Raw genomic sequence first — 60,948 nt, forward strand, 5'->3', positions numbered from 1 at the left:
GATTAACCTTTACTCCTCTTTCTCAACCTCATATCTAATCTGTCGGGAAATTCTTGGCTCCACTTTCCAAATAGATCTAGAATCTGACTATTTCTTGCCACTTCTACTACTACTACCTTGCTCCCAGCCCCCTTACCTACCATCTTTTCCCAAATGAGCAGGCAAAGTAATCCTTGAGAAGCCACTGAGTTCATGTCACTCTCCTGCTCGAACCCTCCAGCAGCTTGCCGTGGTACTCAGAGTAAGAGCCAATGTTCTCTGTTCCTGCCCTGATGGCTTCCTTGCTGGTCCTGAATGGGCTGGGCCCACCCTGAGCTGCAGCCATTTGCATTGGCTGTTCCCTGTGTCATTTATTCTTTGTCTAGATATAGCCATGGCTCACTCCCTTACCTCCTTTGGGTCTCTGTTGAAATGCTACCCTTCAGCAAAGCTCATTTTGACCCTGTTAATTACTGCAGCCACTCCATATCAGCTGCACAGTCCTGTTTTCTCTTCCTAGACTACAAATTTATCTCCCTATAGCACATGTCACCTCCTGAGGTGCTATGTACTAAACAGTTTACTTAATATGCTTATTGTTTATTCTCCATCTTCACTAGAATGTAAATGGTGCAAGGGTAAGGGTTTTGTTTATTTTCTTCACTGCTCCATGCCAAATGCATAGTACAATACCTGGCACATAGTAAATGTATTTGTTTCCTACTGCTGATGTAACAAATTGTCAAAATGTAGCAGCTTAAAACAACACACATTTATTAACTTACAGTTCAAAATCACAGTGTTGGCAGGGTCATGTTCCCTCTGCAGGTTTTAGGGAATAATATACCTCCTTGCTTTTTTTCACCTCTAAAGGCTGTGCCTATTCCCTGGCTCATGTTCCTATCTCATGACCAGCTCTGCTGGCATCACCTCATTGCCTTCCCTGAATCTGGCTTTCCTGCCCATCTAGTTCCCCTATAAGGGTCCTTGGGATTATATTGGGCCGACTGGAGCATTAGTCAACTTGGGCTGCCCAACAGCCAAACACCATAGAATAGGTGGCTCACACAACAGAACTGAACTTTCTCATAGTTCCAGAGGCTAGAAATCTGAGGTTAGGGTGCCAGCATGATGGGGTTCAGGAGAGAGCTATCTTTGTGGCTTGCAGATAGCTCACCTCTTGCTGTGTTCTCACTGGTAGAAAGAGAGGAAGAAGGGGAGCTAGAGAGAGAGAGAGAGAGAAAGCTCTCTGGTGTCTTTTATGAAGGCACTAATCCCTTCCTGAGATCCCCTCTCTCATGACCTCTTCTAAACCTAATTATCACCCAAAGACCTCATCTCCAAATACTATCACTTTAAGGGTTATGGCTTCCTTGTATCAATTTTGAGGGGACACAATTCAGTTCACAGCAACTAGATAATCCAAGACAATCTCTCTCTCTCTCTCTCTCTCTCTCTCAATCCTTAGTGACATCTGCTGTATGAATCCTTTTCATATTCATAGGTTCCAGGAATTAGAACGTGGGACATCTTTGTGGGCGCCATATAACTGCCTATCACAGTAAGTGATCAGTAAGTATTTGTTAAATGAGTGAATAAAGTCTTTGTAATATTAAATACATTTCTGGTTTAGGTCTGGTTGCTGTACATTTAGTCCTAGTATAGGCCAGACTGTCCTCACCTCTGGTGTTCTAGTGGCTAATTATTCCTTGGGGACCTTGGTGTGACAGTGCCCTCCTCCTCCCTTGGTCTAGTGACACAGCCTCAGGTCAGCTCCCGTAAACTATTCCTTGTCAGATCTCCATCCACGGAGCTTCAGTCAGCTACCTGTAAAATATGAACTGATAATGGCTCTCCTCTCATTCCCTACTTCTGCTTTTTAGGCCTCTCGATGCTCTAAATATCTTGTAGCCTGTACCACAATCTTGTCTCTCAGTGCTCATCGGTCTCCTCTAACACCACCTATGTATGGATCATGCTTCAAGGGCCCCTGGGCAGCCTCTCCCCCTCCTCTACGGGAAGCCGGGCTGAGTTTTGGCACTTCAGTGACCATAATTTGGAGGAGTAGGTTTTTTGAGAGCGAGTGGTCACAAGCTCAATCATTGTAGTCACTGCAGCACCCAAGCAGAGATGTAAACTGCCATCCATTTGTTTATTTGTGTCACCAGAGTTTAGGGCACGTTCCATGGGGCATGAGGGCACTAAGCTCTGCCCTTGAGAAGTTCACTGTGGATCACATGTCACAGGAGCACAGATGAGAATGGGAGGTTGGTGTGTGCTTCCTCCAAACCACAGGGAATGCTGCTCTAAGCTAGAGGCTCTGCCTGGTTCCTGGGGGCAGAACCAAGACCCTCTGGTAGAAGGTACAATGAGGCAGACTCTTAGGAATGAGCAATATTTGGTTTTGTTGTAAGTGTCCAACAATGCTGTGGAGTCTTCACCAAGTGGTGACTTCCCCGTCATAGGAAATGTTCAGGCAGGGGGCATGAGGGAGCCAGAGGAAACTCCACGCATACCTGGTGGGAGATGAGGTCCTATGACCTCAAGCTTCTTTCCAAGTCTAAGATTCTGGTTTTGATGAGGTTGAGGTGCCAGGCTGATAAAGCCACAGGATTGGTTCTCTGTCAGCTGCAAACAACGAAACCCATTTTGGCTTATTTCAGCAGAGAAGGGATTTGTTTATTAAAAGACATTAAGTTATTCACACAATGGGATACTTTTCAAAGCCCAGTGGAGGCCTAGCTTCCAGAAAAGGGAAACCACTCCCATCCACTCCTGTTGCCAAGTGCTGGCGATGGGGTTGGGGGTGCACCTGGGTGGCTCGGTGGTTGAGCATCTATCTGCCTTTGGCTCAAGTCATGATCCTGGGGTCCTGGGATCCAGTTCTGCATCAGAGCCCAGCTGCTTCTCCCTCTACCTATGTCTCTGCTTCTCTCTGTATCGCTCATGAATAAATAAATAAAATCTTAAAAAAAAAGTGTTGGGTGCTGGGTCACCAAGAAGAAGTAGGAAATGATTGCTGAGACCTGGCTCTCCTCTCCCCTCCCTCCCTTCCCTTTCTATGTTGCTTGCATCCATTCCTCAACCCTCTGTTCTTTCTTTCTTTCTCTTTCTTTCTTTCTTTCTTTCTTTCTTTCTTTCTTTCTTTCTTTCTTTCTTCTTTCTTTCTTCTTTGATATTGCTTTCATTGGAACATGAGTTCCACATTTGGAATTTCTCTTTATATTCCCTATCTCTTCTCTGGGACATAAATAGAATTGAAAAGAAGAGGTAGGGAAATTAGTGATTCCATTGATACAGCATCACTCTGCCCACTGGTACTACACAACTGAGATAATCCTTATAGGATTATTTAACCCACCTTTTTTTTTGTTTGCTCTCTTTTTTTTCCCTCCCTCCTCAGAGTTAAGAGATGGGCAAAAAGTATTTATAAAGTAAAAAATAAAAGGAAAAAAAAAACCCTCTCCTCTAATTCCATGCCTCAGAGGTACACATTTGGCATATCTTCAACCAGGAGATTAAAAAAAGAAATCTAAATTTGTAATATAACGTATGTAAATTTCCTGTGTTGAGGGCATTGGGGACTTTTTTTTTTAATTTTTTGTTTTATTGGAGTTCAATTTGCCAACATATAGCATATCATCCAGTGCTCATCCCATCAAGTGCCCCCCTCAGTGCCTGTCACCCAATCACCCCAGCCCCCCACCATTTCCCTTTCCACTACCCCTTGTTCGTTTCGCAGAGTTAGGAGTCTCTCATATTCTGTCTCCCTCTCTGATATTTCCCACTCATTTTCTCTCCTTTCCCCTTTATTCCCTTTAACTATCTTTTTATATTCCCCAAATGAATGAGACCATATAATGTTTGTCCTTCTCCGACTGACTTATTTCACTCAGCACTGAGGACTTTCCTATTGTCTTCTATCACAAGCAGCACCATGTGGCATTTGTTCACATATAACTTTATGTATTTGTTGCTGTTATTGCTCTAGGATAGAATCCTTGAAGTGGCATTTCTGAATTATAAGGTGTGGGAATGTGTAGCTTTTTAAGATAATGACAAATTATCCTCCTCCAAAGTTGTAAGATTTACATGTTTATCAGTAGTATATGAATGTGCATTTTCCTGCACTCTAACACTAAATGTTATTTTATTTTTCTGTTTTCAAGTGGAAAATGGTATGTCTTTTAAAAATGTTCTTTTGCTCTCCATTAGTTTGGTAGTTCTTATTTGCTTCTGTTTATTTGACATTTTAATTTTTTCCTTTGTGACATGCCTATTCATAGTTTTAAAAAGATTTATTTATTTACTTATTTTAGAGAGAGAGGGGTGTAGAGGGGCAGATAAAGAGGGAGGAGAGAAGCAGACTCCCTGCTGAGAAGGAGAGCCTGATGTGGGGCTCTATCGCACAACCCTGAAATCATGACCTGAGCCAAAACCAAGAGTTCAACACTTAACTGACTGAGCCTCCTAGGAGTCCCGCCTAGTCATATTTTTATGATTTTTGCACTAAGCTCATTCTTTATTTATTTATTTATTTATTTATTTACTTATTAAAACTCTATAGCTAACAGCTATTAACTCTGTAAATATTTTCTTCCAGGTCTGCCATTTTTCTTTAATTCTAAGTAGTATCTTTGATTACTCAGTTAACATTGTCAAGTCTTTTCCTTTATGTTATCTGGGTTTTGCTTCATGATGGAAAAGGCTTTCTTCACAAGATTATAAATATATTCTCTTACATTTTCTACTATTTTTATACATTTGCTATCTAAATCTAATTCATTAGGAATATTTTGTTATAATGGTGTGAATTTGGAATCTAATTTTGTTATTATTTTTTCAAGTGAATGGCCATTTTTACCAGCCTTAAAAAAAAATCACTCAGTCCATTTTAGCTTATGTTAAATATTTGTATCTATCCATCTGTCCATCCCTCCAGAGCTGTTTTGTTCTTTCCAGTACATTTTACTATTTTTTTTCACTATTCCTCTTCTAGTAATACATTGCTTTTTTTATATTAGTAAAAATTCTTCCTTATTCTTCCTTTTATAACTTTCTTGACTACTTCTGCACAATTTACATTTCTCCAGGACATTGAATATTTTTCATGTTTATGCTCTATCTGATTTGTTCTGTTAGTTCTTTGTGGGATTTGCTGTTTAAGCATGGTGACTTCGATATAGGAACTTGAAATTTCCCAGTTGAAATGCAGGGCAGGCTCTGTAGGTGTGGAGTGGGACAGCAGGAATCAGATCATGTCAGAGAGATTCTGGTTTGTGAATCATCCTCACAACTGAAACCAAGGAACAGATGAGTTCTCAGGAGAAGGGTGTCCAGAGAGAGATGGATGGAGAGCCAAGGACTGGCAGATGAGGATGGTAAACACAAGGGAGAAGGAGCCAAGCTAGGATCACAAAATACATTCTATAGAAAAAAATTATAAAGATGAAAGTGCCCAGGGTACAGAGAAGTTCTTGCTAAAAAAATAAGACTTTCAGGTTCTCTGTTTAGAGAAAGATGGCCAAAATAGTGTGAGTACAACATCAAGACTGTTGGTTGAGGATGTGTAAACAACTCAGCTGTCACTTGGTCAAGAGTACAGAGCCTACGTCCAAATTTTATTAGTTACACTAAGAGAGTGATCCATTTTGTGCCATTTTTCTATGCTGGTAATAAATTCCAACTAGTTAATTTACTTTCTGCTTTACCAATACCCCTGATGACCCAGGACATCAATTTCAAGCGCTCCTGGCCAGGGGCAGAGTGGAAATCTTTTGAGTGGACCAGAGGGATGCTAATTGGGCCATCCAAGCTCTGAACCATTGCCTTTGGTCCTAGTCAACAACAGAGGAAGGCCTTATGCAAAGAAATAGCAAATTCAGTTTTGTATTGTATGAAAAGAATGAAAGTATGAAAGAATGTTGTCATCTCAGTGAAAAACAGGTCATAGAATCGTGAATTTAAACACAGACATTTAGACAATCTAAAATACTGCATCAAGTATTGGAGATAAATGCAGTTTATATAGATAGTTACTTTAAAAATGCATGCCGTGTAGCTTTAATTCTGCTGTTCAGTTATGTTTTACTCATCTTTTGTTGATTCTTCAGGAAGTTCACTATCATGGCTTTTACTTTTTTTCATACTCATCCAGCTTGTTCGCTCTCAGCACTTAAACTAGCCTTCCGTTCTATTAGAAGATAGAAACCATTAGTTTGAAGTTTCATGTCATTCCCCTGACTGCTCCCCATCAGCCTCTCACCTCAAAATATACGTCTATATCTTTATCTCTGCCTCCAAATCTCTCTGTAGTTTCACCCACCTTTCTTTTCTTCTCTTAAGAAGATATAGTCCTTCCTCACTTTGGACCAAAATTTATTGACATGATACTTCCTTTAATTTGCATACAAATTAAAATGACAGATAATGTTGAAATGTTTTATTGAAAAATGCCAATCCCCCGATTTTGCCCCTTGCAACTCTTTCAGCTGTTTTTTCTCTTGATACTTCAGCTCAATATTTGAAAATAATGTGTATGTACCATCTGTTCTCTTTCTTAAAAATTAAATTTTTTTTTAAGTGGAAGAAGGACAGAAGGAGAGGGAGAGAATCTTAAGCCACTTGCTCTTGAATATTTATACAATTGCCAAACACAGTTATCATCATACTTCTCCATTATATTCATATAAGCTATAAATGAGTAAAATTCATTCACAGCTGAGCCAAAGAGTATACCATAACATTTGCTTTATCATATAACTTTTTTCCCCCTGAGGAAGGGATTACGTCATTTTTTTTCTTTCTTTGAGTCTGGTTCTGATGCTTGCTTTGTCTTTTTAGATTGTGTTTGTTTTTGCCTTTTAGCATGCAGTTTTGTATGAAATTTTTTGCTGAAAGCTGGCGTGGTCAAAGGAACAGAGAGGTTTTATTGTGAGGTTTTACGTTTAGCTGGCTAGGAATTAGTCTGCGTTTACTATTTGTTGTAGCTGTGGTATCAGAAGCTAAAATTTCTTCCAGTGTCCTTGTTTTTTGTTTCTCCTTTGTATCATCTTTGGATTTCTCTATAAACGTCTTAAATAGAGTCTGAGACTCACAGTTCTTTTGGTTATAATTCCCTGTTATCATACGGGAGTCCTTCGATGTAGTGGTAAGGTGTAGGGGAAGGGGAATCATTCTGCAGCCCCATGATTGGGTCTCAGTCTATTACTGGACCTGACTTGGATATATCTCTTCCTCCATGCTGAAGGCTAATAGGAGCTGGAGTTGGGTATTTCCTGCTCCCCAGGATGGTTAGCTCTGGTAAAGCAATTTCCCTTGAGAGCAGGCCTTGTTAAGAACTGGGAGGTATGAGCTATTTCAGAATGGTTACTTTTCCCTCCTTCCTGCCAAGAAGCATAAGAGGCTTTTTCTCCCATCTTAACAGTGAGAATTTGGTAGGGCCCATGGTGGTAAACTTCACAGAAGTGTGGGGGCCCCCTCAGAGTTAATTCTTAAATTTGTTCACACTGAACTGTCAGTTTTCTATTGATTACAGCTGAAAGTTTTCCTGCTGTATCAGCTCTATTTGTGGGTATCTACCTCTGGTAAGCTGTGATTCTATTATCTTACCTAATAGTAATAAGATTTATTATTATTATGTTTGGAGGAGCAACAGTTTGCTCTGTGACCTCATGTCTTTGATGCATCTAAGGAGAATAGTTGATTTTCAGTTTGTTCAAGTTTTTTTCTTGATGCAAGGATGGGCGTGATGACTTCTAAGCCATCTACACGTCAGATCAGAAACCTGAAATCCATTATTTTGAATTTCTGGCTAAGTTTTCTTACTCCTAAAACCCTGTAAAATATCTCTCAATGACGTTTATTAGATATCTATCTGTTCCTTTTGTATGCTGGCTTATTTCCTGGGGACATCCTCTTGAAGCCTTCTGCTTCTGTCTAGAATGCTTATGCTCTAAATGGCTACATCCTGAGGCTTCCTTTTGCACGATGCTACAAATTCTCTTCATGTTTCATCTGCTTTCTACTCTCTGTTTCATGCAATTCATGTTTTCTCCCTTTTCTGTTTACTTCCTTGTATTAGTGGAGTACATATTTTTATAGCTTCAGAAGAAAGATGCATTTGAAAGCACCCTTTAAAAGATCCTTGATATCTGAAAATGCCTACTTGACTCTCACACTTGATTACTGGTTTGGGTGGGACACAAGATTCTAGGTTGAAAATAAGTTTCCCTTAGAAAACTGAAAGCCCATTATCATTTTTCTCTGATTTTTCATGTTACTCTTGAGAAATCCAGGGCTACTTTGGTTCTTGTATTTTTTGTTTTGTTTTTGTTTAAAGCTGAAGCTTTAGGAATTTATCTTTATCTCTGGTATTCTGGTATTCCACAATGATGTGCCTTACTTTGGGTCTTTTATTATGATAGGGCAGCTTAGACCCATTTCCCTGGAACTTCATGAGCTTCAATTCTGAATTTCCTGTTTGTTCTCTCTTTTGAACTCCTTTAAGTTGGATGTTTGATCTCCTAAATTTTCCTGAGTCTTTATTTCCTATTTTCTAATGCTTTATTTTTTGTACTAGTTTTTAAGGTATTTTCTTATTTCCCAATACTTTTACCAAATTTAGAATCTCTTTTTCTTTTTTCTTTTGGTACAATATTCTTAATTTCCACGAGTTCTCTTTTGCATCTCTATTGTTCCGATTTTTATTCTTCTCCTGTTCTTGCACCATAGATGCAATACCTTCTCTTACTTGAAAATATTACTGAGAATTTTGTACTCTTGCACGAGGAGCTTTCCTTCATATATCTGGTCTTTCTTAACTGTTCTTTTATATCCGAGGATGAGTCACTAAATGGCTGTCTGGAAGCATTATGTGCATAGGCAGGGCTTGTGACAGAGGGAGCTTTATTGCCAGGTGCTCTGATGGAGTCCTGGAGCTAGCCTAGGGAAGGTTAGGGGGTCCCACTCTTGCTTTACAGAACTTGATCTACTTTCCTCAAACCTCACCCATGCTCTTCTCCATATGTGCTGTCCCCAAGGCTGTAGCCTCTTTGGGTCCATTTCTTCAGAGAGAATACATTGCCCCATGGAGCTAGGGAATGGGTAGTGCCAGACTGTGCTAAGAGCAGAAAATTGGGATCTCATCATTCCTGTTTTCAGGTCCCAGCTGCCTGTTTCTTCCAGGTATCGCAGCCTTTCTGGAGTGATGCCAGGTAAATCATCTTGCTTTTCATACATATTATCTCTATCAGATACTTCACATATCAGTCCTTTATCTTCGTCTCCTTCCCACGTACTATCCTCCCTCAATTTCATTGGAAACAGATATGTCTCTTATTCTTATTTTGAGGGTAGTTTTGAGAAAGGGAGTAGAGACATCTCAACTGTGGCCATTCAATGCCCTAAGCCCCTGGGACCATGTTCCCTTCTTCTAGACATGAGCTTCATGTCAGGACATGTTTGGTTGGGGTATAAATTAGTTCTGGGCAATGGAGACAGTAGTGCCACTTAGAAGGACATGGGGGAGGGGAAGCAGGTGCAGGATCCAAGCCCTTGGGTTCCCTGCTTTGCTCAGAAGAGATGGAGCTATCCAGGAATGCTCACTTTCCACAGACTACAGAAGCAGCCAGAGCCCAATCTAGTGCCTCTATCACCTACTTTAACTCTGTAGAAAGACTACTGGGTGGCTCAGTCAGTTAAGCATCTAACTTTGTCTCTGGTTATGATCCTAGCATCCTGGGATCAAGTCCTGCATTGGGCTCCCTGCTCAGCAGGGAGTCTGCTTCTCCATCTGCCTGCAGCTCCTGCTGCTTGTGCTCTCTCTCTGTCTGTCTGACAAATAAATAAAATCTTAAACACAACAACAAAAACAAAAACTCTGTAGAGCTCAGCAGAGCTGCAGCTTCCCAGGAACCCACTTACCAGTATCCTGATTCCTTCATGGAACTCCCTTTGTTGCTTCTTAGTAGCTTTTGGTCCACTTCTTTGAGGCACTTGCTCATGCTGCCTTCTCCATCATTTTCAACATTTCAGCTGCACACTCTTGTTTTTGTGGTCTTTTTACTGTCTCCCTATTTAATATGCTGGGACCTTGAACATCTACAGCCATCTATTTAAGATTACAGCTTCTGCTGTACAGTATTCTCCTTCATCAAAAAGGTGAACTCCCAGACTCCCAATTTTCCTTCTCCTTGAGCTTCCCTCCTCTAGCACAAACAAGGGCAGAGTTCCTCACTTTGAAAACTTTTCTCTCTGCCATGCAAATGCCTCAAGTGACCATATTCTCATTCCTTCCACTGGCCAACATCTCAGATGCGTCTGTACTGATAGCCTTAACTCCTCAGCTCCCAGAAACTCTCACGGATGCCTCACACGGCAGACAGGCTTGATTGAGCCCCCTCTACAGCTTCAATAAAATTTGTTTCCAAAGTCAGCATGTGATCTAATTTCTAGATCAGTTGTCTTTTCTCAACAAGTTTGATCACCTATCCCTTTTTAAGATTTTTTTTTTTAAATTTATGAGAGACACCTCTAGAGAGAGAGGCAGAGACATAGGTAGAGGGAGAAGCAGGCTCCCTGTGGGGAGCCAGATGCGGGACTCGACCCCAGAACTCTGGGATCATGACCTTAGCAGAAGACAGATGCTCAACCACTGAGCCACCCAGATGCCCTCATCACCTCTCCTTTTTGAAGTCCTTTCCTGAGCTTGAAAAACACATGCTCCTGGGATTTGCACTTCGCTGTCGGTCCTATTTTCTCTTTTTCTCCTTTCTTACTCCACCCCTGACCCCCATAGATGGAGACCTATACCAACACTCAGCCTTTGGCTTTTAGTTGTCTCTTTTTGAATACCTTCATCTTATCCACCATCCCAGTATCAAAATTTCTGGCCCAAATCTCCAGTCTGTAACTGCCTCTTTAGCCTCAATAGAGATTGCTCTGCGTAAATAGGTGTTTTTATTTTTTTTATTTTTTTTTCTAAACAAAGTTTTTTTTTTAAGATTTTTTTTTAAAATTTATTATTCATCAGAGATACACAGAGAGAGAGAGAGGCAGAGACACAGGTAGAGGGAGAAGCAGGCTCCATGCACCAGGAGCCCGATGTGGGATCCGATCCCGGGTCTCCAGGATCGCGCCCTGGACCAAAGGCAGGCACCAAACCGCTGCGCCACCCAGGGATCCCTAAATAGGTGTTTTTAATACATATATACTGAGAATGCTTTTTTCTTCCATATTTTGCTTCTCTATTATCCTTGCCTGTAGATCTTTTTTTACTCTTTACCAAATTTTACTCTTTCAACCCCAGATATTGTCACATTTCTCTGTGAAACCTTTCCATCCAAGTCAAAAGAAGATAACTTCCCTTCCTTCTGAATTCCTGTAACAACTCTCATGTGTCATTTATGAATGCTCGTGTATTTTTTTATCAGTAGCCTTTACACTGTTTCTCCAATCCAGTGTTGTCTTTGAAGGTAGGGGCTGTCACCTATGATCCGAAGTCTTAGGCTTCTCAGGGTTGCTTTGCCTATGGTTGTTGGTCAGAGAGATTGTTGGTGATGCTCTCAGTACCTCCCCATAGAGGCTGAATGTCACCAGCTGGTGAGCTGGGAGCTTGTGGGGTTGGTGTTGTGTTGGGGCCCATGTTGGTCAGTGGACTTCCTTCTGCTCCTTTGGCCGGGGAGGGCTCTGGTGGTCCCAGGAGCACACAGGAGAAACTCTGCTGAATAGGGACTATAGAAAGAATGTGGATGATGAGCAGCCTGAGGACCACCTTTATTCAGGTTGTTGAAAATCATCACCATGACAGAAGTTAGTAAATAAATTTAAAAATTTTCCTTCCCTTGATGCATCAATAACTTCACCTTCCTAGTCAAAGCACAGCAAGTAATGACTCTCTTATTTACCCAGAGAACAAAATCATTGAATGAAACCCACATTATAGAATCTGAGGGTGGCTGTGAAAGACGAGAACCAAAATAAAGCTGAACAAATGAGGAACAATACCTGCAGTTATTCACACTTCAGGAATCCAGAATTTAATAACCATGAACAGAACCTCAAAAAACAGCAAGTTCCAGAAATAAACTTACTTCAATGATCAAGAATCTTCATCATTGGGTGAAATGGACTATCACCTGGGAATATCTCTGCAAATGCTGAAGCTCTGATGTCCAGCTTAGGAAAGGTGACCTTCAAATGTGAGCATTTAGTCAACTGGGTCTTTCTTTTTAATCACCACTCAAAACGAAAACAAAAACCTCTTTTTTTGACTGTTGGCTAAATAAAAATAGTAATAGATAAAATCTGTCCTGAGCAAACAGACCATACATCAATAAACTAACACTTAAGTCTAAGCTATTTTCCATGAGACCCATGAAGCATTTCTAATTGAAACTTAATAAGCTACAGTGCAGCAAATACTGTAGTCTTCAGCTCTAGAAGGGAAATGTGATCCAGTATGCAGACATAGGAGCTTTTTAATTTAGCTGGAAGCAAGTGTGCCCGTGTAGTTGTGTGGCATAATTTTTTTAATTGCTGAAGTGTCACTGTTTGCTATTTCACATTTATTGAAAAATGTAAATGCCACATGTAAGAGAATAGCAATATGTCTTGTTTCAGTCTGATGGCTTAATCTGACTAATCATGATAATATATGCTAGCTGGAGTTGGGAATATTTAATAAAATACTGAAATACATTTGTTGTGCTTACATTTAAAATAAATCAATAAAAACACCTGTGCCTGCAACATTTAAACCTTTATTGCTTTTACCTAAGAAACAGCACAAGGATGATCCTTTGACAAGAACAGATGTACCTCGGTGAGGATCTTCATCACTCGGCACAAGGGGGCAGGTGTGCCAAGAGTGAGGCACATGGTACCGGAGAGGGAGGGAAGGATACTAGCAAGATCTTACATTTGTCTGTGCTTTCCATGACTGAGTCATCTGTGCGCACATTTTTACATTTGCATTTCATGGGCCTCTGAGATGGCAGGGTGGACATGGCCACCTGCATTTTACAGATGAGATTCCTAAGGCTGGGGAAGATACTGTTCCACTCCAGCCGACAAAGGTGAGGCCCGTGCCGTCCGTTCCACCCCCCCCCCCGCCCCCGATGTACATCAGTTACTCATAGTCTACACACACCCTCAGATACTGTGTCTCTCCGCAACTTCTGTGTAAAGGGTTCTCTGAATCATGAATCCCTTTTGTTGTAGTGAGTGGGAGTGGTTGCTTAGTCTAAATTCTTCTACCCCTTTCCCTTCTTAGCACAGGTGGCAGTGGTGGGACCCGGGGACCTTGAGCTCCGGCACAGCTGCGAACGCAACGTGGCACAGATAAGTTAGTTGCTAAGTCAGAGCTCAAGGCTAAAACGTGATTACTCATACAACAGATGCAAAAGGATAAAAAAAAGGTGAATGACAGTTTTTCAAAGTTGAAACCTTGGTACTTTGGGTTTTTTTTGTGTGTGTGTTTTTAAAAACACATTATTTTTTTTAATAAGAAACTCAAAAACCATCTTGACATGAAACGTCACCTTCCCCTTCCTCTGGGCCATGGGCAAGTAATTCTGCAAGGCCTAACTCGAGAACAAATACTAGTTTGAAGTGGTAAGAAGGGATCCCTGGGTGTCCCAGCGGTGGGATCCCTGGGTGGCGCAGGGGTTTGGCGCCTGCCTTTGGCCCAGGGCGCGATCCTGGAGACCCGGGATCGAGTCCCACGTCAGGCTCCCTGCATGGAGCGACTATCATAAATAAATAAGAATTAAAAAAAAAAAACAAAAAAAAACAAGGTAACAGTATGAGGGATTGTAAAGCAGTGTCAAGGCCCCCCAAGCATCTCCTTGGTCTTCCTTGAAGGCTTTCCAGCCTGGGGCCTGGGGCCTGGGGCCGGACCACCCACCCCTTCTCCAGCGGGCCCCAGCGGCTCCCCTCCCCGGGAGAGCCTCTTACCTAGAGCCCCTGGGGGAAAGGGGGCCACCAGCCGCTCGGTCCTCTCACACCATCCCAAGCCCCCGCTCCCCGGGCTCTCCCCACCTCGCCGTCCTCAAAGGATCTCACGCGGTTCCTAATCGGATCCAGCAATGTCCGTGTGGAACTGTCTGGGCCTCCGAGTGGGGGCCGAGTGGGGGCCGGGGGAAGGCCGGTGCTTCTCCGCCGGCAGGGCCGGGAGCGCAGCCCGAGAACCCGCGCCCCGCGCCCCGCGCCCCTCGGGGCTCCGGCTTCTCCCGCAGGTGCGCGGACGGGAAGGGCAGGTGGCGTCGCCAGGCACCTCGGCGGCCCGCGGGGAGCGGGGAGGCCCGGGCGCGGGGCTCCGACGTCCCCCGCGCTGCCCTCTGCGCCCCCGCCGCCGACGCGGGGGGCGGCGCCGCCTCGCAGGTAATTATTGCCGGCGGGGCCCGGCGGGGAGGCGGGGAGGCGGGGGCGGGCGCGGCGGGGCGCGGGGCGCGGGGCGGCGGGGCGCGGGCATAAAGGGTGCGGCGCGGCCCCAGCGCCCGGCTCCCGCGCAGCATGCCCGCCCGCGCCCCGCCGCCCCGCGCCCCGCCGCGCCGCCCGCGGCCCCTGCCGGTGCCCGAGCCCCTGCCCCTGCCCCTGCCCCTGCCCCCGCCCCCGCCCCCGCCGCCGCTGCTGCTGCTGCTGCTGCTGCTGGCCCTGGGCGGCCGCCGGCTGCACGCCGAGCCCGGCGACGGGGCGCAGACCTGGGCCCGCTTCGCGCAGCCCCCGGCCCCCGAGGCCGCCGGGCTCCTCCACGACACCTTCCCCGACGGCTTCCTCTGGGCGGTGGGCAGCGCCGCCTACCAGACGGAGGGCGGCTGGCGGCAGCACGGCAAGGGCGCGTCCATCTGGGACACCTTCACCCACCGGCCCCCCGCGCCCCCCGGCGCGCCCCCCGCGGCCGGCCTGCCGTCGGGCGCCCGCTCTCCGTCCCCGCCCGCCACCGGGGACGTGGCCAGCGACGGCTACAACAACGTCTTCCGCGACACCGAGGGGCTGCGCGAGCTCGGGGTCACCCACTACCGCTTCTCCATCTCGTGGGCGCGGGTGCTCCCCAACGGCAGCGCGGCCGCCCCCAACCGCGAGGGGCTGCGCTACTACCGGCGGCTGCTGGAGCGGCTGCGCGAGCTGGGCGTGCAGCCCGTGGTCACCCTGTACCACTGGGACCTGCCCCAGCGCCTGCAGGACGCCTACGGCGGCTGGGCCCACCGCGCGCTGGCCGACCACTTCAGGGACTACGCCGAGCTCTGCTTCCGCCACTTCGGCGGCCAGGTCAAGCACTGGATCACCATCGACAACCCCTACGTGGTGGCCTGGCACGGCTACGCCACCGGGCGCCTGGCCCCCGGCGTCCGGGGCAGCCCGCGGCTCGGGTACCTGGTGGCGCACAACCTCCTCCTGGTGAGTTCAGGGGCCAGGCGGGGGCCGCGCGGGGAGGGGGCCCCGGGGACGCCAGGGGCGCGGGGCGCCGGAGCCTCCAGCCTCGACCCCCCGCCGGAGGCCCCGTTTGAACACGTTGGCGAGGCCACCCAGGGGATTGGCCTCCCGGGGGAGGAACCGGGCAGCTGGGGCTGCCCTGGCAAGCCAGGCAGCTGGGAATGAAAGGGGAGCTCCTTTCCCTGGGTGTAGGGGAAGCCCTAGAGGTAAGGAGGGGACGCTTTCCTGAGAGTCGGGAAGGGGAGACTGAGGAGGGCGCCAAGAGAAACTGCAAGGTTAGGGAGCCTTGCAGACAGCATGACCCTCTGCTGCACTTTGTGGAGATGTCATGAGTTCAGTGTTTAATCCAATCAGATCTGTTTAGTGTGTGTGGCCCATGTACAACTGAAGCAAATTCAAAGGTGTCAAAATCACATGTCCTGGAGAGCCGGGCGTAAACTCCTCCAAGGTTCTTCCTGTGGCACGCAGAACTGCACCCATCAACCATACTAATCATCAGGAGTGTGAAGACCCCCTTATGCAATCTTAAACAGAGCTAGCCATAAAAACAGTTGTTTCTACAACGACAGGATGATCTAGATTATGCCCTCCAACAACTGTATTTCCATGATCTTTTCTCCAACTTCAAGGATTCCTTAGAGATGAGATTATTAGCCTGACACAACTGATGTTGACACCCTTGTGTGATGCCTTAATACATTTTGACAGCAGGCATTATTGATGAGCCATGATAAAGTTGTCTCTCAAATAATTCTTCCTCCTATTTCTCCTTCATTTGGTGTTCAAGATGAGGTCCCGTTGATCTGCAGGTTCCTTTATAATGATGTCAGTTGTTGGTACATTTTGTACAGTTTTGTGTCAGGAGAGAAAGAATTTTTTATGTGTATGTGCAAACATTTTAATAAAAATGTTTAAATGTCTAACTTCGGGTACTGTATTTTGGTGACTTGTGAGCCTACTGAAGACCTATTTGAAATTGAGAATTAAGCCACGTATTTTGAACGAATTCAAGATGAAAACCACTTCTACACACTTTTAATTGAAGCCATAGATAATTGAGGTAGGACAGCTCTGGGTTATTGAGGTGACATAGCGCTCTGAGCTGCTGCTAGTGTTGCAGTAATGGCTAAATTTGATTGTATGTCAGCTTCGGTTTGCTACCACAGCTCATAGAAGAATGTCGGATTTGTTGGACCAAAAAACTTGTTATTTCAGATTGATATATATTTTTTCATTAAGATACTTTAAAGCTATGGTAGGAAACTTGTTCAGTCTGTCAAAAAATTTTTTTTGAGGAATCAGAAGACCCTCAACGTCACCTGTTCAGGGTTAGTGATAGAAAAGTTATGGGAAGAACTGGCCCCTCTTCTGAAGAAAACATAGGCAAATTTTAGTTCATACCAGAAACAAATAAGATATTTGTGGACCAGCTGGAGGACCTAATAGACCATCCCTGAAAAATCACTGCTTTTTTTTTAAAAAAAGATTTTATTTATTTATTCACGAGAGAAACAGAGAGATAGGCAGAGACATAGGCAGAGGGAGAAGCAGGCTTCTTGAGGGGAGCCCGATGTGGGACCCCATTATGGGACTCTGGGACCACACCCTGAACCGAAGGCAGATGCTCAACCACAGCCACCCAGGTGTCCTTACAAAATCACTTCTTTAGATTTAAATCATACAAGTTCTGTTTTTAGAGTGCATGTAATAAGCTCTGTATGTATACAAAAGTCATCAATTTTTATTACAGTGACTTTCATGATAATTTCACTTATAAAATCAGGAGTTGGGACTGTAGAAGCTTTCTGGAACTCTGGTATCTGGAATAGTCAACAGGCTTTGGATTCTTATTCCCACTTTTGGCCCTCTGATGAACTTTTCAGTTATATTTTTGTATGTTTACGCAAAAAAACTTGACAAACACTAACCATCCTTCCCAGAAGCAGAGTGGACTTTGTGTTCATAAGAAATTAGTAACAGGTGGACACTTGATTTTGCCGATGCTGCAAACAAAATGCTGTAAAATATTAATTTTGCTTTCAAATTTCTTTGGTTTGGAATTCAGTCAGTCTTGTATACTGTGAAGAGATCATTTGTCATCAAGTATATTAAGTTTTTCATAGGAGATATTTTCCTTCTATTTTCAGTGTTCTTTCTCAGTGGATGTGTTAGAGAGAGGGAAGTAGGGAAGTTTTGACCTTATTGGAAAAGATAAAACATATGCTGCAGATTTTGGTAATAGAACATTTCAGCCAGGACCTAGAAAATTGCTGTCAAGGCCACGAAACCCCTAGCATATTCTTTTGCATTTGGGGATCTGATGATGACGAAGGATGAAGCTGGCCAGCACCTCTTCCCTGCCCCATTCTGTGCCACTAATTTACAGGTGGGCTAAGGAGACCCCTTAGGGAGACTGGGAATTCTAGCCAAACTTCCCCCTTCCCCTGCCTCCATTCAATAATCATTGTCTGATGGCCTGGAGGACAGGAGGCAGGCCAAACAAACTGCAAGGTGAATAATGGGGGGCTCTGCTCAAAATGGCGGCCTCCATGTTCTTTTGGAGTCCTGGTACTGAGCTAAACCTTGAAAAAATAGTCCGTGTGTGTAGGTGTGTCTGTGTGTGGGGGTAAAAGAGCTAAAGAGGGACAGAGACAGAGGGAGAAACAGAGCTAAAAGCAGGGTTTCCCCCACAGAGCTCTAGGAGCCCACGTTGCTTTGCTCATCTGAGCATCACCCAGAAAGAGGACATACCCTTTCTCTTGACTTGAAGAGAGACTGCTGTGCCTTCACAGCCCTTCACAGAAAGGTGATTCTTGACGTCCCCTGAAAAACTTGCACTGAAGGCCTGACTGAGATTGTGATTCCAGCCCCGGAGTTTTTGTTCTGAGTTTTTGTTCTGACCATGGGTTTCTGAGAGGACCAGGACCCAGTTGAAGATACATGTGGACCTCCCACATGAGAGTCTTGCAAACGCTTGTACTGGGAACCTGTGGGAAAAGACACTGCTTTTCACATGAGGAGGTGGGACGGAAACAGAAATCTTTGGACACTCATGGATGGTATAGACACAACTGGTATTGAGCAGGCCATGCATTCAAATCAATGCTCGTGTCTTAGTTCATTTCTCTGCAGCATATATCTAGACACTATTTTCTTTTCTCAACACATTTCCTCAACTTGGCTTTCTTGCTTTCCCTCTCAGCTCACTGGTGACTCCTGTGTTCTCCACACCTTGCCTGTAGATGTTTGAGGGCCCAGGGCTCCATCGAGGGGCCTCTTCACTAGATTTACTCCAAGTGAACTCTTGAAATACTCTAGATCCTGATGATTCCAAGTTTTGAGTCTCTAGCCAGAACTTGTGCTCTGAGCTCCAGACTTGGAGAGACAACTGCTTTCTCCACTTAGATGCTCAATGGGCACACCACACTGAACACATCCAAAAGCAAACTTCTGTTCTTCTCATCTCCATTATGGCAACTCTGCTCTTTCAGTTGGCTTAGCCTGAAACCTTAACTCCTCCCTTTCTCTCACATCTTACTTTCCATCCATCAACAAATCCTATAGCCCTATCCAACCTCTAACCTTCAAAATGTATCCAGAATCCAACCACTTTTTTTTTTTTTTTTTTTTTTAATCTACAGCCATGGATCCAAGCCCCTGTCAGATTCTGCCTGGGTCATTGGAATAGCCTCTTGCCTAATGTCCTTGCCTCTGCTCTTGCTCCCTGCAGTGTGCCATGATGAGCATTCTCAAGGCTATATCATCATGTGTGAGCAAGACAAAGTCCTTTATTTATTAAAAATCCCACCTTTCCTTCAATGACCAACTCACGCATTCCCTTTGGCTCCACACCTGAATGCCATCTCTTCCTTCTCTGAAATCCCACTGTGCTTCATTTCTGATGCCTCCTACCACAGGCCTCCTTCATGTAACCATTTGCCTTCTTTCACTGCTCCACTGGTTGGGTTGGGCAATTCCTTCAGTGAGAAAACCATGTTCACTTCGTCTATCCTAAAGTGCCACCATGTCCTTGGTAGGTGCTCAGAAAGTGGCTTCTGGCCATTTAATAGCTTTTATAAGCAGATGCTCCTAAGATTTGCTCTTACTCTCTTTGTCAATCTTTCTAGCCACTTTCCAATGGGACAGGAAGTACCAAATCCTAACTAGAAAGATCAGGTAGCATAAAGGAGCAGAATCTGACATTTTCAGTAAATATTTAAGGTTCATCGTCAGATTTATGATTCCATTGTAAAAACCACCAATTAAAAATTAGAGTCACTGTGCAATATTATGAAGACGTTTCCAGAATGGGAGGTAGGGGAAGTCTCCTGGCTGGCTTTAGTAGCATGACTTTTGTCATCTGGATGACTTTTCATTTCTCAAGTAGTAATGAAGGCAGTTTATCTGCCAGATATATGCTCAAATTGTATATGCCACATGCTTTTGGGAAGCACTTTGCCAATTTTCCTCTCATTAAAATATATTTGGTACATAGATGTAAAAATCAACTTGGTTGGAAGTTAATGTGTTTTGTAGAATAGTACTGAGTTCCTTAGTGTGTTTAATCAGAAATAATTAAAATATCTTCCAGGGCGCTTGACTCACTCTTCTTTGAATATCTGATTGAACATCGTGTTTTTTAAAGGTTACAGTCAAGTCCAAGAAAAATTTTAAGAATAGGAAAAAAAGACTAATAATTTCAAAATCATAGCAATGTTTGGCAATGTCAATAGAAAAGAGGGAAAATACGAACCACTCAGCAATCGAATAATGTCAATGCGTACTTCTTAAGTACAAAATGAATGAATGCACAACAGTGTACCTGACTATGTAGTTAGTCATAGCTTTGGCTTATAGAACTCTTCTGAGTTATATTAATTTTTCAAACAGTAAGATCGTTCTAAGCCAGAATTTTATTATAATTAACCTGTACAAAATGTGCCTTTCTTTCAATGAATGTCATCTTTTTAAGGCATGAAGGAAAGTTGAGGTGTAGGAGGAGAATGGAATACATGCCTATTGGGAGGATAAGAGTGGGTGAGTAAAAATACATAGTCACTGTCCTCCAGGATCCACATCTTCTCAGGAAACTGCTAAATTATACTTGTAATCCATACTTAAACAGATAAGTATACCTATAGGATAAGTAAGATATGTGTTGATAAGGTAAATAGATACTTCAACAGATAATTTCCTTTTTATATACTCTACCTTGATATATTCTGGATACAAAAGTAGTGTGAAAGATCACTATACACCATTACTTAGCCTTCAGAGGCTTGACACAAATATTCCCATCATGTAATAACAACAGGCAGCATGGATCGTTTACTCTTTTGTGACTCCTTGAGGTCATAGACAATAATATCATATTATTTTTTTAATGTTTAGTGGTTTTCTTAGCCCTTGATAAGGAAGAATATAATTGATATAAATTCTAATGAAGGAATTAATGTAGATGTAAAATAATCTCTATTTCAGTATATCTTTTTTCTTTCTTTATTAAGTAGGCTCCACACCCAGCATGGAGCTCAGTGCGGGACTTGAGTTCACGACCCTGATTCTCAAGCAAGAGTCTGAGGCTTAACCCACTTAGCCACCCAGGTGCCCCCTTTTTTCTTTTGTCTTAGTTGAATACTTATAGTCTGCTTTCTCACACAAATCTGGGGAAGAGTTTAAAGCAGTGAGGAAGAACAGGGGACAATGTCTTGCCCAGACAGTTAATGACCTTTGTGCATTTCCTGGGCGACATTTCATCCGGTGACAGAGAAAGAGGGAAGGGGAGGACTGTGGCCTCATGAGTGCCTGACCTGGAGGGCTGCATGGTCCTTTCCACTCAGGTCCCTTTGGCCGAGCTACTCAGTCACATGGTGTAAGGAACCTGGGAATTATGTCCCGCTGTGCAACTGGAAGTGTAGCAAATCCAATTCTGTTGAAATCAGGTGGGAACAGATCATTCAGAAGAACCAGCAATCTCTGCCGCACTGCCTACCTCCCCGATACATTGTGAGAAGGAAAACAAAATCATGAATGTCAACATGTCTTGAAAAATGTAAAGAACTCTACAAAGGTGAAGTATGGATTTATCGTAATACTAAAAAAAAGTGAAAGCACTTGGGAAACGGTCCTCTTGAGCTATTTAGAAGAAAGGAATTAAACATTTTAGAAATTGTTGCTTCACTTCTTCATTTCCAACTTACAGTACTCAATGGAATGAAATCTTTGCAATTATTTCGATAGCGTTTGACCAAAGATTATTCAAATCATTTTTGAAATACTTTATTTTCATAAAGCACATTACCAACTTACTCTGTTGAACCGAGCTTGGTGTTCAAAAGAAATATACTTAAGTTTACGACTGCAATAATTTGATATATTGACTAAAGATAAATATTTAGTGAAATTTGAATAGATTTTTTATTAATAACATTATGGTTTGAAGTATGGATGACAGAACCTCATCCATGAACCATTATCTTTGTTGTTTGATAAAATACTCAAAATAAACAAAGCAGTGATATTCAGTAAGTTTAAATACAATGGTTAAGCAAATACTATTTCCATGTCTATAGTGCACATTTAAAACAAAAAGTTTTTATGTATTTATTCATGAGAGACACAAAGAGGCAGAGACATAGGCAGAGGGAGAAGCAGGCTCCCTGCAAGGATCGTGATGCAGGACTCGATCCCAGGACTCCAGGATCACGGTCTGACCCAAAGGCAAAGATACTCAACCACTGAGCTACCCAGGTGTCCCTATAGTGCACCTGTATTTGATAATTAGAATGCTGGAGATACAAGGGACCCGGGATAATCCTCAATCAAATTTCTTCTCAGGACAAACCACTTGCAGTTACCCTAATGGGATCTTCCAGCTTCTGCTTGACTATTTGCAGCAAGAGGAACTCTGCTCCTCCCAAGTAACACACTCAGTTCTATCTTTGATATTGAATGGGAAGCCTACCTTTCGTGTCAGGGCTTTAGCACAGGACTCAACCCTGGTTGGGTCTTGACCTTTCCAAACCTCAAAGAATAAAACTAACTGCTTTGTGATGAGACTGCCTTTCAAATGTCTGAAAAGGCCACTTTGTTCTGCCTAAGTATTTTCTCTTCATGCTAACATCTGCCCCAAGAAGAATTATAGAGAGCTGGACATTTAGCCAAGGCCCACTTCCTGAGAGCCTACTATGTGGCAGGCAGGCATGCTGTTGAATTCTGAGAATGCAAATATGACCCTAGAGAGGCCTCTGTATCTTCTGACACTTGACGAAAAGATGGAGCAGGAGATGGAAAAGTTGATCTTCCTATTTCCTGGGGGTAGGGGCTGGGTCATGGTCTCCAAGAAGCAGAGCAGTCTAGGGTTACCTATCGGGCCTTTCTCTGTCCCATCATCCTTAACAGGGGTTTGGAGATGGATGCAGATGACTGAGCATAAGCTGCCCGAGGTCTCCAGGCTCAGGATCCTGAAGTGAATAGGGACTCCTGGCTATATTTTCAGGTTCTTTTTTGTAAGGTCTAGGGGATGCCTGCAAACCCACAGGGGAGGTAGGGGTGGTAGAGAATGTACTTCCAGGCCCCTGCAAGCCTGTTGGGGATGCCCCTCCTCCTTCCTACATGACTCGCCCTTCTGTCTGGATTCCTTAGCACTTAGTCTTTCCCTTTAGCCCCTTCCCCATCAGTGACCCTAGTTCTTTCCTGGTGTTGGCATCTCTTTACTCAATCTCAGGCCTTTCTTCTGGGGCTTGGCAGAGATGGGAACAACAGTGGTAGGGTGTTTGCTCAGGGCTCAGGTACATCCTCCCTGAAATGATCTGAAGTCGAGCAGAAGTCGAGTAGGGATATTTTCAAAGCACACTCTTAGGCCTATGTGAGAGATCCATTTCCTCATATTTACCTAATAGGGACTGTGTTTACTGTGAACCAGCCGCCTGGCCCTTTCCAGTCTTCCTGGCCAGGGTTCCAATGCAAAGCCTCCCTGCACCCACAGAGGACCAAAGACTTCTCTCTCAGAGTCTTCAGGTTTGCCCCAGCTGTAGAAGAGGCTGGGGTTGGGGGTAGTGATTGGTGGTTTAAGGCTGGTGGGTCTCACATCACCACAGAAAGAAAGATAAGGTAAGACCCCTGCCCTCATGTCACTTACAGATGAGTTGGGGAGAGATGGTTGTCAAATAATTATATTAAAATGTCTTAAATGCCTTATTATAATAAGTACCAGGAAGAGTGGGGGTGCCAGGAAAGGGGGGATGAGTAAGAGTTTTGGGGGGCAGTCAAGGAAAACTATACTGATGAGATCAGGGACTGGCAGGCTTTTCAGCAGAGGGCTAGGTTTTAGGCTTTGCAGGTCATGCAGTGTGTGTCCACACCATTAGCAACGAGGGACTGAATGGGCTCAGCAGGGTCCCGGGATAGCTTCATTTACAAAAATAGGTGTGGGCTGGAGTGCAGGCACCCAACACAGAGCGGGGGGGGGGGGGGGGGGGCTGTGGCATTCTAGGAAAGCAGCAAGCAGTCAGGACAGATGAGAGAGGTAACCATTAACCATTCCCCCCACAGGGTCAGGACTTGGAATGCCTGAAGCATCAGGGGAAAGAGAGGGAGAGAAGCTGGAAACAACCTAGAATTTTTCAAGGTGTCTTTTTTTTTTTTTAAGATTTTATTTATTCATGAGTGAGAGAGAGAGAGAGAGAGGCAGAGACACAGGCAGAGGGAGAAGCAGCCTCCATGCAGGGAGCCCGACGTAGGACTCGAATTCGGATCTCCAGGATCAGGCCCTGGGCTGGAGGCAGCGCTAAACCGCTGAGCTACCTGGGCCACCCCTTCTCAGGCTTTTTAACGTTTCCCCATGTGAGTTGCTGTTGAGCCAGATCTCTCTTGAAATCGCCTTTTATTGTTTATCTTTGATTTATTTATTTATTTATTTATTTATTTATTTATTTGAGGGTGAGAGAGAGAGAGAGAGCAAGCAGGGAGAAGGAGAAGCAGGCTCCCCGCTGAGCAGGGAGCCCAACGTGGGGCTGGATCCCAGGAGTCTGGGATCATGACTTGAGCCAAAGGCAGACACTTAACCCACTGAGCCACCCAGGTGCCCTTATTTTTGAACTTTTAATCTCAGTAAATTTCATCTTCAATGTGCAAAGGTACGAAGAGGGTTACCACAGATGGTGGATAATTCTCAAAAATTGGAAATTAAATATATTAAGATGATCAATTAAAGTAATAGCTGTACACGTGTGCAGTGGAATGGTATTTAGCTATTAAAAAGTTGATGTAGGGGGATGCCTGGGTGGCTCAGGGCATGATCCCGGGGTCCTAGGATCAAATCCTGCAATGGGCTCCTCATGAGGAGCCTGGTTCTCCCTCTGCCTGTGTCTCTTCCTCTCTCCCTGTGTCTCTCATGAATAAATAATAAAATCTTAAAAAAAAAGTTGATGTAGGGTGGTTAAAAAGTTGCACATGGTATGTTGTTAAGAGAAAAATCCCAGTTATGTGATGCTTCTTATACATCTCAGCTGATAAATAAGTGTGACTACGTAGTCAGCACTTTACAGTTCCTGGGCAGTGTGGGACTCTCTCTAGCCCCCTCCTGACATGCCCAAACCTAGATTTGATACTCCTTCTTTCTCCTGCCGTAAAATCCTGTACTACTCCTTTAATGATACTTAGCCCATTTTATTGAAATGTTTGTCTTCCCTTGACAGATCTCAGCTTTGAGATGCCAGGAACCATGTTTAGCTCACTTTTTATTTTATGTCCAGAGCTTCACAAGGCTCAGAGAGAGGGAGCATGCAGAATGTTCATTTCAGGCGTAAAAGAGTGTACCCCCCCTCCCCCGCCACACACACACACACAAACTGGTAAAGGAAAAAAGTTTCTAGATGGTGAGTTTACAGATGATTTTTTTTTCTTTCTGGTTGTCTGGATTTTCTAATTTTTCCATAAGCAAAATGTATTACTTTTGCAAGGGAGAAATAATAGTATTTCTGGGAAAAGGAGGTGGATTGAATTTACCCATTAAGGTTTTCTTTTCTCTCTTGAGACCCTGTCAAACTGTGGTAAAGAAACTTAAAGAAAGAAGGTGGAGGAAGAAAAAAGGGTGGGAGAGAAGAAGGAAGGGAGGTGGAGAAAGACCCATAGTGGAGAAAGCAAAGTAGCAGCAAAGCTTTAAGAGCTGAAAAGCAGATGGACAAGTGTTATTGACTGAGCAGACACAAGAAGGCAGACTGTTAAGTTGGTAGTGGGAGAAGCCAAGAACAAATTGCAGGATTTTCAAGAAGCTCTGAGAGTAGCAAGACCAGATATTCTGGAACTGGAGGGAAAGGAAGTGCTCACATAAGAATCGGTTGAAAACTGTTTAAGAAAGAACTACATTTCGAGATCACCCCCTTCTCCTCACTGCTGGGCATCTGCTCTTTCTCCGTTGAGGAGAAAACTAGAGGTTACTTTTTTTGGAGCGTATAGAATGGAAAGTGTCTGGGCTAAGGGACATCAGTCTCATTTGCATGAGCACTCTACTGAAAAGTAAACATATGCAGCTGAAAGCTGAGACACCTCCAGGTCCCCAGCCCCATGCCCACCCTCTTCACCCACCAGGCTCTGAGAATGCTGGCAGTGTGGCTTACACTCCAAGTAGTGATAGAAGAGTCTTCTCTAGGGAATCTGATGAGCTCATGTGGAAGGACCTAAGATGCCGATCCTACCAATTCCACAATAGCTGGTGGAGACAGATCCCTCTACAGTGATGCTCAGAGTCAGCAAACCCCACCCACACGCTCAGACCTTCCAATCAGGTTCTTTATTTCTCCTTCTTAAATATGAGTAGAAGATCAAAGATCAACAGACATCTGAGAAAGGCCTCTAACACGAGAGATTGAGAACCATACAAATAAGGAAATAACAACAAAACCAACTATTTTGGAAGGAAACTTAAAGAAACTGAGGCTATGCAGGAAGAAAAAGCTAAAAACAAACACACAAACAAAAAGCCTCAGTCAAAAGATACAAACATCTAGTTTGTCTAGATAAGTCATGGAATGGAATGTACAGCGTGGCGACTATAGTTCATAACACTTTTGTATATTTGAAAATTGCTAAGAGAGTAGATTTTAAAAGTTCTCATCAGAAGAAAAAGAACTGTGACTCTGTGTGGTGACAGATGTTCACTAGACTCATGGCCTCCATGGATGGTAACAAGCCCAGCTCTGTGATGGCCTCTTCCACTGTCAGCCATGGCCTGCAGAGAAGTGCCCCCACTAAATTTCTGAGTGATACTGGTGCCCCCTCACTAGCATATTCCTGATGGCACTGGTGAATGGTGTATCTCCTTCTAGTGCTCGTATGAGACACAGAACTCTAGTGGATTATTTGGCCCTACATAACATAGTCATTCCAGCATGCCTACTTCTCCCAGCTTCTTGCATTTCTTCCTCTATCAGCTGTCAGGGAAGCTCAAGCATTTCTGTCCACTCACTGTGGGCCATAACTTTTTCTAGGCTTCTCAGAGCCATTCTAGTGGCAGGTTTTCCCTATCTCTGAGCTCCTTGGCCAGAGCATTAACACACATTTTTGGAGAAAGTACCCCCGTTGTTAATGAATTCTGTCCTGCCCTGCCTTCTATTCTAGTCCCTTAGTCAAGGGCCTTCATTCCCAGTGGTACTTCTTGGGCTCCTGCCAGTACATTCTAAATCTTGAAGCTACTTTGGGATATAATGTCTTTCTTCCTCTGTCAGGCCCAGCTGTCTCTAGGTTTTAACCCCAGGATTTCACCCTAGTTAGTGGCCTGTTGGCTCCTGAGGGAGGCACTGCTGCCTTTGAAGAGTGAGGCCTCTTCAGTGTAGGGAAGTGCTGCCTCTAACTAAGGCAGCTCAGGCGACCTCTGTAGTCTCCATGGGTTCCAAAGACTCTGAAAATCCCAGCAACTACTTCCCATGTTTCAGAGTCTTAGGTTTTCCAACCAGGGCTCTGATCCTGGTAGAACAGATCTACCTTAGTTGAGCATTTAAACATCTCTGGAGTTCTGCATCTCTACCAGGTCCTGGATCTGAGGCTAAGTTGTACATATACTTCCACTGCAGGAGATAATGATCTCTTTGTGAGCTACCAGTGACACCCTCTGGCTCTCATATTGAGTCTTTGACTGCTTATTAAAGGCTTATGATTTCTCATGATCTCTCTATGATGTCTCAGCACAATACAGCAGGAACGAATCAGTCCCCTTCTCCTTGTAGGCATTGGGATGCCTGGATCATTGCACCTGCAATGTCATTCACCTCCACCAGGACATTTCCCCAGGTTCTGCTGGTGAAATATTTGGCAGTCAGGACACCATCTTGTGCCAGGAAATTGTCCACCCCGTAAATATCACTCAGAATGGCATTTTCTTTGCCTTCCAGGAAGTGAAACCCAGACTTCTGAGATGCAAATGTCAAGACAGGATTAGATGTGCAAAACATTTATCATTTATCGAAGGAAACAACTGTGAAGGATAAAGAGGAAGGAGACACAGAAGGCAGAGCCTTTAGACCATGACCCATGTCTAACACCTGTGAAAGAAAGTGGGCAAGAAACAGGTTTGGCAGGGAAGAGTCTCAAATGGCAGTACAGGTCTAAGAAAGATCCAGCCAGGCCAATGAGAAGCCCTTGAGCCAACATTGCGTACTGAAGGAGTCAGTGTCCTGCAGAAATGGGTCTGCATTAGTACCCCTGCCATGGTCAGTCATAAGGGAGAGTAGTCTGTGACAAGCATGACCTCAGGGCCAGTGAAGTAGAGGGTCCAGAAGGATAGCAATTGGTGTCACTAATTATGCAGGAGAACTGAGGAGTGCATTTTCATGGCTTCCACAACACCAGTAAGGAATGCCATTCAGAGGAAGGGAATGGAAATTATTTCCAAACAGAATTTTATTTTTTTATTTTTTTTTAATTAAAATTTTTTTTATTGGAGTTCAATTTGCCAACATTTAGCATAACACCCAGTGCTAATCCCACCAAGTGCCCCCCTCAGTGCCCATCACCCAGTCACCCCAACCCCCCCCCACCTCTCTTTCCGCTACCCCTTGTTCATTTCCCAGAGTTAGGTGTCTCTCATCCAAACAGAATTTTTAAAAATATTTATTTCCAACCAGAATTTGATATTTATTTAACTACCAACCATTGAGGAAGGTAAAATAATAAGATTTCAGGATATTCAAAGTCTCAAAAAATAAATCTTCCATGAACCCTTTATGAAGAACATAATGGAGACAAGAAAGAAGAAGGAAGAAGACAAAATATTAGGTCTAACCCCGGAACGCAATGATGAATTGTAAACCTAGAAAGTCAATTGTGCAAAAGAACTAAGAGCAACCATTCCAGAAGAGGAGAAAATTCTGGAAGTGTGTCTTCAAGAAAAATCTTGGAGGCTGATGTGAGCTTGTAGAAATGTATGCTGACAGTCTATTGGAAAGCGTGGGGAGAATAAGCCACAAAGAAAACCAAGGAAATCAAAAAGCAATGCAATTATTAACTTTAAGGAAGACAAAAATAAGAAAGAAAACCTAGTTTTAATTACCATGTTACAAAGTCCAGCTGTGAGTAATAGTCATGTTGGCAGAACAATGTCAGTATGGAAGATTAATTATTCAAACCAAAACCTGCTGTAGAGCTGAATTAGCTGTATAAGAGAGCTAAGTCCTCACCTACCATAACAGGAAGTCAATGGATACTGTCTAAAGTATGGATGTATGGAAATGTATAAGTTTCAAAAGCCGTAATAGTCAACAGTGTATACCTTTGCAAAGGGCGACTGGGGAGATTGGGGAAAGAGTAGGGCAGGGAACTGTGATTGTTGTTATAAGTTGCATAAAAATAAAAAGAAAAAAATATTTTATCATCACTTTAAACTTTGTTAGTTACAGCACATATTTACAGTATTTCAGTCTGTAGAACTCTTTTTGAAGCAAGCTTTGCAGCATTTCCAAATTTTCAGATTAATCCTTTGCGAATTTTCATCCTTTTGATGATAAAAATGTTGAAAAGAAATAAAACTGTGAGTAAACTCTGTGGATGTTGTTAGTCACCTTCTCTCAGCGGGACATCTCCTATTAATCAATGTTGCAAACATCTGTCAGTGTTTGACAGTAAGAACCAGTAAATTTTTGTTTAATCAATGACTACTCTTAAAATATAGCTTGCCAGCATCAAATATGCAAGCAGACAGTATGTGGCATATAGTATATATATATATATCCTACTTTTCTTCTTTTTTGACCCCAAGAATATCACAAGGAGGTCTGGCAATTGTCAAAATGGCTACACAGAGGGATTCCTAGACTCCTATTGTATTCCTAGGTAAGATACACAACACAATAAAAATAATGTGAGGCTAGTTGGGCAGCCTTATGTTATGAACCCATGTTGTTTTCCCCTTAAATTCTCTTCTTCGGCGCTGATGTAATTTTATTAAGCCATTATATACCTTCAGTCCTGAGTCTATTATTTCTGAAATCCACATTTTCTTCCCCTTTAAAATTAAGAAAATGTTCATTCTTCAAGCATCATATTTTCCATGATCTCTCAAAGTAACTGATGGATGTTTCATGATCATAACTGTAAATTCTTTTGCTCAGCCTCTCTTGGAGATGATGAATTTCGAATGGCATGCAGACTCCTGATGTGCTTTCCTCTTGCAGTAATTAGAAACCCAAGTTCAAGAATAGTCTGAGGATAGATACAATACAGGGCAAGAGGTAACAGACTCAAAAATGCTGGTGACGGTAAAATCAAGGAGACCCAACAGGTGTAGTGGATTCAGGAAGTCAGAAACTTGAAATAATCAGAGTCTATGACCTCAGAATACAGTGTTGATTTCCATATCAGCTTTGTCATGTTGGGGTAATAAACTGATTTTAGAAATATATTTCTTTATATAAGTAAATTTAATCAATTAAATTTTATTGAGTGCCCATACCTACAACACAACTAACATATGCAGTTTGTAATCTTGGATTTTATTACATATAGATATAGTTATTTCTTTTTTAAAAAAATTTTCTTTATTTAGTTGAGAGAGAGAGAATGAGCTAGAGGGAGGGGCAGAGGGAAAGGGAGAAGCAGACTTGATGCTGAGCAGGGAGCCTGATATGGGGCTGGATCCCAGGACCCTGGGAACATGACCTGAGCGGAAGGCAGACACTTAACCGACTGAGCCACCCAGGCGCCCCCATATAAATACAGTTCTGATGAGGAAGCTCAGAATCATACATGGTTTGGTATCTTGATAAATTCATGATCTGCCGGGTGGCTGCAAAGTGTAATGTCTAACAGGGGTAAAACGGTTGTTTTAAATGGGTGAAGTGGGCCAGGAGTAGGAAAGCTCATGGCCTTTAGTGAACATTTGCCCCAGCCAAATCCCTGTCAGGAGAGATGAAGCATGGTCCTGCCAGATTCTCTGTGATTTCAAAAGAAGTTAGAAATTCAGAATTTTGCATGAAATTTCCTGATATTTAAGGTTGTCTCAAATTTTTTTTTTTAAGTATGACAAAGACCAAACAAATCTTTTCTATGGATTTTGAGTCCATAACCTCTGACCTACAGCATCTGGGTCATCTGCAAGCCTTGCGAGAGTCATGACCCCAAAGCCTCCAGCGTGTCTGGTCCATCATGACCTGCCTGAAGTTCTCCATCAGGGCTGGAGTCTTCACCAGGTTTCACCTCTCTCTGCAGTGCTGCTCACAGACCATGGGATTTCCCCACATGAAGTGATTACAGAAGTTGGAGATGAAGATTTCTTTTTTTTTTTTTTAAGATTTTATTTATTTATTTGAGAGAGAGAGCAAGCAGGAGAGACAGCGAGCACAAGTGAGGGGGAGCAATAGAGGGAGAGGGAGAAGCAGGCACCCCGCTGAGCAGGGAGCCTGATGCAGGGCTCAATCCCTGGATCCCAGGATCATGGCCTAAGCTGAAGGCAGATGCTTAGCCAACTGAGCCACCCAGATGCCCCCAGAGAAGTGGATTTTTGAGCATAATGCTCCCTAATGTATGGATTTGGTAGTGAGTGCCAGGTGTTACATCCTGCAATATTAAATACATAATTGGGTATCCACTTAAACTGATTTTATTCAATGACATAAATAGGTTTTTGTCAAGTCATTAGATAATCTACTTGATCATACAGAATGTTCACACCCTGCCCCCACTCCCAGGCCTGGGACAGAAGGTTTACTTTTGGGAGAATTTGAAAGAGAGGGAGGTGGAGCTTTGGGGTACTACATCGAGCAAAGAGCAGGGGGTGAGTCATAGAGATGAACAGAGGGGTTCAAGTGGAATTGTATCTACAAACTCCTCATCACCTCTTCACACTGTAAGCAGATAGCATCTTTTTTTCTCCCTTCTTTGAAAGACTTTGAATGGCTCCCAAAGTATAGCTCTCATTCACTGACTTTTCAGATGGTCCCCTAATGAAATGTCTGGCTTCCTGGCCAATCAGCTTTGGGTATGGCTTGCTCTTTATAAGGTGATCCCATACGTTTTCAAGTATTACCAGTTTTTAAGTATTTTTCTCTTAAATATGAATAGACAGCCAAGCATCAAAAAATATTTGAAGAAAGCACTCAACGTGAAACAGAATAAAATAAACAGGAAAAGCAAACCAGGAAAAACAGATTGTGCAGGAAATTAAATATACACACTCTGAAAAAAAACAATATTAAAGAAATTCTTGGACATTAACAATATGATTGTAATTTAGTAAAAAGTTTGAAGGGGAAAGTAAGGGAAATGACTGCAAAGTAATGCAAAATGACAAAGAAATGGAAGTATTAAAGGCAGGGGAAAAAGATTGAAAAAAATCAAGTACAACAGTTCAACATTAGACTTAGAGAAGTTCCAAAAAGAAAAATATGGAAGCAGAGGGCAGGAAATTATTAAAGAAATAATATAAGAATATGCCCCAGGACTAAACGTGAGCCTTCAGCTTTCAAGATCCTACTGAGTTCCTAGAACAATGAATGCACAGTTATGTAGGGATTTAGAAAGCTTACCTTCAATGTAATCTGTCCTAAGACGCTAATGGAAAGTATGCACCAGCAAAATTACAGGGCAAATAATAGGAAGAAATTGGATCCAAAAGAGTATGGTTCCAATTCATGAAAAACAGAGAAAAATATTAGGACAAGAGCAGCTCTAGACAGCATTTTATCCAGATGGAACCAGGAAGATGGAAAGATCTAGCAGAGCAGGTGAAGAAAGTACTCAATAGAACAGGTGGTGTGGTGGTGAATAAGATGGAGAATCATGAAAGCATTAAAACACATGGAGTATTTCACAAGTTTAATGAGGTGGTTATTTATTTGAGGGTAAGTAAAGAGCTTTCTGAAAAAGAGGGTGGAGTGGGGAGAGGATGTTATTAGTGTCGTATTTGGCTTTGCAATGAACAATTTTTATATAAGAACCTTGATGTAAATACAAACAGACATTTGGGAGGATAAGGGAAGAAAATTGGGGAATGTGAAAGAACTATCTTTGCATTAACATGATGCATTATTAAATTTTGAAATAAGCATATTAATTAAGAATATGATGGTAATTACTAGAAAAAAAACCCAGCTAAAAGTTAAATGTGGTCATCTGCAGGGTGCAGGAGAGGGAGTCTGAGAGGGAATGGAGAAAATACTATTTCATGGCAAGCCTTTGGTACAATTTGACTTTAAATTACATGAATGAATTTATGTAATTAAAATAAGTTTAAAAAAAAAACCTGTACCACTGACTAATGCTTATAGATTCTGAAATGCATCTGTGTATTTTGGGGGGCAGGTAAATTAGTAGAGGGGCTCAGAGAGTTAGCTGACTTTCCTATGGCTGCCAGGGGTTGGAACTGGGATCTGCTTTCCTGAACATTCCCAATGTACATTCCATGATTCCACGCTGCCTCCGCCCCGGCACAGTGTCATCCTCGGGTGTGCTACTGAATGCCTACACCAAGGGTAAGTTCCCTCCTTGTCCACATATTAGCCTCTGAAATGGAGAAGAATGTGAGCCCTAAATTCTCATCAATGGCTTCTACCTTCATTAACATCTAGAGACTCACCATGACTCATATTTAAAAAGAAGAACTCTAAACCCTATCTATCTGTTCCACTTCTTATTGCTATGTAATACGGACGGTGGGTAAGGATCAAGGAAGATGTCCTTGTAGTCATTTAAGCTTTGGGAGGGCTGGGCTCTGGCATGATTGGCAGTCGGTGCAGACAAGCACCTCCAAGGGGATCAACTAGAAGGCAGTGGTGTCACGCAGCTTCACTTGTGTCCGATCAGTCACCACCGCCAGAGTCCGGAGGAGGGAACACAGACCCCTCCGGGGGAGGCGTGGCAAGGTCACGGTTGTAGAGGACCCTGGGGGAAGTTCCAGCTTTCAAAACCGAGGGCTGCCGCAGCTTTGCTGGCTTTCCGCTCACACTGCTCGGTCTCTGATGTCTTTTTCCATCACCTCCGGACCTGCACATCTTTCCACAGATGGCCTGGAAATTACCTCCTACGTGAAGACCTCTCCACACGAAGGAGTCTTTCTTTTCCCTGAAGCCCCATTGTATTTTCTTTTAAAAAACTCCTTCTCAAAATAAATAAATAAATAAATAAATAAATAAATGAAAAAATAAAAAACTCCTTCTGGTGGCCCTTTCATTTTCAATCTTGTGTCACGATCGTTCTGCATACCTGGGCTCTGATCCCTGCTGTATGCTCTGCGTCCCTTGCCCGACGTGTAAATACTTGTTCAGTGAAATAACGGTCACACGATAACACAAATAATAGTTATGAAAAAGCGCCTTTCGGTTCAGGGCTCTTATTTTATTTTCCTTTGCAATTCTAATTTCTGAAAAATGGGAGGAAGCAAACAATCTCTCAGGAGGAGTTATAGCAGAAACTGTGTGTTTATTGCTCATCTGTGAGAAACGAGGGAGACGGGGAGTAAAAAATATGGCATTTAGAATTTGATTAAAAAGCTTCTTTTCTCTTCCTTTCATGTGTAATCCCCTCTAAATTTTCCCTTTCGTCATGAGGTGGGGGGAGGTGGTTAGATCAATTGGGTATTACTGCCCTAGTTCCTCCTCCTGGAAACATCCTTGCAGGTGTGTGCCACATTTGGCCTTAACTTCACCCCCTGCCCCTCCCTCACTGTCTTCCAGTGGTGCGGAAGGTTCTGCTGTTGTGCCTTAGGAACTTTTTTCTTCTGCCTCTCCTCCCTGCCTAGAATGTTCTCCCCATCCCACCTGATGCCCCAATCCATAGAACCAGCATCCTCACCTGTTTTAAGCCTGTGCTCAGAAGCCACCTTCTTGAATGAGGCATGGCCTGACCACCCCATCTAAAACTGTTTCTCCTAGAGACCTGGCCTTTGGGGGAGTAGAGACCTACTTCCTGACTCCAGAAGTACTTCCTGAAGGGGGGTCTAGTGGAAGAAGAGCTCCCTAAATTTATAGGTACTGCAAATGAAATGTGTGGAGAAGGATTTTAGGGGTTTGGTTTTTAGCTTCAGAGGAGAAGATCTTATAAGAGCAATTAAAAAACAAAATACAATAAGCAAACAAAATCCCTCTGGCATAATAGTGGCTATTGAAAATACAATCTTTGATTTCCTACACCATCCCCAGACAGAAGCTAGAGATTTAGCAGTTGCTTGACACTGTAGGGCCAAGTGTTCATTAATATCCCTTGAAGAACATTTATAAATGAATCTGACCAATGCCCAAGGAGAGCAGCTTTTATATGGCGGGGTGTGTGTGCAGATAAAGGATAATCTTTGAGGATCACAAAGGGAGTCTGTAAAAAAATTTCCATAGACACAGAAATGGGGCAGAAAGATGAGGTGTCTTCCTGAGCTGAGGCCAGAAGCTAATCTGCTTGGGTTAATCCCATTGTCTGATTCTGATTTTCTGGGGGTGCAGAAGGGAGTATGCCTTTGCTTGATTTGTTATTTACTATGGATTAGGGTATTTTAAATTCTGTGAGGGTAGATGTTAATGGAAATGATTCTTGCTCAGTGAGAACACATGGATTTTGCCCTACAAAGATGTAAAATGAAGATTAACACCACAACATGTTTAACGGCACAATAATGAAAGATTCTTGTGAGCACCACCAAGAAAATGCGTCTCCTGCCCGTGGCACTCGGGCTGTCTTTTTTTGTTCTGTATTTTCTGTATCGGTTATTACCTTTTAACATTCTTTATAGTAAGTAGTGTTTATTATTACTTTCACTGATTATTGTCTCTTCTGCTAAAATAGAAGCTCCATGAGGGCAGAGCTTTTTGTTCGATTTGTTTACTATTGTCTCCCTAGGTACTAAAACTGTGCCAGGTGGGCAGATGCTCCATAAATACTTATGGAATGAAAATATCCCTTAACTTGGACTGGTGACTTTCAAATAGTTGGAACTTGACCCACAGTAAGAAAGTTGACACATTCACAACTGAAATGAAAGTTTCATGAAGCAGTGCTTACCTATCCTTACTATACACAGCACACTCTGATAATTTCTAGGTAGTTCTATCCTACTTGGATTTTCAAAGTTGTTGTGGCTGCTCCTAACCTGATGTCATGACTGGAATCTGCCATGAAAAACTGTGATTTAAGACCGTGTAGAAACTGGCAGCACATAAGGCAAATGGGAAAGAGGGAAGGAAAGTGTGGGCAATTACTTTCTACTGCTAGCTACTCCATAAAACATACATATGTATATATGTCTTCCCTGAGACAGGGCACCAGGACAGGACTGCCTGGCCTTTCCTATTTATCAACTCCCTCCACCACCTCCTCTTGTCTATGTAAAAATATTAACAATATATTGAAATATGGCAATTTTTGAAACAGTCAACTTCCAGCAACCAAATGCAACTGCTGATTTGGTTCCAAGGAAGTCCTGGTGAACAGGCTTTATTGAATCCTGGTCTTCACCTTATGTATTATTTGGAAACACATAGAAGTGGCTGTCATGGTTGCTGTAATGCCTGGTTAACACTCCATGGTGTCGCATGGCAGTTTATTAAGCTGTTCCCCAAATGTTCAACAAAAACAACAAAAAAACAAAAACAAAATATCATATCCACATATGTATGTATAAAAACATAACAAAAAATAAAAATAAAAACATAACATATACATATATATGGTTTAAATATATTTATGTGCATATATACACATATGTATGTGTGTGTGTATATATATGTGTATATATGTGTGCATCCAATTGCATGCACACACACATATACACTTATATATACACACACACATACATATGTATATATATATTATATATATATATGTATATAAATATATATATATTTCCCCACACACACACCCACCCCCCCCGAGAAGGAGAGAGAGAATCTTAAGCAGGCTCTATGCTGGGCCCTGACACGGGGCTCGATCTCATGTCCCTGAGATCATGACCTGAGCCGAAATTAAGAGTCAGACACTTAACCAACTGAGCCACCCAAGTGCCCCTCCACAAAACATATTTTATATTTCTGTAATTTTACTTTGTCTGACAATGCAGAAGCCCTCGCATGCTTACGTGTCACTTTTTCTTTAGGTAGGAAGGGTTCTCTACTGCAAGGGGAATTGAGTTATTTCGAAAGCAAACAGCCGTAAATGAGCCTGTGAACTGATAAATGATCTTAAAGCCTCAGAGAGAGTCAGTCAGTTGGCATGTGCTGTTGATAATTTTGAGCAGGAGAATTAGGTGAGGAGGCAGAGGTAAAACATTTAGAAAGTAAAGCTGACTATTATGAGAAAAATGCTTTGCTCAATTTTGTTGAAACTGGAGAGCAGCTGTTTCAGGAGGGTATTATAGAATTACATTGGTGATTTTAGTAGTAGATGTTTACTGAAAGGGTTCCAGCTGATGGATGAACCACAGGATGCTTTTGCCGACCATATGATAAACATTCCTTATCTGAATTCTTTATCTTCTTGTCTCTTTTTCTTATTTTGCCTGATGTCTCCCGACTTGTTCCCTCACCATTCTCATTTTGTTGCTGTTAGAAAAACAGAGATATAAAATTCAGGGATTGGAACTCCTCTGTGTCTTTGAGAACATGGTGATTAATGAACTAGGTGAAAAAAAAAAAAAAATGAACTAGGTGGATTCTGGTCACAAGCCGGATATTTTGTTAACAACCTAGCATCAGTGACTTGGACAGATTTTTATGGCAGCATGATTTAGTATTAAATAGAATGAATTAACTGAGGCTGATTAGTTCTATACAGATAAATGAAGCAAGAAACTTAATCTCTGATTTATTGATATATTTACTCTGAGTTATGAAATATTTTTTACTTCATTTGAAGGAAGTTTACACTTAAAAACAAATGAATATGGCCTTTTATGGAAACTACTTTGGAAAAATCCAGACAAAATGATTATAGATAACAACATTCCAAAATCACACCATGATTTAAAAACTCAACCTTGGCCTTTGTCTTGCCACCGTAAAAGCATACCTTTACCTGAGTGAGGTCTTACAGAATCTCAAATTTGAGTATATGTGCATCTAGGCATTCCATATTTGCAAATTATCAAACCCAACTAAAACTAGGTTAAGGGAGAAAAAAGATTGTATTAGAAGGACATGGATAATTCAAAGAATTGGAAAACAACTCCAGGGACTTCAGGGATTGGACTTGCAGGTAATTATTACGATTGCAGGGGGCAGGGGGCAACCTCTCTCTCTCTCTCTCCCCCCATCCCCACCCCTCCTTCGTGCGTGCATGCAATTGGATATTCTTGTCTTTTTTACAGAGGGGGTCATCCCATGCCAACAAGTCCAGATTTATTCCAGAGGCAAGATAGACCCTTGTCTCTACTACAGCAGAAAAATTTCAGGGAGGATCTCTCATTGGTCTGCCTTGGGTTATTCATCTTAAAGTTGAAACTGACTCTTGTCCTATGTCTATTTATTCTGTATATATACATAAATTAGGTAGTACTGCACATGCGTTATCTGTAGCTGACTATAATTTATTAAAATTATTGATGATCATTTGTAGCTAACAAGTAACTTTTCCATTTAATCTCTTAGTCATGGATTATTTCAATGAATCCTTATTGTTGTCCCTTTAGATCGTTTCACCTCATCTAGGGACTATGTCTGGCACATAGTAGCTACTCAATAAATATTTGCCTGAAAGAATAAATAAGTAATCTCATTGTGAGATGTTCAGGTTGTTTCTATTCAACTCTTGTTGGTAAAGAGTATACGGTCTTTGTGAAGAGAGACTAATTTATGAAGAACCATGACAAAGTATGGTATCCGACTACATATGTTCAGGGTGTGGTAGGAAAGGAATGTCTACATGCATCTGGGGAGCCAAACAAATCTTCACAGAGGAGATGAGAATGGAGCCAAATTTGGAAGGAGTGGACACTTACAGAGTAACTGGGGAAAATAGCACCAAGAGTAAGCAGGGTTAATTATGGACTCTTTTTGAAGAAACACATCTAGAACAGAAGGCAGGGAAGGCTATAAGATAATGAAGGAAAAGTAGAACGTCATTTCAGGATTGACGGATTGTCATCCAAGGGACAGCCCTGTGTGAGAGCTTTCAAGAAATTGACTCCTCTATGGTAAAAGAGCTGGGTTGGGAAGTGATGAGATATGAAACTCATTTGGGTGTGAAACTGTACTAGTTCTTCCTCTTAACTTTCGAGAGGCATGAGGCTTGGTGCTCAGAGTTGAAATTCTACATATTGACTTTGCTAAGAAGTAAAGGCAAACAAGGTCAGCTGCTGCCTGCTTCCATACATCTGTCTGACTGGGTGTCAGGGGAGGTGGATGTGAGGCTCTGGGTGTAGGTTGGGGCCCAGATGATGGAGACAGGTCCTGGATGACTTTTGGAGAGCTGTGCACAGAGACTACTGGTTACGGTATTCTTGTGCATAAAAAATTATAGATGGCTTTGTTTTGGAAATTATTCTTGTACTCTTTTAGATGGTTGTTTGTAAAGGCTGCTTGAAATTCTATCTGAAAGAACTGCAGTTTATAATCTACAGAGCTGTGCTGATAGAAATAAGATGGTTAACTTGGTCTACAAACAGGAACATTGGGTAGTTGGCATACTTGTGTAACAGCTCAAGGTGGCAGTGACTGAAGAAAGTCCTTGGACATGTAATAGAGATTTGAAATTTGTTTAGTCCTTTGACCTTTCTTAAAAGAATGTATCTTCAATTTAGAACCAGACAACACCTTGAGGTCTCTTTTTTGGTAGGGAGTAGACACAAATTAGCTGTTTGAATAATTTTTTGCTTATGGGCTGCATTTCCGTTCTTTAACTATTGGTCTCAATTTAATTAAGATTATTTGTAGGATTAAATTAATCCTTTAAGAATTATTCCATTTCATTTAAAGAAAAATCTAAGGAATGATAGCCACAAGAAACCCTTTTCAGTGTAACCTCTGAAATGTATTTGAATGATGGTTAATATCATCCACGTCTTCTCCAACTTTCCATTCATCCACTCAGCCATCAATCAGGCATCTTCCCTGAGGTATCAGACCCACAACCCAAACAGAACTTGATCACTCTCGTTCACCAATCCCTTACTGGTTGCTTTCTCTGTTGTCCTTGATTCTTTCCCTGCCTTGAAAGTCATGTATAATTCAGCAGCAAGTTTAGCTGATTCCACCTTCAATGATAGCCTAAATCTGGCCACTTCTCACTATCTCCTTTGGACCAAACCAACATCATCTTTTGCCTGGACCAACACAATAACTGCCTAACTGGTTCCCTTGCTCCTGTCTTGCCCTCCTGGAGTCAGTTTGCCACATAGCAGCCAGTGATCTTTTAAAAATCATAAATTACATTGCTACCACACTTGAATAATAAACTTACCCAGCCAGGCCAGTCACAATTATAAGTGCTTTTTATATACTGACATATTTATTTATTTATTTATTTATTTATTTATTTATTTATTTATTTTATACTGACATATTTAATCCCCGTAAGAATATGAATGTGCTATTCTTGTCCTTATTATATATATATTATATATTAAATATTTTATATATATATTATTGGGATATATATATATATATATATATATATATATATATATATTATATTGGGATTCTGTTGGGATGATGGGGAATCTAGGAATCAGTTTGGGGAGGATATATAACTTCCAGTGTTGAATCTTCCAATCCATAAACATGGTATCTCCCCTATCCAAACTTGTACCAGAGGTCTTAGCTTAAACAATAAAGAAATAATACAACAAAAGGCAGAATTGAAAATTAAAAAACTGTATCTTTCTCCTTTTTCTATTTCTTCTTCAGCCACTTTGGTAATTTGTGTATTTCCAGGAATTTGTTCATTTCATCTAGGTTATCTTATTTGTTGGCATACAACTTTTATGGTATTCTCTGATAATCCTCCTATTATGGAAATAGATATACAGAAAAGATCACTAGTAATATCCCTACTTTTGTTTCTGATTTTAGTAATTTGAGTCTTCTATTTTTCTTAGTCTAGATAACTTGTCAGATAATTGCCTAGATATCTTGTCTACCTTGTTTATATCTACTCTAATCTTTATTATTTCCCTTTTTCTGCCACCTGTAGGTTTATTTCGCTTTTTTTTTTTTTTCTGTTTTCTTAAGGTGGAAGGTTAAGTTCTTGATTTGAGGTATTTCTTTTTTAATGTGGTCACTTACAGGTATAAAATTTCCTCTAAGTGCTACTTTTGTTGCATCCCAAAAGTCTTGGCATGTTGTGGTTTGATTTTCATTTCTCTCTGAGTATTTTCTAATGTTCCCTGTGATTTCTCCTTTGACTCACTCATTTTTAAGAATGTGTTCTTTAATTTCCACATATTTGTGAATGCTACTGATTTTTCATTTCACTGTGGTTAGAGAAGATGCTTCTAAAATTTATTAAGGATCTCTTTAGGAGCTGCCTGCCTCCTTTACTTTCTATATGGTTTGCCACATTCTTGCCAGACCTCAGGCTTTTAAAATTTATTAAGAATTCTTTTGGGGGGGCAGCCCGGGTGGCTTAGCGGTTTAGCGCCTTCAGCCCAGAGCCTGATCCTGGAGACCCAGGATCGAGTCCCATGTCAGGCTCCCTGCATGGAGCATGCTTCTCCCTCTGCCTGTGTCTCTGCGCACCGCCCCCCCTTTGTGTGTGTCTCTTGTGAATAAATAAATAAAATCTTAAAAAAAAAAAAAAAGAATTCTTTTGGGTCCTCACATATGGTCAATTCTGGGTAATGTCTCATGCACTCTTGAGAAAAATGTCTATATTTCTTGTTGGGTGGGCTGTTCTGTATGTCCGTTAGTTCTGATTTATAGTAATGTCCAAGGCTTCTGTTTTCTTGTTGACCTGCTGTCTAGATTTTCTAGCCACTATTGAAAGTGGAGTATTGAAGTCTGCAACAATTATTATTGAATTATGTATTTCTCCCTTCAGTTCTATCAATTTTTGCTTTATTAATTTTATTCTCCTGTTGGTGTGCATATGTTTATAACTGTTATAAATTCTGGATGGACTGACCCTCTTCCCATAGGTCATGTTTTTCTCTGTCTCTTGCAACAATTTTTTTAAAGATTTTATTTATTTATTCATGAGAGACACACAGAGAGAGGCAGAGACATAGGCAAAGGCAGAAGAAGACTCCCTGCAGGAAGCCCGATGTGGGACTCGATCCTGGACACTGGGATCATGACCTGAGCCAAAGCGGACACTCAACCACTGAGCCACCCAGGCATCCTTCTTGCAATAATTTTTGACTTAAAAGTATAGTTTGACTATATTAGTATGGCTACCCCATCTCTCTTTTGGTTCATTAAATATTGTGTGTTTGATTTCCAATTCTTTCAAGGATTTTTGCATATATATTTCAGGGATATTTGGTTTCTAATTTTCTTTTCTTATATTTTTTGGCAGATTTTTGTATCACTGTTATACTAACTTCACAGATTGAATTGAGAATAGTCTGTCGTCTATTTTCTAAATGAGTTTTTGTGGAATTGGTGGGGGTTTTTTCCCCTTAAATGTTTGCTAGAACTCACTAGTGAGATTATCTGGGTTTACAATTTTCTTTATTGAAAGATTTTTGATCATGAATTTGATTTCTTTGCCTGATATAGATAAATTATGAGTTTCTTTATCTTCTTATGTCAGGTTTGAGTAGTTGTATTTTTCATGGAATTTGTGCATTTTATGACTACATTGTCAAATTTTTTTCATAAAGTTGCTCATAATATTTTCTTTTTATCCTGCTAGTGTCTGAATATTTGCAGTGTTAACTCCTGTTTTCTTATACTGTTATTTGTATTTTCTAGATTTTTTTTCTTCCTAAGCCATAGCAGGTTTGTAACAATTTTATTACTATCTCAAAGAAACAACATTGCTTTTGTTAATTTTCTCTACTGATTTTCTATTTCATTTTAGCTTTTATCTTTATTATGTCCTTGCTTCTAATTACTCTGGTTTTAATTTGCTCTTCTGTTTTCTAACTTCTAAAGGTGGAAATTTTGGTCCTTGAGCTTTAGATCACTCTTTTTTTGTAATATTAATATTTAAAGCAATGAATTTCCCCTTAAGTTCTGTTTTAGCTGTACCTTACAAATTTCGATTTGATGGTTTTACTATCTTTCAGTTTGGAATGTTTTCTAATACCCCTTTTGATCTATTCTTTGACCCAAAGGTTATTCAGAGGTTTATGTTTACTTTGCAAATATTTGGTGGATTTTCTAGAAATATTTTTTTTATTTTTAAATTTATTTCCATTCTGATCACAGTACATTCTTTTTAAGATTTTAACATATTGAACTTCTTGAAATTTACTTTATGGTCCAGGATATGGTTTATATTCATAAACATGTCATGTATACTTGAAAACATTGTTTAGTGTAGTGTTGATATAAATGTCAATGAGGGCTTGTTTACAGTATTCTTTTGGCAGTCTGTGTACTTTCTGATGTTTTTTGCTATTCAATCAATTAGTGAGAGAAGAGTTGAAATCTCCAACAGTAATTCTTGATTTATTTATTTTTAAAATTCTCTGAGTTTTTGTTTTGTGTATTTTAAAGCTCTGATATCATTGCACTTAGAATTATATCTTCTTGATGAATATGACCATTTTTTTGTTTTTAAATAATTTTTAATTATTAGAAAAAAATGTTGAGATATAATGGATATATAGCATTATATTAATTTCAGGTGTTCAATATTTGTATGTATTGCAAAATGATCAACACAATAAGTCTAGTTAACATCATCACCATACCAAACTGAATTGTTTTTGATCATGAAAGTGGAGAACAATAAGAATGATAGCCTTTCCTGGGAGCATAGCTGCATTCTACGTCAGCCCAAGCCTGCTCTCCACCTGAGCCCTTAGCCTGAGCAGTAGCTATCCTTTCTTTCTCCAGGCAGCCTGTAAAACTCAGCCAGCTTGTGAGAGTTCAGCTCCGGGGATGGATCCTAACTGGTTTGAATTCATCATGGTGATATCATTCTTCTTGACAATGATTGGTTCAGTACCTGGTCTTGGCCAATCAGAGCAATTTTTACTGGTAAAGGGTTGGCCAAGCAAACCAAATCATTATGAAATGTCCATCCTTGTCTTTGTAACCCTTCATGTTTTGAAGTCTATTTCATTAGTGATAGACCCATGCCAGCTTTTTTATGCTTGCCATTTCCATGATATATCTTTTCCCATCCTTTTTCTTTTAATCTGTCTAACCTATCTGAGGCTTTATGCTTGAAGTGTGTTTCTTCTACACAGAACATAGTTGGAACATACTTTTTAAAAATCTAGTTTAACGGTATCTGTCTTTTAGTAGTCATTTTTTTGTCTATTTTTATTTGAGTAATTATTAGTAGGATTGATATTTATGCTTATCATCTTGCTGTTTGTTTTCTGTTTATCTCATTGGTTTTGTTTCTTTCTTTAGGCATCCTTAAAAAAATATTTGTATTTTTCAGTATTTCACTTTTGTTATTCTATTGGCTTTTAAGGTAAATGTTTAATATATTTTTGTGGTTTCCCTAAAGATTATTCATCGTGATCTAGGTAGATCCTAGTTTACATAGAATTAATATTGTTAATCACACTTGATAAAATTTTCATTTTTGTCTTGCTGCCTTTTGCCTTCTCAGCTCTGCAATGCTACCACGTGTTGCTTGCTTGGGTTTCATTTTCCTCACCCAGATCTGGAAACTGAACCAAGGCAGGATGCTGAAATGGACATGAAGCCCACTTCCTATGTTTTCCTTCCCTCACTATTTTCAAACTGCCCAATTTGTGTGAAGCTTTCCATTGGGCTCTGTGAAGGATACAAATAAGTAAATGACAAGGAGTTATTTAACCTGAAAGAGAATGTTTATATGTGCTATGGAATTCAGAGTATTTCAGCTGACTTCTAAGCTTTAGTGATACTAGCTGATTGGCAGAAAGGAATAGGAGATTGATTTTTTTCCCCTTGTTTTTTCAGAATGTAGATTTCACATTCAATACTGAGGCTGGGAAGGAAGTGAAGAGGATATCACACACCAGTGTCTTATGTCCCAAAATGGATCACTAGTACATTTTGAGACAATACAGTATTATTCTCAGAGGCCAAATTCCTTCTAATTTATTTTCTTAATGGTGTGTGCCTAAAAGCTCTCTGTCTTTCAAGGTCTCAGAAATAAAATACAACCAGGATATCTTATGAAAGAGTTTTCCTATTCTGGACCAGAAAAATGTTTGCTGCTGTCCCAAACTCTGATCTGGCTCTTACTTCCAGCCTTCATTCCTCCATATATATTTATTATACTTATTCTGCACCCAGACATTTTTAGAATCTTAGATAAAAGACCCAGTCAGTGCCTTGAAAATACCTACAATATAGATACTTAAGTGAATGCAAGACAATTTGGTGAAGATCTTTGACAGAGGCCAGCCACAGAGACACATGGAATGGACACCGAAGGGCAGAGAGAGGGAAGAAGTCGGGGAGGACTTCTCAGAAGGGTGATGCTTGAGCTGAGGTTTGAAGTGAGGTGAGGCTGGAGGTGCCAGGGATAGGAAAACTTGGGAGAGCTGCATCTATGAAGGCATGAAAGCCTAGAGGATTTCAGACCTTTGTGGAAGGTTCAATGTGCCTAGGACTCAGGATCTGAAGCAGAGAACAACAGAGAACAGTTAGGCAGAGATTATTTAGATCATGGCTTTCAGATAACCATCATGGACAGTTCAGCAGGGTCATCTGTGCAGCTCCTATGAGCTATTTTCCTTTCTTTAAGGTTTTTTTCTTACCTCTAAAGCAATACATGTATATGGTAGGGAATGAAAAAATATAGGTAAGCAAATTTAAGAAAATTATACCATCCACAATCCTGCTACAAACCTCTTTTAACAACTTATAAATAATTCCAGATTTTTATGTACGTGTTTTTCTTTATTTTTTTTCTCGTGTTTTTCTTTAATTGAAAAAAACACTGTTAAACTCTATGTACTGCTTTGTAACCTGCTTTTCTGTTCAGTCGGTATTTTAGGAATAGTTTTGCCATGTTAATGGATGTTCCTCTGCATTATTTGTAATATCTGAATGGTAGTATATCTTTAGTAATACCATAATGTGTTAAAACTGCATATATGAGTGTGAATATATTTGAATATTGGGCATTTCTATAATTTTTAGTATTTTGCTATCACAAATAGTATGAAGGTGAACATTCTTATGCACACCTGTAATTACTTCCCTGAGTCCTTGTCAATAGCTTTATTAAATCTCAATCTTGAAATGACAGTTTTGAAATGTAAGATTAACACACCTGGAATAATTAGAAAGCAATGCAAAAAAACAAATATAACCATTTTCCCCTTAATCATCCTTTGTTGTTGCTACGCTCTAAGTGGTGACCCTCCTACACCTGACCTTATAGTAGTCGATTACTTAAACCTACCATCTGAAAATGGAATGAAGGTGAATGAAGCAGGGTTCAGTTCAGTTCAACAGACACTGAGGCTTCCACGTGCCAGGGAGGGGATGCGGGAACACACAGGGAGCATAGTCTGGGCAGGGAGGCATCATTACCTACAGTAGGTGATCCAAGAGAGGTATGGTGAGACTCGGAGGGCACCCAGAAGAGGGATGCACAGCCCTAGCCCACATTGATGTGGGTAGGATGTGGCAGGCAGGATGTGGTGGGATTTGGGGAACTTCCTGGAGCAGATGCCCCTCATGGGATAACCACCAAGTTGAGTTGTTATGGTGAACAGTCAAGTAACTGATAAATAGGGGCCTGGGTGTGGGGTGAGTGCTTAAGGCAAGTGATATCCAAGACACTTTCTATATTAGTTTGGGTTCCCCAGAGAAAGTTCACCCTTCCTTCCCCTTTTTGTTCTCATCAGCTCCTCAAAGCATTGGATGATGCCAACCCTCCTTGAGGAGGGTGACCATTACTCAGCCTATCAATTCAAATGCTAATCTCTTCCAGAAAGACCCTCATAGACACACCCAGAAATACTGTTGTTAAGGTTTGCTCCATTAACATTTGTTAAGTGGAGCACAGTGCTGTTTGGTGAGCCTCAGTTCAACAATGGAGAATTTGATATTGAAAAATTTGTGACTCACAGGTCCTGAAGGAGGTATACGGCCCTTAAGGGGCCACTTGGCGGGATCAGGCAGAGCACAGACAAAGATAGAGGCAGGATCTAAATATAGGCCTTTATTAAGGTTCCTAGGTTAGGGCCAGACTGGCCAATTCAAATAAAAAAACAGATTCTGGTAAGTCCCAGGAGGGTCTATGGAAAGAGCCTATAGGAGAGGGGAGGGAGGGGGCTTGTGGATTACAAGCGCTATTCAGGAGGTCATGTCAGGATCTTACATTTGCCTGTGACCCTGCAGGCTGCTGTCTAGGGCATGCACACGTAGGAGGGCCTAGTGTCAGTTTAAGGTCCCTTAAGTCCCTTGGCCCAACAAAATGGATGCTGAGGCAGCATTACTGTGGTGCAGCTTAGCTAAACCCTTGACAAATGTTTGACCAGCTATCTGGGGAGTCCCTCAGCCCAATCAAGTTGATACATAAAATTAATCATCAACTTCCCAATGCTGCAAATTAACACTTCTCTAAAATACTCAACTACTTCATAGACACTTTTACTTGCATCCTATCATTTCATCTTCATCATGTCCCTGCAAGAGAACACCTTCTATTCCTATTTGTACAGAAGTAACTGAGGTTCACACTGCTAATGGATGCAGGAGTTTTGATCCAAACCTAAGTCTCTTCTAATCCAATCCCTTGATGGTATCACTACATCACTTGGCTGTACTTGAGCTGAATTCCATAGCAGGTGGTATTCTATGCTTTATGGGCTAAGCTTTCCTTTTTTGGCCTGCTCATCCTTTAGGTAGAGAAGGAATAAGCATTCATGGAGACCTTCCCATGTTCAAACTATGTGTTAGGTGTTATATGTAAATTATTTAGACCTCATAACATCCCTGTGGGAGACACAAGGAAGTTAGCCTCACCTGACCAGGTTATGTAACACGGTTAAAGGCACACACAAAAAAGTAACGGAGCAGGAATTTTATCTGACATTAAAGACTGTGTGTTCACTACCATGTGGCCAGGGCATTCATTTCCTCGCCAGACCTCCTCTGCGTGGTTTCAAAGTATCCAAGGTTAGAGGAATGGTCCATTAGTGTAGGCCATTCTGTTGTATGACTCCCACTTCAGCTACCTGCCAAACTGGCCCAGATTAGGAAGTTCTCGGGTTGCTTTCACTCCTGCCTGGCTTCTTAGATTCTCCATCACGGTATTTGTTCTATTGAGGTATGTCTGTTAAATTTAGGACATGAGTGTCTATGGGCCTCAATGGACCTAGTTAAGAAAATGCTTTGGTCTAATATCCTGAGGACTAGCCTAAGCTGCTCCCTTCCTTTTCTGCTTAACTGTTAAATGACATTGGTGAGATTTCTTAACAATGGTGAAGAGACTGATCAGGTGGTAGAGGTGAGGAAGATAGAGGCGGGAGACGTCACAGAGCCAGCAACCTAGCCTGACTGAGCTCCAGTTTTCTTGAACCACGTGGGTAAATGCCACTATTCTTCTGATTCACTTTTTATTCTTTATTTCCTTTTTAGCATATGGGTAGCTGCTTCAGGTTGTGAAAAAATATATATTCAGTGGAATGAAACACAGTAGATATTTACTAAGAAACTAAAAATGAAAGTTAGATGTAAACTGTTTTATTCCACTGAAATATTTGGCTGAACTCATAAGAACGGTGATGAGATCATTCTTGGACACCTGCACTGAAATGAACCATGAGAAGAATATTTAGGAGAAATGAAGAGGATATCTGACATACTGAGTGAATGAGCTTCTTAGGCCCAGGGAGTGGGATGAAATTGGCATGATCATTTTGGAGTATATGAGTCAAACAGAGAATTGGAATGGGGTTTTCAGGGAGGTTACATTAGGGGAGTAAAAGGCTGATAAACAACACTTGTATTTGTAGAAAAATAAGGGGAGTAAATCAACAAATTCTAAAGTGAAGAGAAACTTGATTCAAGCAAGGTAGGAAAAACCCTGCAATCCTCACTAGTCTTTGTAAATAAAAGGAAAACAAGTAAAAATAAGATACCAGAAGTCAGTTGGATTTTACGGGAGTATAAAGTTAATCTTAAGGAAGCAAAGCCCATTTCATTGATGTAGGGAACTCCCAGCTGAGTGCTAACAATGGACATCTGATCTCCCTGAGGCTGTACGTGGGTGATTCTTGCTCTTGGCTTGTACCTTGCACCTGGTGAGAAAACCTCTGAGTTCCAGAGGATGGGCCAAGGTTAGATATTGGAGCTGGTCCTTTAATTTATTGTGCTGATTCTTCTTAGGGAAGAACAAAGATTGTGGGAACATGTGTTAGAATTTTAGCTGTGAGACATGCACACAAAGTATTAAAATGACTCCAACAATTTGAGCCAACTCGAAAACTCCCAGTCTCTTAGGATAAAAAAAAAAATATATAATCCTGTTTAGAAAGTCCTGGTGTGATCATAATGTAGGATTGGTTCGTTTCACGTGGCCTATTAATGAAAAATTATGAAATCCAAAGTCAATTAAGTAGTAAGATATTATAACAAATTCTTATTTCATTAACTTTTCAAAGTATGAATAATCACTTTGCATTCAAGACAAGAAATGCACATTTTCCGCTGGCTACCGAAAAACAATGGAAACAATTCCAGTCATGGTAGCAGCTCACTGTGGGCTGACCTAACTCTGAAAATAATTTATTGTTTCCAGGTGACTGTTAAACACTGTGGGGTTATTCATTAGGTTAGGCTTGATGAGAAACAGATACCAATAGAGTTGGGGATTCAAAAATGTACTATATTTCTTCTCACAATCAGAGATAAATTCACCATGGCTTTTCTCTTTATAGGCTCATGCCAAAATCTGGCATCTCTACAATACTTCTTTCCGCCCAACTCAGGGAGGCCAGGTATCCATTGCCCTAAGCTCCCACTGGATCAATCCTCGAAGAATGACCGACCATAGCATCAAAGAATGTCAAAAATCTCTTGACTTTGTACTAGGCTGGTTTGCCAAGCCCATATTTATTGATGGTGACTATCCTGAAAGCATGAAGAATAACCTGTCATCTCTTCTGCCTGTTTTTACTGAACCTGAGAAAAAGTTCATCAAGGGAACAGCTGACTTTTTTGCTCTTTCTTTTGGACCAACTTTGAGTTTTCAACTCTTGGACCCTCACATGAAGTTCCACCAATTAGAATCTCCCAGCCTGAGGCAGCTCCTTTCTTGGATTGACCTTGAATATAACCACCCTCAAATATTTATTGTGGAAAATGGCTGGTTTGTCTCAGGGACCACCAAGAGAGATGATGCCAAATATATGTATTACCTCAAAAAATTCATAATGGAAACCTTAAAAGGTAGGACTGGGGGTAAAATTCTAATTTCCTGCCAAAATCCACAGGAAAAACAATCCTTCAGATGATCTGTAATAAACTACATGAATTTATAGTTTTTATAGTTTTTAATCATAATGCAGAAAATCATTTTGGCAATGGCAGGAATGCACTTATGTAACATCTTTCTTATTTGGGGCCTTGAATGCATTTTTAAAACTCATTTTGTCAATGAGGAACTTAAATGCATTTTTAAAACTCATTTGTCAATGAGAAACTGGGTTATAATGTGTGAAATAACCAGATTTTCAGTTACTACTCTAGATTTTTATTTTTTACTTTTTAAAAAGATGTTATTTATTTATTCATGAGAGAGACAGAGACATCGGCAGAGAGAGAAGCAGGCTCCCTGCAGGGAGCCCCATGGGACTCAATCCCAGGGCCCCAGGATCATGACCCAAGCCAAAGGCAGATGCTCAACCACTGAGACACCCAGACACCCCACTACTCTAGATTTTCAGATGGTATTAAGGATTAAGTAAATCCCCTGATATCTAGATATCTGTGTATATTTTTGGGTTCTTACTATTTGCACTGAATAAAATAATTTTTAAAGAAAAAGGAATGTCAACACTTTCTGAAGAAAACATTCCAGTGGTCGTGCTTTGAAAGGTTTTATTCATTTATTGCAGCAGACACAATGCTAGAATAGAAGATGAAGTAAGACATCTTCTCTGGCCCAAAGACCACCTAACAGAAATAAAAATATTTCAAGCAAAAAACATATTGGAGGGCATCCTATTTGTGAAGACACTTATTTCTAGAATTATCCAGGTGTGGCAGCTTTTCATTAGTAAAAAAGGTCATAGGTTTACCAAACACTAAGCATTATATGTAACTTATTTCCACATATAGTAAACCCCTCAAATGCTCTTGAATTGTGAGTGCCCAGCTAAGGGTCATGTTGTTTTTGTCCTTTCTTCTCTTTGCAGCCATCAGGCTGGATGGGGTGGATGTCATTGGATACACAGCGTGGTCCCTTATGGATGGCTTCGAGTGGCACAGAGGCTACAGCATCAGACGTGGACTTTTCTACGTGGACTTTCTAAGCCAGGATAAGAAACTGTTGCCAAAGTCTTCAGCCTTGTTCTACCAAAAGCTGATAGAGAAAAATGGCTTCCCTCCTTTACCTGAAAATCAGCCCCTAGAAGGGACATTTCCCTGTGACTTTGCTTGGGGAATTGTTGACAACTACATTCAAGTAAGTCAGCTGACAAAACCAATGAGCAGTCTCACCAAGCCCTATCACTAGTAAGTAGTGCTTCCTTCTTAGGTTATCATGGCACATTGTCCATTCTTCAGGCCAAAGGTGGATCCTTAATGAGCATAGTAAGGGCACAGCTTGGAATATTGCACCCTTCTTTCCAAAAACCTTCCTAGCTTTATCTTGCACCTTAAATCAGCCCCAAAGGAAGAACAAATTTAAAATATATGACTACTTAAGATCTGAAAAAATAATAAAAAAGATAAAATACTCCCTTTTAACACAGTGGTTTTCACAGTGCTTTTTAAAAGCAGTTGGGTTCTTCCATAAACAAGATGTAACACAGTACCTCAGGTCTCAGTGGAGCCACTGAACTTGAGGCAGGAACATCAGGACATCTCTGTCCCCTCCGGAGGCAATAAAAACCCTTGCTCCAATGATTCACTGCTCAAAATTTCATTTCTGAAATTGGTCATTGAAGTGGTAAGGAAGTTCTTCCAAATGATCCAAATGGTCAGCACTTACTATTTAATTGATTTAAATATTTATTGAGCACTTACTATTTAATTAATCAATATTATTTTTAACTTTCCAATCCTAAAGGGTTTCCTAGAGTTTGATGGAATATTTTAGTAGGCATTTATTGGATGTTTAGCATACAAAGCCCTATGTTAACTGCCGGGAGTGCTTCATCGAGGGGAGTGCACACTGAGATGAGTATGGTTGACCCCTGCTTTCAAAAAGGCCTGTTGAGGGAAAATTCTGGATATACAAATAATATAATGGAGTGCACAGAGCAGGGTGCTAAGTGAGCAGGGTGGTGGTAGGGTGTTGCCGACCAATATGAACATAGAGATCAAGACAGAGACAGAGTTTGGTACCCATGGACAAGCAATGGTATTTAGCATGTTGGGTGCTTCTAGCCAATTCATTGCTTCAGTGGGAGAGGAAAAATAACTTTCCTTCTACCCTTCTGAGTTCTTAGCTGAGATCCCCTATAATTAGAGACAGGTTAACAAGAGAAAAGCAGGAGCACATGGGTGGCTCAGTGGTTGAGTGTCTGCCTTCGGCTCAGAGCTCAAGTCGTGATCCTAGGGGTCCTGGGATTGAGTCCTGAATCAGGATCCCTTCAGGGAGCTTGCTTCTCCCTCTGCCTATGTCTCTGTCTCTGTCTCTCTCTCTCTGTATCTCTCATAAATAAATAAATAAATAAATAAATAAATAAATAAATAAATAAATAAATAAAACCTTTAAAAATAAAAAAGAAAAGCAAACAGAAGTTTATTAATATGTGTAGCTTACATATACATGGGAGATACTCAGAGAAAAATGCATAAATACTTGAGGTGATTTAGGATTCGGGCTTACATACCATCTTAATAGAAAAGGCCAGAAGCTGGGATGGGATATGGGTCTCTTAGGGAAGAAGAAACAATTTTCAGGAAAGATGAATGGGCCCTTAGAAGAATAGATGGAAACCACAATAGTCTGTGACACAGTCCATCTGTGTGTTGTGGTGACCTCTGGTCTCCTTTTCTGTGACAAGACTCCACCTTCCCTGGGTGAGGAAATTCCTGGGAGGGGACTGATGACAACTGAGTTCCTTTGGGAGGATCTGTCTTCAGGCAGGTAAGGGGAGCTCAGAGAAAGCCTTTCCCTGCATTTGCTATAATTTTTGAGCCCTGCAACTCACAATAATCAGTATAGCAGAGGGGCATAGTTTGGGATGGTAGGCCCTGAGTTGCCACAGTCACATTTTGGGGTGGCATATTCTGTTACCCTTCAGTTCCGAAGAAGTATTTAGAAGGATGCTCAGACCTGAGGAAAGATCTTTTAGTTGAAATGGGTTGCTGTTTTCTTGTAAGTATCAAAGGAAATAAATCAACACTATCCTGAATACATTTTTTTGCTGAGGTGTATAATTCTTAGGTCTTTTGCAGACCACAGTGAGTTTAAAGGGCAGTCTCAGATTCATATCCCTTCTTATATTTAAAAGGTGACTGCGAGACACAGATAGCAAGGATATCTGAGTGCAGGAGCAATACTTGCAGCTCTGCCCTGTTGGGTTTGGGGGTTTCTTCCCTTCTCTTCTTTACTTCCCCATCAGCCTCTGTTCCTGGAACTTCTCTTTCTTAATTTCTCTCCTGTGAGATCTACAGTGGGGCTCAAATAGGCTGCTGATGAGGAGGAAGGGGACAAGGGGACAAAGGGAGGGTGATGGGCTCCCCATCCCTCCTTCCTCCCCTGCTGAGGGTAGCTTGGTCCCTGGTCTGTGTTCTCTCTCACAACCTTCTGCCTGGCCCCACTCCCTGCCCGGCCCTGTCCCCCTTGTCCCTGATGACTCGTGCTATGCCCTGACGTCTGATAGCAGCCCACGCCCAGGCAGGTAATTCCCAGTTCAGTTTTACATGCAGTAAAGTTTCCGACAGCATCTCTGTGCAGACAGTGTGAACTCGGGGAGTTGCAAGACACTGCAGGGAGCCCCTTCCCTCCTGCTCTGTTCCTCATCCCTGGACTGTGTCTTGGGAGCTGGTAAGTAGTGAGCAAGTTTTAAGAGTACAACCTATTTCCTTGAGAGATCAGAGAAACTCTGGTCTGATGCAATAAGTCTGGCAGTGAAGAGGAAGGGAGATAGGGAGAGGATTGCTTTTTCTACTCCTTAAGGGCACTTGTTTTAGAATTTGATCTGATGCCAGCCACGCATCAGTCCTGGACCCTTCCTGGGAGGTTGCCCTGCCGTTTTACCTCTTCAGCTGCGGTGGGGGGGGGGGGTGTCCCTATTCCTTCATACAGCAGAGCCCCCCAGTCTCTCCTACACACAACCAGCCAAACACAAACTAACTCATTCTCAAACCCATGGTGGCTGAACATCTCCAGAAGCTCTCTAGTGGGAAAAGGTTGCAACTGCTTTTTTGTTCTTTTTTCTTTTCACCTTGAGCACTGCATTGTTTTGGCAGTGCCCTTCCTAAGCTAACTTCCTAACTGGTAAATTGAAAACAAGTTTTTTGGTAGGGCAGTTCTGAGGAGTGTGTGTGTATGTTTTAATTTACAAGCTGTTCTCTATACTTTTAATACATTATGTTAAAGCCCTGAGAAGTAATTTTTAAACCTTTGAAATTCATCCTTTTCCCTCTTGGCTAGTATTTTAAACTCCTAATACAAATAAATTCCTAATGTTAATCCTAAAAAACTCTAAAAAGAATATTCCAGTAAGAGTACCATCTGTCTGAAGTCTGACCTCTGGATCGTTCACATGGACTGTCACGGTCACTGGACCTAATTTAACCAGGCAACAGGTTTGTTTTCTCATAACCATTCATGCTCATAGTAAACAGGGGTACAGAACCTGCTACATGCTGGGGTCATAGAGCTTCTCTAACATTGGCCACTATTAGGAGAAAGTTTCTTCTGTAATATACTACATATATATTTTATACCCATTTCTTCTAAAAAGCTCCACTTTATTTTCCTTTTTTTTTTTAATTAAGAAAAGTCAAAAAAAAAAAAAAAAAGAAAGAAAAGTCAACAAATTAATGGAGGTTAGATAGAGTGATGCCTGAGTACTCATTTCTAGGTGTCTTATATTTTTAAGACATAGATTTCCCCCACCCCCAGAAATTATACCTTAGTCTCTCCTATTTGTTTGCAGATGGAGTGAATAAAAGCTCCTATTTTGGAAAAATTGTGGTAGAAACGTTACAAATTTAGTCAGCTCGGAGCTCTGTAAAAATAATCCAAAGAATTCCTTCAAGTCATGAACACTTTCACTTCAAAAGAGCATGCAAATATTTTCTCTTGCAAAGCTGAGGAAACAAGATTTGTGGGCGCATCACAGTGGAAAAATACTTCTTACAGCATTCCCACAATACTAGGGGAAATGCATGTGTGGGTGATCTACAAGGGACAATTCTCCAGAGAAAGCAATTTCCCTCTGACATGCTGGTTTTTATTACTTTCCTTTATAAACACAGCACTGACCCCTTCAAAGGAACAGCAGCTCAGGCCGGCAGAATGCAAAGAAACCTCTGCCAGAGATTCCAAACTAGAGTTTGAGCCCTGCTTGTATACGGAGGGTCAAACCAAGGGACTCATTCTAACAGACTGTTTTTGAAGAGAAAACTGGTTTAGTCAGTGAATCCTTAGGATGAGCTTCCAGTGTGTATTTTCCCCCATGGTTTCACATGGGGAGGGAACATTTTGTGATTTCCATTTTATAATTTGTCCACTTTTCCTAAATACCCATTTTCATTTCGGAGGCTAGTGTATCAGATGATCGAAAGCCATTGGTGTCATGATCATCACAGAAAAATAACTCAGGAAAAATTTGAAACTATGGTCAAACAGCCCCGTATGTGTAAATGACAACATTGTTCCTCATTTCCACATTCTTGAACATTTTTATCAGCAGATTGAATCTGTTAAGTTCGGTCTTTGACACTAATGCCAACAAAAGACAATAGTTACACATACCTAGCGTGCTGTCTGCCTACAGCAAACTTCAATTTAGAACTTGATTTTAAGAAGCATGATTTGATTTTAAGTATCGTTGCATTTTCTGCCTCTAACTCAGGTTTTACGCTTTATCTTTTTGTCTATTTTTCTTTTTAATTTGGGAGCCTCACATTATCAGTGCTTTCTCATTAAGATACAGACGTTCAAAAGCACTTTGCTCGCTTCACACAGACCAGAGGGGTGTGAGAATCATTAATGTTTGTCATCTGAAATGACACGTAAAAAATCAGACTTAAGAAAACAAACGATAAAGTAACAGTGCAAGAGTCAGAAGTACGGGTATAAGAAGTAGGTATCAAAAAGCGGGATTTTTTTTTTTTTTTTTTTTGGAACGGATTGCATTTTCTGCTACAGACGCTTGTCTCTTTGCTCCTCCTGCTCGCTGGCGTCCTGGAGGGGACTGCGCGGAGCTGCCTTTCCAGGGCGGCAGGTGAGGCTCACGCTCCCTCCTCTCCTGGCAGGTGGACACCGCTCTGTCTCAGTTTACCGACCCGAACGTTTACCTGTGGGACGTCCATCACAGCAAGAGGCTGATTAAGGTGGACGGGCTGCTGGCCAAGAGGAGGAAGCCCTACTGCGCGGACTTTGCCGCCATCCGGCCCCAGGTGGCCTTGCTGCAGGAGATGCACGTCTCGCATTTTCACTTCTCGCTGGACTGGGCCCTGATCCTGCCGCTGGGCAACCAGTCCCGGGTGAACCGCGCGGCCCTGCACTACTACGGCTGCGTGGCCAGCGAGCTCCTGCGCGCCAACATCACCCCGGTGGTGGCGCTCTGGCGCCCCGCCGCCGCGCACCAGGGCCTGCCGGGGCCGCTGGCCCAGCGCGGCGCCTGGGAGAACCCGCGCACCGCCCTGGCGTTCGCCGAGTACGCGCGCCTGTGCTTCCGCGACCTGGGCCGCCACGTCAAGGTGTGGATCACGCTGGGCGAGCCGCCCACGCGGAACCTGACGCTCCGCGCCGGGCACAACCTGCTGCGGGCGCACGCGCTGGCCTGGCGCGTGTACGACGAGCACTTTCGGGGCTCCCAGAAGGGGAAGGTGTCCATAGCCCTGCAGGCCGACTGGGTGGAGCCCGCCTGCCCTTCCTCCCAGAAGGACAAGGAGGTGGCCGAGAGGGTTCTGGAGTTCGACGTCGGCTGGCTGGCCGAGCCCATCTTCGGCTCCGGGGACTACCCGCGGCTGATGCGGGACTGGCTCAACCGGAGAGACCATTTCCTTCTGCCCTACTTCACTGACGAGGAGAAAAGGCTAATCCGGGGTTCCTTTGACTTCCTGGCCTTGAGCCATTACACCACCATCCTCGTGGACTGGGAAAAAGAAGACCCGGTCAAATACAATGACTACCTGGAGGTGCAGGAGATGACCGACATCACCTGGCTCAACTCTCCGGGCCGGGTGGCCGTAGTGCCCTGGGGCCTGCGCAAAGTGCTCAACTGGCTGAAGTTCAAGTACGGAGACCTCCCCATGTATATCATATCCAACGGCATAGACGACGATCCGCGGGCGGCCCACGACACGTTGAGGGTGTATTACATGCAGAACTACGTAAATGAAGCTCTGAAAGGTACGGGGGAGGGGGGACAACAGCCGTCCCTAGAAGCCTGTGCCCCGAGGGCGTGGGAGCCAGGAGGCGCCCATAGACACAGCCCCCGGCCCTCTCACAACAAGGTGCTGTCCACGCCTTCCACCCTGAACAAGTGCGAGAGACAGCTCGCGTCTTCCCCCAGGGATGATGCAGTCCGGCCCGCGGCGGCAAGCCCTAGCGAAAGAGCGGAACCTCCTTAGCACCCTCTGAAGCTGTAAAGCCGTGGCCCCTCGTGTCCCCTATCTCGGATGGGTTCACGGCTCTCTTGCCTCCTGCAGGGGCCTAAAGATTTAAGCCAAGCCCATCATAGGAGGTTTGATTACGGAAAACCTACTATGTTAAACGTAGCTCAATATCGGCCCTTGCATGAAAGAATCCCTTTATGGTTAAACCTAACTTAGTTATTAAATGGTATTGAAAGAAAACATTTTTTAAAAATAAAAATAAATGGTATTGGAAGTTTCCCCGATGCACTCACTAATGCAGTTTAAGAGTGAAGCGTTGCGTACAAACATTTTTAATGACTGTTCTGTCCTTTTGCTTTTCCAGCCTACATATTGGATGGTATCAATCTTTGTGGATACTTTGCCTACTCATTTAATGATCGCACAGCTCCGAAGTTTGGCCTCTATCATTATGCTGCAAACCAGTTTGAGCCCAAACCGTCCGTGAAGCATTACAGGAAAATTATTGACAACAATGGCTTCCCAGGTCCTGGAACTTTGGGGCGGTTTTGTCCAGAGGAATTCACCCTGTGCACCGAATGCAGCTTTTTTCACACCCGAAAGTCTTTATTGGCTTTCATAGCTTTCCTACTTTTTGCTTTTATTATTTCTCTTTCTCTGATTTTCTACTACTCTAAGAAAGGCAGAAGAAGTTATAAATAGTCCTGAACATTTTCCTATTCATCTATTTTGAAGTAATTATACACATACATCAGCTGTTAACCATTTGCACTTCTCAGTGTTGTGAAACTATAGGTTTCGTTATTCCGGCTTCTAGAAAAAAAATTTTTGTGGCATATGACAAACGTTTGTAAATGAGCATAGCTGGTTGTAAAATACTGGATAATGTGAATAGTGCCTGGATTTGCTCTTTTTTTTTTTGAAGGGTAACCAAAGACTGTCAGGGGCCATCATTTCTGTAACACACACTGTAACAAATGTATGGGAAGTGGGGGTCATTCTGCAACATTTTTACAGAAATTGAATGGTGCCCATTCAATCAGTGCCCATTCTTAAATGTAATGTTTATCTTGAAGTAATAATTGCAGATGTTGGAATAAAAAGTTAAAAGGTCCCAAGCAACCATCTCTAAACAGCCATGATATGCATAAGGGTTCACTGTTGAACCAAGTTTCCCTTGAAAAACAAAGGGGTAGAATATAGGAGAAGTGACAAGGGGCCAAGGGGGCAGCAACGTTCCTTTTAAAAGCAGTGTTTCTAGCAAATGCTGCTAATATTAGTTTCCATGTCTGGTTAATGATATGTTTAGCAGAGCAGATTATAGAACTTCATCATTTGTGACTTTCGAGGTCTCCAGGCCCCGGGGGTCCTTGTGGACTTTGTGTTACTGGCGCCTTACCAAGGGCCTGCGCAAAAAGGACTCCTAATGTTTGTAGAAAAATAAGTATGAATCGTGAGATGTTGGCCTCTTCAGGAAGCATGAACTGATCTTGAAATGCATTGTACTGCATGGCTCTAGGGGTAGGAAAGGAGGAAAAAGTACTTATTATGAGCAACGGTATGATTAATTTGATTATAAACTCTTTGATTTTAGAGCACTCCATGTAATGAATGATGTGACCTTTCCTGAGCAAGTGAGAACGAAATAATAACTCATCCGCTTGCTGTTCTTCAGAATGTGTCATGATTTCTTTGAATTGAGGTTTTTAAAATTCTTAGTAGGCTCCAAAGCATTTGGTCTGATAACACTGGGAGATTTGTTCCTATGATTGCTGAGGTTTATTTTACATTGTTGCTGCAACTTCTGTGGAACTAGCTTTGAACTAGTTTTGCTTTGAACTTTCACACTGAAACAGGCTACTGATTTCTAGAAAGGGCTAATGAGGTCTTATCCTTGAAAGCCCCTTAAGTTTTGATGATTTTCAGACAGGGGTCTTTCTGTTACACTGGAGTTGTGGATGATCATATTATTTCTTTTCTAGATAAGCCAATATCATATCAGGCAGGGTAAACCACTATCATATCGAGCATAGCTAATCTTGCTGACACGGGGTGATAATGTGCAAAAAAGAATGCTGTACTGTATTATGTATCATCTTCAGAGGTGGTAGGATTTTTTTTCCATGAAAGATAAGCTTTTGTTGGTAGTCTTTTAAAAATTGGACTTGGTATTAAAATTAGAAACTAGATATAATAGTTTCTTTTATGTATATATTTTTTCCGATTCTAAGAGTAATTTATGTTCATTGTAAAAAATTGAAAACCACAGAAACTATATGTAAAGAGAAAAAATGACCTATAAGCTCACTACCAAAGTGGCCACTATTAACATAGCCGATGTATTTTATTTTGCATGGAGTCAGATCATATTGCAAATAATTATGTGTCTTTATTAATTTCTATTGTGTGTGTTTCTTTTGTCATTAGTCTTCAAAAGCATGATTTCTAATAGTTGTAGAGTGATTCTGCTTTATGAATTTATCACAACTCATGTAACCATTCCTGTTGGTTGGACCAGTTTATTGTTAATTACTGTTAAATAATGTTTAAAATTTTTCTTGCTACAACATTAATTTTCATTTCCTTGAGTGTAGACAGAAGTAATTCTGTCCCTTGATGAAGTATTGTAATAAATCTGCCTGCAGCTTTGCTTCTTTCCTAATTATATAACTGGCTACTAGATACATTTCTTAAAAAACAAAAGAGAACTTTTTTTGAGTTGACTGAACTACATAGAACATGGGTGGTGAAGAAATGGGTCTGACAGCAAGGCGGAAAGATGGATGGCGATGCAGGGTGCCCCAGGCTCATCCTTGTGGTGGAGCTGAGACTTTTAGACGCTGGGAGAGCAAAACAGAGGAAGACCGGAAAGAGACAAAAACAGAGACGCCAAAGAGCTGCAAGAGAAATGACATCTCAAAGCCCTCCAACTCAGGTACTGTGGGAGCAGCATGCTAACGTCGAGTCCCCCCGTGCCCCCCCCCCCTCCGTGGACCTTGGCAGGAAGTCGGTGGCTCCCACTGGCAGGAAAGGAGCCAGGTCACCCCTTGGGTCTGTCCAGACCCCAGGAGCCTGGAGGGATGGG

General features: G+C 41.9%; 1 protein-coding gene across 1 annotated transcript; it reads left to right on the plus strand.

Moving 5' to 3' along the window:
• Positions 1 to 14,493: 14,493 nt before the first annotated feature.
• Positions 14,494 to 60,530, plus strand: KL (klotho). Its single transcript, XM_041767447.1, has 5 exons — positions 14,494 to 15,378; positions 49,832 to 50,342; positions 51,311 to 51,579; positions 56,556 to 57,657; positions 58,228 to 60,530. The coding sequence occupies exons 1-5, from the start codon at positions 14,494 to 14,496 to the stop codon at positions 58,563 to 58,565; spliced, it is 3,105 nt and encodes a 1,034-aa protein (XP_041623381.1). The 3' UTR covers positions 58,566 to 60,530.
• The last annotated feature ends 418 nt before the right edge of the window (positions 60,531 to 60,948 follow it).

Source organism: Vulpes lagopus, chromosome 8, assembly GCF_018345385.1.
Source record: "Vulpes lagopus strain Blue_001 chromosome 8, ASM1834538v1, whole genome shotgun sequence".
In the NCBI taxonomy this organism is placed as follows: Eukaryota; Metazoa; Chordata; class Mammalia; order Carnivora; family Canidae; genus Vulpes; species Vulpes lagopus.

Coding starts and splice junctions, on each gene's coding strand:
- KL (XM_041767447.1), top strand. CDS start 14,494: ATGCCCGCCCGCGCCCCGCCGCCCCGCGCCCCGCCGCGCCGCCCGCGG. Junction 50,343..51,310: donor CATAATGGAAACCTTAAAAG/GTAGGACTGGGG, acceptor TTCTCTTTGCAG/CCATCAGGCTGGATGGGGTG. Junction 57,658..58,227: donor CGTAAATGAAGCTCTGAAAG/GTACGGGGGAGG, acceptor TTGCTTTTCCAG/CCTACATATTGGATGGTATC.